We start from the raw sequence: 72089 nt of genomic DNA, 5'->3' as shown, positions 1-72089 counted from the left end.
TTTAACTTGGCTCAAAATTTATCTGCCATCTTCAAATCCCTATGTGAGTTCAACTTCTGTGATAGAAGAAACATCATATAAAAATGAGAATTTTGTTAATCATTGTCCCTAGACCTCCAAAGGAACAGAGACAACTGGTCTACCTTTATCAATCTTTCCTTTTTTCCTGCTGTTCTTTTAGAGGCAGTGTTTATGAGGAAAAATAAAAATAAAGATACACAGGGGATCCAAGAATGGTGAGTGGACCCTGGGCTGGATAGTCATCTTGAGTGACAGAGGATAGAACCTTGTCTAGTGGGAAGATGGCAGAAGAGAAGTACCCTTCACATGACTCTGTAAGTGAGAAGAGTCGGGGCAACAAAGCGGAAATTGTATTCCTAATAGAGAAAGAGGAGAACTCTGAAACCAACAGAGAAGTGACAGGAAACCATATCAGCATGGAGAAGGAGAAAGATAAATCAGAGAAAAGTACAAAGTGTTTGAAACTTCAGTCCCGGCTACCCTATTCATGGTGGGGTGGTGAACCATGGTGGGGAACTGACCCTGCAAGCATAAGGTAAGTGGGAGATGGCAGAAAACCTCAATGACAACAGCAAACTGGCAGACCTAACTGTGAGGCAAACCTGTGGTTCTTACAAGCTTTCTCTCCCCATAAATAAGACTTTTTATTTGTCACTATTAAAATTCTAAATTTTAAATGGATTCTTGGACGGTGGTTCATGTCCATCAATGTGTTCAACTTAGTGCTTGTCGTCTTATCCCTAGTAGCTTTTCCAGAACTACTATCTTCACCAAGAAGCTCCATGAGTTTTCCCATTTCCATCCTGGGCTTCTTCAGTATTTTTACTTTTCTAACAAAGACATCATAAAGAGGATAAATAGACTGGTGAAACTTTTTTATATCTTTCCCAAGCTGTCTGGAATCAATTTATTGATCACTTCTTTCAAGTCAATTTGGCACTTCTGGGGTCATGATTTCTGTTATCTCTTTCTGGATTAGGCAGACCAGTTGGTGCTGAGTATAAGAGGGCTTCTGCATTTGATTGTTGCATTTTTAAAAGTAAAACCAACAAAGAACAGATGCAGAAAATAGCCATCCGTAGTCTTGACATGAACTTGAGCTTCAATCATGGTCTGCCACTCTTTTGACCATGAAACTCATTTTATCACTGGTAAGATCCATGCATTAGAAGTTAGGCAGTTTTGCCCTGCACATTCTCAGTAATTAGCTTGAATTTTCTACATGCAATTTAATTACTCTGCAGATCAGCAAGACTTACTTCAAACACATGACCCTTGAGGCCATCAGATGCAATTTTGATTCCTTGAGTTCTTGTGGCTAATATTTTCCCAGTATTTCTCATATTGAACATAGCTAGTGTTTTAAAACATTATACCAAATGTTCTTAGAAAATTTTCTGCTTGGCTTCCTTCTTGCCACCTTTTATAAGGTGCTTGTTCTTGCCTACTGCCAAGGTGCTGCTTAGAGAGGTGCTCCTCCTGCATAACAAACCAGTTTTAGAGAAGGGATTCATTATATCACTCAGCAGACTCTAAGGGTGCTATAACCAGGAGCCATCTTGAGAAGGGTCTTCTGTTAGGGACTAAACTGCCCTAGGAATCAGAAAATAGAACAATCAATTAAAACTCCCTAGGGACACCCCACTGCAGTGATTGAGGGAAGAGAGCCACATGAAATGGTTGAGATAGTAGTGGATAGAGAAAGTGTCTGTCACAACTCTGCAGAGGGGTTAGAGAAGTGGGGAATGTGGGCTGTGATTGGAAGGGGACTGGAGGGCTCAGGGGTCTGTGACCCGGACTTCTGTGATAAAGAGCAAGACCAATCATATGAGGTTTAGTGGGGATGGGGGGCAAGTCTAACAGCACTTAGACTGAACCTGGCAAATCAAAAATTAAAAAAAAAAAGGAAACTGGCAAATCATTTAGCTTACCCCTACACCCTGACCCTGCCTGTGTCCCTGTTATCCAGTGCAGAACTTAGCAGTGTGATTGCTTACCCCACTGACAAATGCGTTCCAGGATACTCCTGACTTTGATGTTTGCCATTCACCCGGCTCACAGACTGAGGGCTTCTGGGGCAAATGTGTACCAACCTGGCCGGTCCACAGACTCCTGAAGCTCAGTCCACACACTAAGATTCTCAGTGCCTCTGACTTTTAGCAGGCTCCTGAGTGTGCATACAAAAGATGTCAGGAGTGAATACAGTTGTTCTGTTGCCAATATTATCGTAATCTGCCTGGTGAGACACATGGGACAGGGTGTGCCTACGTACCATCTGGATCCAGTTGGTCGAAGTTGAGAGGAATCACAACCAGCTTCTTCTGTGACCCATTATCTTCTACTATGCCTGGAAGACTCCCAAATTAGAAGACTCAAGTATCTCAGGTAGGAGGAATTTTTGACCCATTTTTTCTTTCTTATCTTATTCTTTCTTTCTGTCTTCCTTCCTTTTTCTATAAATTCTTTAACTGGATCCAAGCATTATTAATCCAGTAAACCATCAAAACTTTAAGATGAATAAAGGAGAAACAAGTGAACATAGATTATTCAAAGCAATCAGAAGAAAAACAACAAAATGACAGGTACTAGTTCATGTCTTTTTTTTTTTTTTAGAGAGGGGGAGAGAGAGAGAGAGAGAGAGAGAGAGAGAGAGAGAGAATTTTTAATATTTATTTTTTTAGTTATCGGCGGACACAACATCTTTGTTTGTATGTGGTGCTGAGGATCGAATCCGGGCCGCACGCATGCCAGGCGAGCGCGCCACCGCTTGAGCCACATCCCCAGCCCCAGCAATTGGAATAATAACAGGAAATCCTCACAATTTCAGTGAGCCATAAGCATTTAAACCCCACAAACCTTCAGCTGATCATCTGGAGTCAGTCCAGTCTTTACCAAGAACTGGCTTGTGTTTTTGTGCTGATCACCCAGTAGCTGAATTGCTTCTCAATATTCTGGATGCTTAATTATTCTACCATTGCAGGCAAATTTCTTCTTAAATGCCTTCACTAGTTTCTTTTTTATGGTAATCATCAGCAATCCCTTGGACAGTAGTAGGGGGTCTTCCTGACGTTTCTCTGTTGATTTCTTATATGGATACAATCCTCAGTATCAGCAGGAAGCAGGTTACCACCCTTACTTGAATCAGTAAAGAGGTAGAAAGAGTGGAGGTCCTGGATAGTGGACATACCATACGATTCCTTTGCTTGGGCGGAAATGGCCTATGGAAGGCAGTTGTGGAAGAAGGAGTGAGAAGGGAGTTCATCAGGAGGTTGCTGAGTCCTCATAGGCAGCTCTGTGACTTGGATCAAAATTCTTAATATAAGACTTGAAACTTTGAACCTACTAGAGGAAACGGAGGAACCCCTTCAAGATATTGGCACCAGGCAGTGATTTCCTCGACAGGCCTCCAATACCCCTGGAAATAAATGGAAGAATTGACAAATGGGATTGCATCAAATTGAAAAGCTTCTGCAGAGCGAAGGAAACAATCACAGAGTGAAGAGTCCATCTACAGGATAGGAGAAAATTCTTGCTAGCTATTTGTCTGACAGAGGATTGATATCCAGGATATATAAAAAAGTCAAAAAACAGAAGAACCAGTAACCCAATCAACAAACACACAAAAGATCTGGACAGATATTTCTCAAAAGAAGTACAAATGACCAATACAAAAATGAAGAAATACTCAACATTTTTAGCCATCAGGGAAATGCAAATCAAAAACTTCATTGAGACTCCAACTCAACCTAGACAGAATGGCTGTTATCAAAACCAACAAAAACAAGACAAAATTAGAAAAAATCCCCAAGAATAACAAATGTTGGGGAGAATTTGGAGAGGAAGGGACACTTAGACACTGCTGATGGGAATGCAAATTGGTATAATCATTATGGAAAACACTATGTGGAAGTTTCTTAAGAAACTAAAAATATAGTGTCCTAGGGATGTGGCTCAAGCGGTAGCGCGCTCGCCTGGCATGCGTGCGGCCGGGGTTCGACCCTCAGCACCACATACAAACAAAGATGTTGTGTCCGCCAAAAACTAAAAAATAAATATTAAAAATTCTCTCTCTCTCTCTTTCTCTCTCTCTCTCTCTCTTTAAAAAAAAAGAAACTAAAAATATAGAGCTATCATATGATCTAGCTATACTACTCCTGGGTATATACCCAAAGTAAATGAAGTCAGCATATAAAATAGTTCTCTGCATACCTATGTTCATTGTGGCACTATTCACAATACCCAAATTGCGGAATTAGCCTCAGTGTCAGTCAACAGATGAATGGATAAAGAAAATGGAAAATGTGATATATAGACACAACAGAGTTTTATTCAGCTATAAAGAAAAATAAAGTCATGTCATTTGTAGGAAAATAGATTTGGAGGTCAGCATGTGAAGCAAAATAAGTTAGATAAGTATCATATGTTTTCTCTCATATGTGGAAACTAAAAATCAAAAACAAAACCTCAAAAACCCCAAAATGATGTCCTGAAAGTAGAAGAGGGGTTGTTAGGGAAGGGAAAGGAACTGGGATGGAGGGAGTAAGAGAAAGGAGAGGGAAAAGGAGGGAAATAGAGAGTGTGGATATGATCAAAGCATGATATATGAGTATATGTCACAGTCAAACCCATTAATTCATACAATTAATATACATTAATAATGATAATAAAAATAAGCACCTTGCTTAATAAGATAAAATTATGCTAAAAGAGCATGTTGCCCAAACACTTTGGTTTAGAGGTAATAAAAATCTCTAACATAACTGAAATGATGTTTCCCATATTTTAGAGTAAAAATTGCCAACATTGACCTAGGTACCTGAGGTCAATGTTCAGTGCTAGTATCTTTTGGGGGAAGGAAAGTCTTTAGTTTCTGCAGTTAATAGGTCCTCAAATCAGTTAAAAACACAATTTTTGCTTTATTCTCCAGGCCAGAACCAGACCAATTAGAAATCAGGTCCCTTCTGTCTTATTTGCTTTGCAAGCATCAAAATATGAATGCTCATAAAATTGCTCATCTTTAGGTTGTTTTCCAGTGTGTTAAGTGCTAACCATCTGATATTTGCGCTACATGGGACTAGAAAGAGAAATATCAGTGGGGACAGCTTCCCAACACGACAGATTGTGGGGAGGCCTCTAAGCTACAGCAAATGGTCATTTGGATTCTCCCATGACCATCCAGAAAGGGAGGTGAGGGCTGCAGTCTTTGCATGCCTGGTATTTTACTCTTGGATGCAGCCTCACAGAAACATCTGGTCCAGTCTTTGCAGCAGGCAGGCAACACTGATTAGTGTTGTTTATAACAAATAACGAAGGACTTTAATTTGAAAAGAATCTATTTGGTTTTTTTTTTCCCCAAATACTTGGTTTCAGGAAAACAAGAATGTTCTCTGGAAAAGGATGCCTATCAAATGTCGTATTCATAAAAGACGATGACATGACCAGAGAACAGACTTTGGGAGGGCATGGTTCTCATTGTTTGATGAATGTTCTAGAGCAGTGCTTCTTAAACTTGAATGTGCTCGTCAACTTGAAACCACAAATTAGTTCTGTGGTGGGGCCTCAGAGTCTGACTTTCCAGCAAGCTCCCTGAGGATGGCTGATGTTGCTGGCTGTTGACCACTCTTTGTGGAGCAAGGGTTTGTATTCATACTCATGTGTGGGCAAGGAGGGTATGTATAAGAACTAAATGGAGAAAATTCTTTCAGGTAACAAATTCTCCTTTTCCCCCAACAATACTATCAAATTGAGGTTAATGAGGAGCATATTTATTTTTTAGTTTTATTGAGATATAATTTATATACCATAAAATTTGCCCTTTAAAGTGTATAATTCAGTGATTATTAGTATCAGTTGTGCAACCATCACTGCAATCTTCCTTTAAATAATTTCTATCACCCAACCACCCTTCGTGCTTGTCTGCCATCATTCCTCATTTCCAACCAATGATCTATCTCCATAGATTTGCTTCTCTTGACTGTTCTTATAATTGTAATCATACCACCTATGGTGCTTGGGTTTGATTTCTTTCATTTATTATGATTTTTTCAGATTCATCCACTTTCAGTACTTTCTTCATTCTTATGGGCATAGGGTCTTTGGGAAAGTTTTTCAGGGTGGTTCAAGGGTCTCCTTGTTGAGGACTACCATACATATGCTATATTAGTTTAGAAATTATTGTCTTCTTTTCAGATTGAGGAAACAGAGGCTAAACTACTCCATGCAACTATGATTGAAATCAGTATGGTTTTACTTCAAACCAAAGGCCCTTCTTCATGATGCTCACTCTTCATAAACCCTGTGGATAACAGGTTGAGATCAATTTAGGCATGAAGTGCTCTTTCAGAGCTCACTGGAATGCAACCAAGATGAGACTTTGTATCTGTCTTAGCAAGGGGTAGCAGTCAAAAAAAAAAAAAAAAACATGTTTCCAACTTCAAGAAAACCTTGTAAAGGGATTTTAATCTTGTTACAGTCTTAAAATTCCTACATGAGACACAGAAGGGGGGCATTACACAGCATGATTCATGTATATCAAACTAACAATCCTCTTTGAGTTCCACATCTTCTCCAAATTATACTCAGTCCATCAACTGTCTCTTCCTCTGGGCCTCCCTCCTGTCTCTGCTCTCCCCTGCCTTCTCCCTCAAGCTCTAGCTTGTACTGCTGCCTTGTCTTCTACTACCTCCTTCAGGGAGGTGTGATTTTTCTTTGGTTTGGAAGTTCCTTGCCCTTTTAATATGCATTGACTTAATCTCTCTCTGTCATCTCCCCCCACCCCGTATCTATGTGTTTTTATCCATTTCTGAGTGGCTTCCTAAGAATTTGTGAGGGTGGAGAAGGCTTTGTCTAATTTTTATTTTATTTTTCTATCCTGATCCACAGGTATTGAGGTGGGTTGTGTTCTGAGCAACCACAGCTTGCCATTTGAAGAGATGTCTAAGGGGTCAAGCATCAATGCAGGCTGGCCCATGTCCAAACTAAAGAGGGATAAAACCCATTCCTCTTCTTGCCTGATCTTCCTGAGCTCCTGCCATCCCTGTTTTAGTAAGCTTTTCATCACTAGAATCAAACTTAATTACCTTCAGTTAAAAGGTAATTAACTTAAAAAGAGAAAAGCCTTATTTTTGGCTCGAAGTTTTGGAGATTCCAGCCCAGGGTCAACTGGTCCCATTGCTTTGAGCCTGTGGCGAGGCAGCAAGAGATGGGGAGGAAAAGATCAGGTCTCTTTCTCTTTCAAGGGCACGATCCCAATGACTTAAAGACCTTCCACCTCTTAAAGGTTCTACTATCTCCCAATAGCACCACCCTGAAGACCAAGTCTTTAACACATGAGCAATCATAGGACATTCAACTCCCAAACTATCACAACTCCTGTCCCCAAAGCCAGTCTAGAGTCAACCTTTTTGATTAGTACCCAGTAACAAAATAATTATTTAAGGAAACTTTGAACACTTAATAATTTCCATTCACCTCAATCTAACAGTTTGGCTCTTGTTCTGGACATAGAATCTGTTCATAGTGGGTCTTATAATCCAGGCTGTCTATTACATGCTGGGCATGTGCAGAGCAACTTGGCAATTCAACAGTTTTTTTAAGCTCTGATCTCTACTTTGTCCATGACCTGGGTGCTTCTCCCTTCCTTTCCTTATTTAAAAGTGAAGATCTGGCTACCCAGAACCCCAGGTCCCAGAAGAAGATTCAAAAGTTTTTTTTTTTTTTTGCAGCTTGTCTTCTTCAGTACTTTTGTTTTCCAGGTGTGGAAACTAAGGTCCTCAGAGGTGAGGTGTCTTGCAATTATTGTCAGTAATTTAGCGCTCTCTCTCTCTCTCTCTCTCTCTCTCTCTCTTTCTCTGCGTGTGTGTGTGTGTGTGTGTGTGTGTCCCGCTTATATGAGAAACAAAGAGGAAGAAGAAAAATAAAATAGATTCTATACATAGCCAAGAACAAAAAAATGATAGCAGAAGCTAGGAAAACAATAACATTTGAAATGGAAATAAATCCCCAGACACACCTGTCTCTCTGGCAGCTGTCATTTGAGATAGAGGAGTGACATTAATATTAACATATGGTGTTGGAAGCAGCCAGGTGACACATTAGTGCTTTCAGGGAGAAAAGGATTCTGGATAGCTTCTGGAAGTCACATGCTGAACACAGTCCTGCAGCACATCAGGGGCTTCATAAATATTTGTTGATGGTCTCAAGTAAGATTACAAAAGGTAGGCATGCTTCAAGCTGTGTGCAGAAGGAATAGGCTGCCGTTTCTGCATTTGCAAAGGCCAAATTTGGTTTGCTCTTCTCTCTGGGCTTGCAGGGCTCTTTGTGGTCTTGGGAGCGTGTCCTGCTCTACAGCAGATTTGGCTGTGTTCAAATCTGCGATGAAGACTTAGTGAGTGCTCCCTCCTTTTTAACCCTTCCTAGAAATCAGAATTCAGAAGGCATAGAAAGGAGAGGCAGGGAATATTATGTCTTGTATGTTTGACGTTGAATTTCTGTTTAGCCACAGCAACTGGTGGTAATAGGGCTTTTCTGCTTGTACAACAATCTCACATAGGCTTTTCTCTTTGGTTCCCTCAGCAACCGTCAAGCCTGGACTCCTGAGAACACACGTCAGGCTGCCTGAGTCCAGCTCAGTGCCTAGTATTCTGTATGCTCTGAGTTCTTTCAGGCCTGGCCACCCATTGAGATTTCCATGGCACCCTAAACACTTTATCCCAGCACCTCCGCAGGACCTTTCCTGGGTACTGCTTCTCCGTCAGTGTATCCTCTGGCAGAGCTTCCTTCAGAGTTTGGGGCCCCCACAGCCCTGGCTTCCCTCAGGAGATGTTCTGTGCTCAGGGCCAGGAGATCATGACTCATGAACTACAGGAAGTTCTTGGCATGCTCCCTGCAGGCCGAGAGAAAATTAAAGCCTCAGAAGTTGTGCTTGAGAAGGAGGACAGCACAGACAACGGCAGTGAAATTCACGGTTGGAACACACCTGCAGGTCCATAGGGAGGCTGGCCTGGGCCGCACAGTTTGTGTGGGGATCTCAGGTGTCCCTTCACTTCCTCTCTGAGCCAGATGCACTAGATTTCCATACACACACTGTCCATATTATGCATTTCCTCCTCCTCCCCCTTCTTCTATTAGGTACAGTGTCTCTGGTTTAATTCCTAGGTCCTTGATCATCATCCTCCTCAGTTCCCTTTCCTTCATGAGCCTTACTTCGGCTGGTACTGAGGAAAGTGGCTAAGGTTACAAGGTTACACCATACCTCGTGTGGGCTTATAAGAACTTTTTTTTTTTTTTTTTTTTGTACTGGGGACTGAATCCAGGGATGCTTAACCACTGAGCCACATCTCCAGTCCTTTTTTATATTTTATTTAGAGATAGAGTCTTGCTGAGTTGTTAACACCTCACTCTTCTGCTGAGGCTGGCTTTGAACTCTCCATCCTCCTGCCTCAGTCTCCTGAGTTGCTGGGATTATAGGTGTACTACACTGTGCCCAGCATAAGGGTCATTCTTAAAGGAGATGTTAGTCATCCATCCGTCTAGCCATCCATCCATCCATTCATTCATTTTTTTTAAAACAGTAAATATAGAAGTCCCTCAGTATCCATGGAGGGAATGGTTCCAGGACCCTGGCGAATACCAAAATAGGCAAATACTCAAGTCCCTTATAAAAAAATGGCATAATATTTGCATATGACCTTGCATATCTGCCCATATTTTAAATTATCTCTACATTACTTATACACCTAACACATTGTAAATGCTATTGTTGTTATACTGTATCGTTTAGGGGATAATGACAAGAAAAAGGTCTATATATGTTCAGTATATTTTTTTCCTTCTCTTCCTCTTTTTCTTTTTAGGAAAGGAAGAAGTAAAAGGGTCTTTATTTACAGTTGCCATAATTGTTCACTGAGAAAATCCCAAAGAAGACACAAAGTGAGTGAGTTTAGTAAATTTGAGATTAAGATTAATATACAAAAATCAATTATGTTTCTATATACTAGCAATGAACAAGTAAACATTATAATTAAAATAACAGCATCATTTACAATGAACATGGGATTCTTTTTTCCATTGCATTTTTAAAATTATTTTTTATTTTTATTTATTCTAATTTGTTATATATGACAACAGAATGCATTACAATTCATATTACACTTATAAAGCACAATTTTTCAACTCTGATTGTACACAAAGTAGAGTCACACCATTCATGTCTTCATACATGTACTTAGGATACATGTCTATCTCATTCCACTGTCTTTCCTACCCCCATGCTCTCTCCCCTCCCCTCCCACCCCTTTGCCCTATTTAGAGTTCATCTAATCCTCCAATGCTGCCCCCTCAACCCTGTCATGAATCAACAACTTTATATCAGAGAAAACATTTGGCATTTGGTTTTTTGGGATTGGCTAACTTCACTTAGCATTATATTCTCTAACTCCACATATTTACCTGCAAATGTCATAATTTTATTCTCTTTTATTGCTGAGTAATATTCCATTGTGTATATATACCACATTTTCTTTATCCATTCATCTACTGATGGGCATCTAGGTTGCTTCCACAGTTTAGCTATTGTGAACTGTGCTGTTACAAACATTGATGTGGCTGTGTCCCTGTACTATGCTGTTTTTAAGTCCTTTGGGTATGGACTGAGGAGTGGGATAGCTGGGTCAAATGGTTGTTCCATTCCCGGTTTTTCAAGGAATCTCCATACTGCTTTCCATATTGGCTGCACCAATTTGCAGTCCCACCCAGCAACGAAAGAGTGTGCCTTTCCCCGCACATCCTTGCCAACACTTATTGTTGTTTGTGTTCTTTTTTTTTTTTTAAAGAGAGAGTGAGAGAGGGGAGAGAGATAGAGATAGAGATAGAGATAGAGATAGAGATAGAGAGAGAGAGAGAGAGAGAGAGAGAGGGACAGAGAATTTTTAATATTTATTTTTTAGTTCTTGGCGGACACAACATCTTTGTTGGTATGTGGTGCTGAGGATCGAACCCGGGCCACACGCATGCCAGACGAGCACGCTACCGCCCCTGAGCCACATTCCCAGCCCTGTTTGTGTTCTTAATAGCTGCCATTCTGACTGGAGTGAGGTGAAATCTTAGAGTAGTCTTGATTTGCATTTCTCTGATTGCTAGAGATGTTGAACATTTTTGTCATATATTTGTTGATTGATTGTATATCATCTTTGGAGAAGTGTCTGTTCAGTTCCTTGCCATTTATTGATTGGGTTATTTGTTTTTTTTGTGTTAAGATTTTTTAGTTTTTTATATATTCTAGAGATTAGTGCTCTATCTGATGTGTGGAGTGGTAAAAATTTCCTCCCCAAATGTAGGCTCTCTGTTCACTTCACTGATTCTTTCTTTTGCTGAGAAGAAGCTTTTTAGTTTGAGCCCATCCCATTTATTGATTCCTGATTTTAATTCTTGCACTATAGGAGTCTTACTAAGGAAGTCAGGGAGGGCCTAATCCGACATGATGGAGATTTGGGCCTACTTTTTCTTCTATTAGGTACAGTGTCTCTGGTTTAATTCCTAGGTCCTTGATCCACTTTGAGTTGAGTTTTGTGCATGGTGAGAGACAGGGGCTTAATTTCATTTTGTTACATGTGGATGTCCAGTTTTCCCAGTACCTTTTGTTGAAAAGGCTATCTTTTCTCCAATGTATGTTTTTGACTCCTTTGTCTAATATCAGGAGCCGTTCTGGATAGTAGCTATGTACACATCTTTAAGTCCTGAGTAAAGAGGTACTGAACATTGCAACCCAATTGGACCTTACCTCCACTAGGATAAGAGAGGTGCAGCTGCAGAAGTGGATGTCACCCGATGGGGTTTGATTATACCCACCTGTTTATTGTAACCCTACCCCTTGCCTCATTTGAATGGCTTCTCCCCAATAAAACCTAGGTTTGAGGTGTGCTATTTCTGCTTTTTCTATTTCTATGAGGAATGCCATTGGGATTTTGATTGGAATTGCATTAAATCTATATGGTGATTTTGGCAGTATGGTCATTTTGACAATATTAATTCTGCCTATCCAAGAACAAGGTAGGTCTTTCTATCTTCTAAGAACTTCTTCGATTTTTTCTTTAGCATTCTGTAGTTTTTGTTGTAGAGGTCTTTCATCTCTTTCATTAAATTGATTCCCAAGTAATTTTTTTGAGGCTATTGTAAATGGGGTAATTTTCCTCATTTCCCTTTCAGAGGATTTGTCACTGATGTACAGAAATGCCTTTGATTTATGGGTGTTGATTTTGTATCCTGATACTTTTCTAAATTAATTTACTAGTTCTAGAAGTTTTCTGGTGGAATTTTTTGTCTTCTAGGTATAGAATCATATCATCAGCAAATAGTGCTAATTTGAGTCCTTTTTTTTCTATCCATATCCCTTTAATTTCTTTCATCTGTCTAATTGCTCTGGCCAGCATTTCAAGAACTACAAAAATAGAAGAATATTAAATAGAAGTCGTGAAAGAGGGCATCATGAATATGGGATTCTTAATAATTAAATCTAACAAAATATGTGCAAGAGTTACTGAAAGCTACAAAGCACTAATGAAAGAACTCAAAGACATATATAAATAGGGAGAGAGAGACCCTGTGTTAATGAATTAGAATATTAAATATTGTCAGAAAGTTAATCTCCATAAACTGATCTATGAATTCAACACAATCCTAATCAAAATTCTAGAAAGATTTTCTTGTACAAATTTACAAATTAAAATACATGTTTTTTCTAATCTTTGTTGGGGGGATGTGGCTCAAGTGATAGCGCGCTCGCCTGGCATGCGTGCGGCCCGGGTTCGATCCTCAGCACCACATACCAACAAAGATGTTGTGTCTGCCGAGAACTAAAAAAAAAAAAAAAAAAAAAAAAAAATTAAATGTCTAATCTTTGTTGGTTGGAGCCATGAACATGGACCCAAACCTGTGGATGTGGAGAGCTGACTGTATTTATTATGAGCCCACCAGAGTAGGGCCTGGGAGACGATGGCAAGGTCTATCCTGATGGAGTGTTGAAGACGGTGCACTTGGAGGATAGGACAATAAAATAGGAGAAAACACTACAGCATGAAAGAGGAAGGACAGTGTGCCTTGGAGCATGTGGCAGGAACATCTAACTACTTATCAGTGCAGTCTGGATTCGTTAATTCAGAAGAGGAAATTCATATGGTAGAAAGTCAGGCAGTACAACTGACTGCCTCAGGAGAGGTTAGCGCTCTGAGCCCTGACATCCAGTTCCAGTCTTGTTCCTAACCATCCGTGGCTTTAGCAAGTTAGTTCACTTCTTGACCTTGTTTTCCTTCTCAGTAAAATGAGGGCATAGGTCTTGATGGCCGCTGAGGTCCATCTGTGTGCTAAAAAGTTTGGTGGGAACCAGATGCATCTGATGTATTTCTTCAGGAGGTTGATTCTCTCTCTATTTTTGGATAATAGGTCGCTTGGAAAATTGTTGACTTTCTTCCAAGAAAAACGTCCTGAAGCCATACATTTTGCATGTAATTTCAGGGGACTTTCTCTCTGTGTTGGACAAAAATCTGTTGAATCACCAGTGCCCTTGACACAAGGGTGTGAAACCCAGTGAATTTGACTTTGTTTGTGGAACGTTGACTCCAACCCTTAAAGCAGAGGCTCTAGGGGTATAGGAGCCCTTTGGAAAATGAACCCCTGGGAAATGTTTGAGTGAACTCTTCCTACCCACTTTTGTGTCTGGAAAGCTGCTTTCCCAGAGCTTTTGTTTATCTCCAAGGAGTTGAGAGGCAGTGTACAACTGTTGAAGTATAGGCTCTGGTTTATACAGTGGGGAGGCTACATCTGTTTCTGCCATGAATTGGTGAGTAATCTTGGGCAATTTACTTAACCTCTGTGTGCTTCAGTTTCCTCATCTTATAAACTATGGAGGATATTAACATTAAAAAGAAAGTGAATAATAGCTCAACAAAAAAGAGCAACCATCAGTATTAAAGCAGCTCTGTATATTGATTATCTCCTACACGAAGGAAAGACTTTTTAACCTTGAATGAGACACCACCATGTTGATTCCATGTCACCTTATGTCAGTTGGATTGCTACAAGTAGTATCTTCAGCTGCAAGTATTAGGAGATAAGGACATGCATTCTGTCATAGAATTCCATGTCTGTAGTTGGTGGTGTAGCTTCCATGGCAGTGGCATTTATAGACCCCAATTTGAGAAACCCAGAGCTGGTGCTTAACAAATGTTGTAGCATTTGCTGAAAATCTTTTTGAAAACTAAAGGGACTCCAACAGAAGACTGTGAACCCCCAGATTTCAGGGTGCCATGTTCCTTGGATGGAGGAGGCTTCCCATGGAGTCTTCCATGTTGGAATGGCTACTGTGTGGTCTCTCCTGCTTTGGTTACTCACACACTAGGACAGGCTTTGGCATTATTCTGGTTCCATCAAGCAAGGAAGAGGTCTTGTGCAAGGCCTTTCCTTTGTAGGTAGTGTGGGGAGAGGTACCAGGCTCCCCGCCCCCTCCGACTTTCTGCTATCTCAGTTGCACATGCTATGGTTACACTTGGAGTTTCCCTCTTGCTGAACCTCAGAGGAAGGGAGGGGAGTGAGTGCCCCAACTCTGCAGCCCTTCCTATGCATATCCCAGGCAGCAGAGGCCCCCAATCTAGATGATATATATCTCCTCCAGTTTTCAGTAGTTTGATTTTAAAAGAAAGAGTTGTGGCAGGTGAAGATTTGTTATAATTTTACAGTGAGCCAGCTCTTCTCAGAAATGCTTCCGACCAGGTGTGGGCTTTCTTTGCAACAGAATGAGAGCCCTGTGACACAGAGCCTTAGATCCTGCTGCAGCTTGAGTATGGCAGCTCTAAGACTGGCCCTGGGGTGGGGGTAGGGATGGCATGGCTGGGAAGTCCTGTTTGTTCTTTGCTGACCAGAGAAGGCACAGTGCTCATCTGGATTTAATCAGCTTTCAGCTGGTTACTAAACACTAACATGCCCACAGAAGATGACTTTGGATGGCCTGTTCATAGCTGGGTTAGAGGTGCATGTGTTCTGCCACCCTGGGGCATGACATTTAATTGGAGGGGGTCTGTTTTTCATTATAGAGGTTGGCTAGAAGTTAACTCTCCAGGTGGTAGTATTTTTTTTACTTCAAACATGTTTCTCCCAGTGGCAAGAATTTCTCTCCCTTTGCCAAGGGAATTAGTCCTCCTGGGTTTTCTGACAAGCCCCTTCTGTAAGTGCTGGTGATGAGTCATGTGGATGGAGGGGAGCTGGGCTGGCAGCTCTCAGGCAGCAGTCTTGGCTCTCCCTCTACTTTGCCCAGAAGGACCTCTATCCTGTTGTTTTCATGTATATTTTGTGCAACAGAGAGGGACCTAACTGCCCAAGAATGAACTTTCTCCATTGCCTTGAGCTGGGTAATCTCCCTGTCAATGATTTCTGTATATAGACAGCAAAGACACAGAATCCCTCTAGAAGGGAATAATCCAATGGGAAGACAGGTCATGCACATCTATAGTGGAATGACAAGCTTACATCACAGGGAAGGAGTCATCCCCAGGCAGCAGAGGCCAGGGTAAGGAGGGGTGTGACAGCTGGATGAACCAGGCTGGGTTTGAAGACTTATGGAATTTGGACAGTGGAGTACTAACAGTAATATTGATGGGGACCATGTAGAGAGTACTTAAAGAGTACAATAACTCTGCTAAGAACTATGCAAATACTAATTCAGTCTACAAAACTGTCTGGTGGCTGCTACCACATCTATTTTGTGAACTAGGTCAGAGTAATTAAGAATTAAGTCAAATAGCTGGTAAGAGGGGATCTAGGATTTGAACATAAGTGAGTCCAGCTCTTTTATTTTCTGGTGGTTTTGGGGGGCATGAATTTTCAGGTGTCTCTTGTGTTTCTGTATGTCCCATGAGTGGGCACTGGCTGATTTTGATTTGCTTCTCTTTCCAAAGATGTTTGTGGAGTGAACAGTCTTGAAAGGCAGCACTGAGATCTCACTCTAGAACAAGGAACAGAAGTGATCACTGCTCATTATAAAGGATTCAAGTTTCCTGAGCATTGGATTTTTCTTCTGTCATGCAACCTCACTGCATAAGCACGTGTCAGCTGGCTCTCTTCATTTTGTTCTCTGGGAACTGGAGCTGGGGAAGCCAGTGTCCAAAATGTTGATGCTTAGACTGCTTGCCATGTCAGGAGTCATAAAGTCCTTTGTCTCTGGCTCAGGAGTTTGTGTCTTCTGCCAGCATCCATGGCACTGTTGTAAAGTTTTAGTTTTTAAGTAAGGTTAAAAAAAAATCTCAGACCCTTCATAGTTCTTGACAGTGGTGTTTTGTTGTTGTTGTGTGTTTTTGCACATGGAAGCTGGATCACATGGGAATAGGGAATGAAGTGGGAGAGGTGTAGAACCTTGAAGATCAAAATGGAGAAGTGTGGGCTGGGGATATAGCTCAGTTGGTAGAGTGCTTGCCACGCATGAACAAGGCCTTGGGTTCAATCCCCAGCATCACTCACACACACACACACACACACACACACACACACACACAGAAGCAACCTGTAATGGTGGCCCATTCCTGTAATCCTGGGTACTTGGAAGGCTGAGGCAGGAAGATTGTAACTTTGAGTCTAGCCTGGGCAACTTAATGAGACCTTATCTCAAAATAAAAAATAAAAAGGGCTTGGAATGTAGCTCAGTGTACTGGGTCCCACCCCTAGTACCAAAGGTGGGGGAAAAATATGGAGGCAGGAATAGGAAGAAATCAGTATGTAAGTGAGTTTGTTCTGCATGGAGAGCTTGTGTGAGGGAAAAAGTGAGAGATAAAGTTGAAGAGACTAGAGCCTGTCAATGTCTCTTCAGTATCACACTTAGGGATAGATTATAATGTTCAGCAATGACAGCACACTCACTCTGAGCATTTGGCTGCAAGGACACCAACAGCCCACACTTCAGTCCTGCCATGCCCAGCTGCCTCATGATTTGGGGCCCTGCTCTTCTCACTTTGTGCCTGTCCATTTCTCTGTTTCCAGACATATCTGGACTTCACTGGGAAGGCCTTAAGCAGCTCCAGCTCTCCTGTGCTGGGCACAGAGTCGGCTTTTGAAATGCTTTGCATTGTCTGGCCCCCTTTTTATCCTGAACTGTGGCTAAGGAATACAATGCTGGGTGCCATTTCTCTTGGCAGCCAGGCTGCACTTTGTCTACCTGACTCCTGCTTTTGGCCTTTCTCACCCTGGATTATAGCTCCTGGCTGGTGTGTTTGCCTGCCCTGTTTGGGATGTAAACTGCCCAGCCTCACCAACCAATAGAAAGCTGGACAGTGACAAAGATGAAGACGGTCTCTGGTGGCTAACCATCTGGCAGGAGTGGAAGGAAGCTGGAAATGATTCTTCAGGCTCCCCATGGCCTAGAACACCCCTATGAATGAGTCTTCTCTTTCCTTTTCTTTCTGGTTTGTGCTCTTTCTTTCCTGCTCCAACTCTCTAAGGATAAGACTCTTGACCCTGATATGGAGATACCCTAAAATCTCAGCTGACTGAAAGTTGGTGTGGAAGGCATGGTGGGTCCTGCAATTGGGAAGGGCATCTGGTAGGACTCGGCCAATACTTCCTTGGCCTCACCATGTCCATGCAGGCCTCCCCCACTGGCACCTGCCAGTGCTACTTTTTTTTTTTTTTTTTTTTTTTTGCCAGAGAACCTGCTTTTGCTGCCAAGGCCCTCTTTCCCTGCATCCTGGGTAGACTAGAAATGTCAGAGCATCAATGACTTCTGGAAACACATACAGAAAAGAGATGAAAAGCAAATGGTGTGTTGGTGAATTATGGTACAACTCAAGTGGTCTGCAATGAATATCTAATTGGAGTCCTTGAATGGAGTGGGAGGTGGCAAAAGAAATATTTGCAGGAATGGCTATATCTTTTTTAAAGTTTTTAAATATATAGACATATTTTTAGTTATAGATGTACATAACACCTTTATTTTATTTATTTATTTTATGTAGATTGAACCCAGTGACTCACAAGTGCTAGGCAAGTGCTCTACCACTGAGCTACAGCCCCAACCCCAGAAATGGCTACATCTTATTTTATTGTTTTAATGAATTATGATTTATTTAATCATTTCCTATTGTTGTACATTTATGTTATTTTCCATTTTATGACATTAGCTCTAATGAACATTTTTGTACCTTAAAAATATTTCTATATCTTTCTACTGGCCGAAAGGATGTAAACATCTTTAAAGCATTCAAGATTTATTTTCAAATGATCCTAAGACATATTGATCCAAGTTACACTCTCAAGAGCAATCTATGAGGTACCTTGTACCTACATACACGTTGGTCACTCTTTGCCCTTTTATAGGTGTAGTGATATTTTTGTTGTTGTAAAGCTATATGTTCCTTTGATTATTGCTGTAAAGCTATATTCCTTTGATCATTGAAGTTAACTATAAATTTTACTTCTTACAGAGCTGTGTACTCATATCCATTGTTCTTTTAAACTTTGTATTACCCATCTTTTTCTTGCTGAAATTGATTATGGAGGCTGGAAAGTCCAACCCACAGACCTAAGGGAGAGCTGATGTTCTATTTTGAAGGCCATCAGGCAAGAAGAACTGATAGTGTAGATTTAGTCCAAAAGCAGAATGATGAAGAATTCTTTTTTACTTGGGGGGAGAGGAAGTCTTTTACTCATGTCAGGCCTTCAACTGAGGGGATAAGGCCCACCCACATTATGGATCCTCCTTTGCCCTGTAGATTAAAATGTTAATCTGGTATAAAACCTACCAATGTAAATACTAATTTCATCTAAAAATACCTTCACAGAGCACCAAGAATAATGTTTGACCAAATACCTGGGTACCTGATATCTCAGCCAAACTGATACATAAAATTGATTATCATGAGTACTTACAGGCCAGCATACCCCAGAGAGATAAGAGGATAAATTCAAACCTTGACCTCCAGCTAAATAACTTGTCTTTTAGAGCCTCCAAATGAAATTATTTTGATAGTGTTCTGTTTTTGCTAGAATGGGACACAGATTTGTTTCAAAGGAAGCCTCAATTATTATGAGGAAACTTACCCTAAGTGATGGGAAGAATATAGTACAGATATAAACATGAAATAAGAGTAGCAAATCTTTTTTGCTCTCATCTTTATTTCAAATTAATAAAGTTGTAACTGAGTTTTCTTTAGTATCTCTTATTTTTTTTTAGTTGTATTTGGACACAATATCTTTATTTTGTTTATTTATTTTTATGTGGTCTGAGGATTGAACCCAGGGCCTTGCACGTGCTAGGTGAGCACTCTACCGCTGAGCCACAACCCCAGCCCTCTTTAGTATCTCTTCTGAAAACTCATTAACTTTTTTTAATGTTTATTTTTTAGTTGTACACAATAACTTTACTTTGTTTATTTATTTTTATGTGGTGCTGAGGATCGAACCCAGGGCCTCACACGTGCTGGGCGAACGCTCTACCACTGAGGAGCCACAACCCCAGCCCCCCCCACCCCCGCTTTTTAAAAAAAATGTTTATTAAAAACTCATTAACTTTTATTTTCACATTTAACTTTTACAATTGTATAAGGAAGATGGGAAGATACCACAATTCCTTACACTTGTGTCCCCTAAACTTCAATTATTTGCTTATTATCTTTAATGTTGGGTTGTCTTAAGCTCCATTATACCTGCACTATTATATGATTTAAATCCACTACAGTTTTTTATTTCAATCCACTTAATATATTTATATTATTTTGCAGTACTGGGGATTGAGCCCGGGGCACTCTACCACTGACTTCATCCCAGCCCATTTTAAAATTTTTTATTTGGAGACAGGGTCTCACCAACTTGCCCAGGCTGTCCTTGAACTTGCAATCCTCTTCCTTGACCATCTGAGTAGCTGAAGTGTGCCCGATTTATTTAATATATTTTAAAACCAAACTTTGCATCACTTATTTATTAATTAAGAACAAATATTACTTATCATAAATAGTAGGTACCCATAATAATAAATATAATAAAACATAAAAAAAATTTTAGCTATCGTTGTCTGCATAATACACTAAAACAATGTTGAGTAAAACTTGTAAAACTTGTAGCTATTGTCTGTTTCTGAGCTGGAGGCCGGCTCTTTCTTAGTTAGGAAATGAGCAAATATTAGAGGCTTGTTTGAGGTTAGCACTGAATGGAACCCTTTTTCTTGATGTAATCAGAAGATTTGAAAAGCTCGAAGTTGTTTAATCATTAGTCATAAACCTGAAACACCTGCTATGTTCTGAATGTGTTTTTTTTTTTTGTGCGCTGAATCTTAACTCACAGTGTGATGGTACTAGGATGCGGGACTTTGGAAAGTGATTAGATCATGAAGGCCGAATGCTCATGAATGGGATGAGTGTCCTTATAAAAGAGGCCGGAGAGAGACCTTCAGGCCTTTTCTCATGTGAGGACACAGAAAGAAGGTGCTGTCTATGAACCAGGATGTTTTAGTCAGTTTTCATGCTACTGTAACAAAAGATCTGACAAGAATAATAGAGGAGGAAATTTATTTGGGGACTCATGGTTTCAGAGGTTTCAGTCCATAGATGGCTTGCTCTATTCCTCAGGGCTAGACGTGAGGCACAGCAACATGGTGCAATAATGTGGCAAAGAAAAGCAGGTCAGGACATGGTCACCAAGAAGCAGAGAGAAAACTCTCCTCACCATGACAAAATATATACCTCAAGGACCCACCTCCTCTAGCCACACCCTGCCTGCCTACAGTTACCACTCAGTCAATCCCTACCAGGGGATTAATTCATGGATTGGGTTAAGGCTCTCATAACCCAATCATTTCACCTCTAAACCATCTTGATTGTCTCACATGTGAGCTTTTGGGGGATACCTCATATCTAAATCACAACACAGGATATGGGTCCTCACCAGACATCAAATCTGCCAGTTCCTTGGTCTTGGACTTCTCAGACTTTAGGGCTGCAAGGAGTAAGCCTCTGTGTAGGAGCCACTCGGTCTATGCTATCTGGTTATAGCAGCTTCAACATACTAAGAAAGTATCACTCCTATGTGGAGCATACTGTCATCTCTCCATATAACCACAGATAATTGTTTGTTTTTATTTGCATGGTTTGTGAGTAACAGATATTGAATGCATGAGTGATTTATTTATTGAAAATGTTCAGACACTTTGGGTGTTTGAATTAGGATAAAAATTTATATCCCCTGAATTTGAGTCCTATGTGTTCTCTTCTGGATTGGTCAACATCTGGGCTTACAGAGACAACCTTCTCTTCCAAGAGTTAAAATTTAGTTCTTCTGGAAGGCAAAGGTTGACTGGTCAGACACAGAAATTTTCCTAGTCTTAAGGCTGAATCCTTCTTTAACTGGCTTCCGACAGCAGCCAAACTCTGCTTCCACTGCTTTGGGACTGTTTACAAAGCCAAGAATTATCCCTTAAACAATCTCTTCTTTAAAAACCTCTGAATAATTAACAACAGAGTGGCTACTGCTGGGTTTCCTTTGGGGGAAGAACAGAAATCCTAGAGGGCTGTGCTTCAACTTGCTTGCCCTAAAGCCTCATGGAATTGAGAATGCCAGAAAGAGGTTGCCAAGACCTGGGACTAAAATCAAAGTAATTAAATAAAATCTTCCTAAGGAACAAAAAACTTTTCATAAGGGCCTGATTGTTGGGAAATCTTAGGTACTTTGCAAAGCTTCCAAGCTGCATCATATTAGCTGGGGCTATTTTCCTTAATTGCTTCCCTTGAAACATTTTGACTTTTTTTTTTTTTTAGGTCTCTCCCTAGTTGCTTCTCCTCTTTTTTTCCTCTGCACTAGCTACAGCTAGGCCCTTAGAGGGACATGAAATCTAAGTTGTGGCCTCACCCTTAATGTATTGAGGACAATAACAGGTAACTTACAGTTTTCCTGGGGATGTGCTGAGCATTTTACAAACATTATTTAATTTCTTTCTCACAGTGACCCTGGGAAGCAGTACTCCATTGTTTCCACTTTACCCATGGAAAACTAAGAACAGAGGGCCAGCAAATTGTCTGGGTCCCAAAGCTGGGATTCAAACCCACACTCGTGGGGCCTGTAAGATGGAAGCTTAGCTACTCCACTGTGCCCCCTTCTCACCATCCAGCTAGTGATTCATACAGTGAACCTCTTGGCTACCAAATCTTCAGAGCACAAAAAGGAAAAGATGATAAAGTGTTAAAAATGAATTAATACCCAGGTGCACAGTGAAAGGGTAAACTTTTACAATCATGCATAGATATAAGAGTAGGTTTTCATTTTCATTTCTAATGATCAATATTTTAAGAGGAATTCAGGTACATTGTAATTCCTCCCCCAAGTATTCCTGAACGGTATAAAATGAAAAACGAAGAGTCTTCCACCTGTATTTGTGGATGTGCTCTATAATTTGAGAATATTCAATTCTGCTATCAAAGAAAACAAGACAAATGAAAAGATAAAACTTGGAAGAAAGGTTAGGTAGACATAGTAAGTAAGCAAGTCAGTCTGAGACATAGGCACAAGTCATAAGATGTGTCTGGTAAATGTAAGTAACCTGTACAGTGTTATATAATAAAAACAATGAGACAAACAGGAGTGGAGTCCCTTGAAGGTCCCTACTATGTTCCCTTTCTGGCCCCACATGTGCTTCTCCTAAAAATGCCAATAAAATCCTGGTTAGTACGACAGTTAATTAAAAAAAAAACTCAAAAGACATCAAATTTTAGAAGCTATCCAGGCTCAACAATAATGTCTAGGGGTATACACAGGTGGTGAACTGATAAAGTAGCTGAGGACAAGATTAGAATGAAATCCAGGAGGGCTGAGCCTGGAAGATTGAAAGTGGAGGGATTTTGGGGGTTGCAAAGTTCTATTCCTTGATATGAAGCGTGGGTCAATGGATCTCTGCCTGATAGTAATTAATTATGCCATGTTTTTGGATTTTAGGTTTCCTTACCTTTAAATTTTTATTTTAAATTCAATTATTTTCTGATACATAGAAACAAAAACATTATACACATTAAAAGGGTACCATGTGATATTTTGATACATGTATATGTCATGTTTAAATCAGGTTAAGCACATGGATCTTCTCAAATATTTATTATGTCTTTATGGTGCAAACATTCAATCTCCTCCCTTCTAGATGTTTGAAACATGCATTACATTATTTTTATCTGAAGTCATCCTACTGTGCCATAGCACCAGAACTTCTTACTCTATCTCACTGCATCTTAGTACCTGTTGATTAACCACTTCCTGCCCCACTCTCCCCAACCTCTGGTAACCACCATTCTATTCATAACTTCTATGACATCTACTTTTTATATTTCACATGCATGAGATCATGAAGTACTTGTCTGTGCTTAGCTTATTTAACTTATCATTATCTCCAGTTCAATCCATGTTATTGCAATGACAGGATTTCATTCTTTTTTATGGACAAATAGTATTCCCTGTGTGTTGTACAACATTTCCTTTATCTGTTCATTAGTTGATGGGCATATAGGTTCCCCCCACCCCCATTTCTTGGCTATTGTGAATAGTGCTCCAATGAGAATGGACATATCTCTTCAACATACTGATTTCATCTCCTTTGGGAATATACCAAGGAGGGGGTTGTTGGATTATATGGTTGTTCTAGTATTAACTTTTTGAGGTACCTTCATAATGACTCTACTAATTTATATTGCCCCTGGTAGTATGCATGGGTTCCTTTTTCTCCACATCCTCCCCTGCACTTGTTATCTTTTGTGTTTTTGATAATAGACACTCTTACTGGGGTGAGGCAATAACTTGTTGTAGTTTTGATTTGCATTTCCATATGATCAGTGATGTTGGGTATTTTGTCCTGTGCATGTGGGCCACTCACATGTCTTTTTTTGGAGAAATGTTGCCCATTTTTGAATTAGGTTCTTTACTATTGAGTTTTTAGAGTTCTTTATGTATTCTGGATATTAAATCCGTGTCAGATATATGGTTTGCAAATGTTTTCTCCTATTCTGTAGGTTGTCTCTTCAGTTTGATGAATTTTTTTCCTTCACTGTGTAGAAACTATTTAATTTGATGTAATCTCGTATCCTGTGCTTTTGGGCCTTGTTGAAAAGACCTATCCTTTGTCTTTTAGCATTAATCCCATGTTTTCTTCCAGTGGTTTCATTCAAATCTTTAATCTGATTTGAGTTAATCTTTTAAGAGTTGAGACAGAGGGGTCTAGCTTCATTCTTCTGCTTGTTGATTGACATTTTTTTTCCAGCACCATTTATTGAAAAGACTGTCCTTTCTCCTGTGTGTGTTCTTGGCACCTTTGTCAAAAATCTGTTGACTGTAGATGTGTGGGTCCACTTCTGGGTGCTTTATTCTGTCACTGGTCTGTGTGTTTTTTGTCATGTCACACTGTTTTGATCACTACAGCTTTGTACTATGTATTTTTTAAAAAATATATTTTAGTTGTAGATGGACACAATACCTTTATTACTTTTATTTTATTTTTATGTGGTGCTGAGGATCGAACCCAGTTCCTTCTACATGTGAGGGGAGAACTCTACCACTGAGCTACAACCCCAGCCATTGTACTATATTTTAAAGCCAGGTAGTGTAATGCCTCCCACTTTGTTTTTTCTTTGCTCTAGATTGCTTTGACTACTTTTTTGTGTTCTGTACAAATTTTAGGATTATTTGTTCTGGTTCTGTGAAAAATGTCATTGGTATTTTGACAGGGATTACATTGACTCTGTAATTTTCTTTGGATAGTATGGGCAATGTTGATTCTTCCAATTTATGAATGTGGTATATCTTTCCATTTTTCTGATGTCCTCTTCACTTTCTTTCACCCATGTTTTATAATTTTCATTGTAGAAATCTTTCCCCTCTGGCTAAATTACTCTTAGATATTTTTTGGCAGCTATTGTAAATGGAATTGCTTTCTTGATTTCTATTTCTGATAATTTGTATCAGCATATAGCAACATTACTGACTTTTGTATGTTAATTTTGTATTCTGACATTTTGCTGAATTCATTCATTAGTTCTAATAGTCTTTTTGTAGAGTATTTGAGGTTTTCTATGTAAAAGATCATGTCATTTGCAAACATCGGCAATTTGACTTCCTCTTTTCTATTTTGGATAGCCTTTCTTTCTTTCCCTTGCCTGATTGCTCTGAGTAAGACTTCCAGTACTAAGTTGAATGAAAGTGGAGCAAGTGGGCAGACTTGCCTTATTCCAGTTTTTAAAATTTTTTTTTCTTTTCATATTTTTTAGTTGTCAATGGATCTTTATTTTATTTATTTATATGTGGTGCTGAGAACCGAACCCAGGGCCTCACACATGCTAGGCAAGTGCTCTACCACTGAGCCACAACCCCTTATTAACACTTATTCCAGCTTTTAGAGAAAAATTTTCATATTTCCCTCATTCAACATAATATTGCCTGTTGACAAATTATATATGGTGTTATTATGTTGAGGTATCTCTCTTCTATATTTAATTTGTTCAGCGATTTATCATGAAGGATTGTTGAATTTTATAATGCCTTTTCTGCATCTGTTAAGAAAATCCCATGGCTTTTTGCCTTTATTCTGTTGATATGATGTATCACATTTATTGATTTGTTTGTGTTGAACTGTCCTTGCACCCCTTGGAGTCATCCCACTTGATTATAGTGAAAAAACTTTTTAATGTGCTAATGTGTTTGCTATCATTTTGTTGAGGATTTTTGCGTATATGTTCATCAAGGATGTTGATCTATAATTTTTCTTTTTTTTTTATTATGTCCTTGTCTGGTTTTGATAACACTGGCCTTACAAAATGCAATTGGGAGAATTCCTTCTTCTTCAATTTTTTGAAGAATTGATATTAGTTTTTTAAATGTTTGGTAGAACTTAGCAATGAAGCTGTCTGGCCTTGGGCTTTTGTTTTGATGGGAGACTTTTTATTACTGAATTAATTCCATTATTCTGTATTTGTTCAGGTTTTCTTCATGATTCAATCTTGGTAAGGTGCATGTGTTTAAGAAATTGTTTCTTCTAGGTTATTAAATTTGTTAGCATATAGTTGTTCATAAAATCTCTAATGTTTCTTTGTATTTCTGCAGTGTCTCTCCTTCTTACCTTTAATTTTATTTATTTGAGTCTTTACTTTTTCTTAGTCTGGCTAAGGGTTCATCAATTTGGCTTATCTCTTTGAAGATAAGCATTTATCTTCATTTTGTTCATCTTTTGGATTTTTTAAGGTCTCTATTTCATCTAGTTCTGCTCTGATTTTCATTATTTCTTTCCTTCTACTAATTTGGGTTTGATTTATTCTTATTTTTCTAGTTCCTTGAGACACAGCAATAGGATGTTTGAGATTTTTCTTTTTTTGGATATTTGTGTTGATTGCTATAAATTTCTATCTTTATCCAACTTTCACTGTATCCCACAAGTTTCGGATGTTGTGTGTTCATCTTTAATTGTCTCAAGAAATTTTTATATTTCCTTCTTGATTTATTCCCTGATCCATTGGTTTTTCAAGAATAAGTTATTTGATTTCCATGTATTTAGTTTCTGAAGTTTTTCTTATTGATTTCTACTTTTATTGCATTGTGTTTGGAAAAGATACTTGATATAATTTCAGTTTTTAAATATTTGTTGAGAATTGTTTGTGGCCTATCATTTGATCTATTCTGGAAAATGTTCTATGTGTTGATGAGAAGAAGACTGTATTCTGCAGTGGTTGGCTAGAATCTTCTGTAGATGTTGGTTGGGTCTATTTGGTCTAGGGTATAATTTAACTCTGCTGTTTCTTTGTTGATTTTCTGTCTGGATGATCTGTCAACTGCTGACAGTGAAGTGTTAAAGTCTCTTGTTATTATTGTGTTGGAGTCTGCTGTCCCTTTAAGTTTTTATTAATATTTTCTTTATATATTCGAGTACTCTGATATTGGGTGCATATGTATTTAGAATTATTTCCTCTTGCTGAATTGATCACAGAATCATTATATAATAGCCTACTGTTACCATTTGGATCTGGAACGTTTCCCAGAGGCTCATGTATTAAAGACTTGGTTCCCAAGGTAGCAATGTTCTGAGATAGGAGTTTTAGAAAATGATTGGATCATCGAAGCTCTAATCTCATTAGTGGATTAATCCATTAACTGATTCATAATTTGAATGGACTGTTGAGAGGTGGTAGAAACTGTAGAAGGTAGGAACTAATTAAAGGGAGTAAGTCCTTGGGGGCATGCCCCTGGGGACTATATCTTGTCCCCAGTCCCTTCTTCCCCCTTTATCTCTTTCTGGTTCTGACTCCTGGCCACCCCGAGATGAGCAGTTCTGCTTGGCCACACCCTTCTGCCATAATGTTCTGCCTTAACTCAGGCTCAGAATCAATGGATTCCAGTGACCATAGATGAAACCTCTGAAGTGAGACCCAAAATATATCTTTTTTCTATAAGTTGATTAGAAATTTTTTCACCATGATGAAAAGCTGACTAACACACCTACCTTGTCTCTTTTTACTGCTTTTTATTTAAAGACATTTTATCTGATATAAGTATGGCTACTTCTGCTTTCTTCTGGATTCCATTTGCGTTAACTATCTTATCCCATCCTTTCACTTTGGGTTTATTTGTATCCTTGGAGATGAAGTGAATTTCTTGTCAGCAACATATAGTTAATTCTTATTTTTTAAAAACTTATTCAGTCACTATATGTATTTTAATTGGAGAATTTAATCCATTTATATTTAAGATAATTACCAATAAGTAAGGTTTTACTCTAATCATTTTGTAATTTGTTTCCTAATTTTATTGTAGTTCCTTTCTTTCTCAATATCTTACTATCATTCTTTGTGCTTAACTGATTTTCTCTAGTAGTATTTTTATTCCTTGCATATTGTTTTTGATTTATCTATTGTAGATTTTTGATATGTGGTTGCCATAGGCTTGGAAAAAGCATCTTTTGATTATAGCAAGCTATTTTGAGATGATAGCAACTTAGATGATGGTAAAGATAAGAAACAAAAAAGAAACAGAAAATATTCTATTAAAAGCTCTATACTTGTGGGCTGGGGTTATGGCTCAGCGGTAGAGCACTCGCCTTTCATGTGCAAGGCCTTGGGTTCGATCCTCAACACCACATAAAAATAAATAAATATAACAAAGATGTTGTGTCTATCTACAACTAAAAAAAATATATATATTTTTTAAAAAAGCTCTATACTTGTATTTCCCTTCTTGATTTTTTGGTAGCCCATTTTATATCTTTCTATATTGCCTATTTCTTAACATATTAATATACTTAAGATTATTTTTAATTACTTTATTTTTTAGTCTTAATATTAAAGATAAATGGTTTATGTATCATGTTTATAATATTGGAACATTCCACACTTTTCTGTCTAGTTATTTTTATAGTGAGTTTTACATTGTCTGGTGTTTTCTTCTTACTTGTATCTTTCAGTTTGAAGAACTTTAACTTTGTATGTGTGTCTGTGTGTGTGTGTACGCGTGAGTGTGTGCAAAAGAGGGAGAAAGATGGAGAGATAGGTCTGGTGGAGATACATTTTGGCTTTTGTTTGTCTTCTTTATTTCTAAAGGATAGTTTTCCTGGGTGTAATATTCTTGGTTGTCAGTTTTCCCCTTCAGTGCTGTGAAAATCTCATGCCACATTATTCTGGCTTGTAAGATTTCTGCTACAAAATCTGCTATCAGAATTGGGAAACCATTATGTTTTTTTTTTTCTCTCTCTCTTTTTGCCTTAAGAATATTCCCTTAATCTGGGGCTGGAGATATAGCTCAGTTGGTAGAGTGCTTGCCTCACATGCACAAGGCCCTGGCTTCAATCCTCAGCACCACAAAATAAATAAAGAAAGAAATATTCTGTTAATCTTTCACCTTTGAGAACTTGATTATGTGTCTTGGTAGACTGTGTTGAATTACATCTGGTGACTTTTGACCTTCCTGTACATGGATATTTCATTCTCTAGGTTTGAGAAGTTTTCTGTTATTGTCTCTTTTATTAAACTTCCTGCCCCTTTGGCATTCTTAAGTCCCCCTTGAACTGCAACAATCCAAATATTTGCTTTTTCAAATTTTTATTTTAATGCTGTCCAAGTGTTCTCATAAACTTTCTTTATTCTTTTCCCTTTTTCCATCATGCTTCTCAGAGGTGGGTCTTGCTCTTCCTTCTGCTACCTGAGATTGGTGGAGGCAGTTGGTGCCCTACCTAATGCAGTAGTTTCATCTGCTGGTACTGACCTGGTGTTAGGGCTGTGGCTCTTCCCAGCACTCAGTTTCTCTGTGTCAGGCCTGGTACTGGGTTTCAAACTAAGGCCTGGATTTAATCCTCTCTCCATCCTCTAAGCAAGAGGTGTCTCTACACTGGATTTCTTTGAGTTGGAAGTTGGGGAAGGCAACTGTTTCCTTCCTGTCTTCTTCAAAGTATTTAAAAAATTATATATATTTATAAATAAATAAACATCCTGGCTTTCTTGACCCTAGTGAAGGAAGTTCAGTGTGTAAAGAGCTGTTTAAATTGGTGTGTCTCTGGGGAGATGACCACTGGAGGTTCTTACTCAGCCACCATTTTGTTCTGCCTCTTCTTATTTCCTGTATCTTTATTTTATTTAACAGTAAGAATGGGGCATTAATATGAAGTGTTTGCAATAATATGATTCATATAAATTTTATTTTGTATAGAACATCTATGTTCTATAGAAGGAAGGAAGGCAACGTGGTCATATGTTACAAACTGAATGACAGGAAGTAGAATGTTCTAAGCACCAAGGTCAGATGAATTTCCTTTTCTTTTTATTCTCACAATGGCTCAAAAATCATCCTGAATTTTAGTTTCATATTTGGGTTGTGGTTTTCTTAATTTTATACTCTTTCCCCTGTGCGGGTTTTTATTTATCCTTTTTTTTTCTGTGAACAAAAAAGCATTTTATATTACCACCTAGAACACTCAACTGCTTAAACTAACTATTCATGTAAATTTCCTTTTTGAAGTCTTACTCTCATCATAGCTCTCTTATTTATTGCTTTAATTTGGATTGGTTACTTCCTAATTTCCTGCATAACTGTTTTCCTGCGCTTTTTAAAAAGTTGAGATACTGGGTTGTCTCCTTTTTATTTAATCTCATGTTTTCCTTTTTCTCCCCCTTAGATTCCTTGTTTTCTTTTAATTTGTGGATTATGTGTGTATGTGTGCACATGTATGTGTGTATGTGTTACTAGAGTTCAAACCTAGGGTACTGGGTATGCCAGACAGGTACTATATCACTGAACTACCTTCTCAACCCTTTTAAATTTTTAAAATTTTGAACAGAGTCTCACTAAGTTACCCCTGCTGGCCTCACACTTGCGACCCTCCTATGTCAGCCTCCCAAGGAGCTGAAATGACAGGCATGCACTGGCCACATGTAAAATAATTTATTTTGCAGAAAGGTTATTATGGGAGGTAGTTTTTCTGAGTTCTGGTATGTGAGAAAATGTAAACCTTTTTACTTCTCACTTCCTTGAGAGCTTGGCTATGTACAGAATATTAGATTCAAAATAATTTTCCCCTTAGAGCATGGAGAATTATTTATTAACATCCATTGTTGCTGATGCGTGTGACACCAATCTATTTTGTTTTCTTTTGGCATTAACCTTGATTTTTTTTTTTGGACTCAGGAAAAATAGATCTTCCTTTTGTCCTTGGTGTTTAGAAATTTTACAACGATGTACCCTTGTGTGGGTCTTTTTGATTTAACTGCTCTGAATTTGCTGAGCCCTTATAATCTATGAAGCCATATATCTTGCTCCCTCTTTGGAAAAATTTATTATTTATTTCATTATTTTCCTCCTGTATTTTCACTTTCTGAAATCCATATGGGGGAATGCTTTCAGACTGAGTTAAAATTTTGCTTAATTTTCCATTTCTTTGGCTTTTGCTAGACTTTCCAGAAGATCTTCTTGTAGCCTTTCTAAAATTTAAATATATTTGTAATATCTTTTATTGTTCCTTTTTTCTTTTTGTGGTACTGAGGATTGAACCTAGGGCTGCTTTACCCGTGAGCTACACCCCTAGCCCTTTTTTTAGTTGCACTGAGACAAGGTCTTGCTAAGTTGCTGAGGTGGCCTTGAACTTGTGACCCTCCTGCCTCAGCCTGAGCATTGTGTCTCAAATCTCTCTAGATATTCTAATTAAAATTATTTTTAGATTGCCTTCTTGTCACTTTATTATCTGTTTCCTTTGAGGTCAGATATTTTGTTTGAGCATCTATGTCTTATTTTGTGTGATTTTTCCACTGTTGTATATATCTACAGCCCTTTGAAAAGAGGCTTTCATTATCTGCCTAAAACGAGTGGGTGTGCACTGGAAGCTTTTACTATATGGTATATATTAGTCTATTTTCTGTTTCTATAACAAAATGCCTGAGGCAGAATACTTTATAAAGAGGTTTATTTAGCTCACAATTTGGGAAGCTGAAAGTAGAAGATTAGGTGACCTTGTGAGTCTGATCTTTGGTGGGGGAACCCCCCTGCCTCAACACAACTTGGTGAAGAAACAGAAATTGTCATGTACAGAAGAGACTGAGCATGTGAGGTGTCCTTGCTTTATACCAACCTGCTCTTACTGCAAGAGACCAGCATCCATCCCTTATGAGGATGTCTCTCACTGCAAGAGACCAGCATCCATCCCTTCTGAGGGCAAAGTCCTGATGATCTGGTTACTTTGCACTCACTTCTTAAAGTTTCTTTGCCCACTTCTTAAAGTTTCTACCACTGTCAGCATCAGCACCACGGGGGCCCAGTTTCCAGCACATGAACCTTTGGGGAACAAACATCCAAACCATAGTAGGGTAGATGGTGAGAGGTGAAGTGCTAAATAATGAGGGCTTCACTGGACTTTTATATGTCAGTTATTGGTTTTTACATGCAAGGAAAATTTACTGGAAAGATATGGGGACAGCATATAAATTCTCAGGTAAAGAAGAGGGACCAGGTTGGAACAGGCCAGGGGCTAGGACCCACAGAAACCAGAACACCTCCAGGGATTTACCTCCAGGCAACAACCACAGTTAAGGAAAGCAACGGTTTATTCAGAGCATTGTTTGAGGGTGAGAGAACTTGATCCATTTTCAGTCTTTGTTTCAGCTAGAGAAATGATCTGGTTGGCCTCACTTGGGTCAGGTGTTCACCTCTCGGCTGAGAGAGGAAGGTACTTTGGCTTTCAGGTTTTTCATTAACTAGTCTGTAATCAATGCAAGATGTGTGCCTTCCAAAAGCAAAACTGGAGTTCTAAGAGAAACAGGAATAAATGCAAAGAAGACCAAGAGTTGGGTGCTTGTTGGAGGCTGTAGCACGTGAACTGCAGGCTTGGTTCTCCCTAAGGAAATTTTTCCACTCTCTCTGGGAGGTGGCTCAAGTTTTTCCCCCCAGGAGTAATCCTCCAGCTGAGACTTGTTCTCCAAATGTGAGGGCAAGGACGTGGCCTGACTCGCCATCTCTTCCAGACACAGGCCTTCAATTTGTCATCCTGATTTCAATTCCACTTCCCGCTCCCCCCCCCTTCTTGTGACCTTGAGCTCAGAGCTTCCCCAAAATGGCTCCAGCCTTGGGCACCACTTTCTCTGGTGTACATTCTGAGAAATGTAAGTTCAATATAAGTTCACCTGCTCCCCTTATGCCCAGAAATCTATCAGGTTTCTGACCTTCTGAAGGTTACCATTTATGATATACAATATTTTATTTTTTCTCTTCCTTACCATTATGCCCATTTGATTTAATGAAGTAGGAGAGGTAAGAGCCTGTTTTGTCTGCCTTCTTGAATCAAAAGTCTCAGTAGATTCATCTTTTGATTTCCTTCAATATTTCCAAGGAAGGTTGATTTTAAGAGCTTCCTTGTTCTGGGCAAATAATCCAGATTTGGTGAAAGTGAGATGGGAAGCCCTGGAATGTCTAGCTTTTCCTCACCTAGGATGGATGTCAGACTTTCTGTTTATGTAAAACTATATTCAGGTTCCATCAGTGGACACTCATAGATTCAGGCCCAAGGCACCAGATTATCTCTGACATCCTCTGCCAACTGAACTGAGCTCATTGCTGACAGACTTCTCCTTGTTTACCTTCTCCCTTGAATTTGGTGCTTGTCTGGATGTGAAATTTTGAGGAACATTCCCTTCGCTCATCTTCCAAAAGAAATTAAAGTAAGGATCTGTTTTATTTTCAAAGGCTTAGGGTCTCTCTATTCTGATAGCCAAACCAGCTGAATAAGATTTTATCTTTAGGGAAAGGAAGGGAGTTGGACTAGTTTTTAAAAGTAGAAATCAGGAGACCTAAGGTTTTATCCCTTGCCATGTCACTTGTGGGTGACCTTCAAGAGGTCTCTGAGCCTCAACTTCTGAGAGATGTGGCTAGGAAGACTGCCTCTGCTTCCTTTACCTGGATATCAAAAAGATAACATTTTGAAAAGCACATTGTAAACTATTGTACAAACAAAAGCCATTGTTCAGAAGGGTCAGCATCATTGAAGTAATCTGTATAATTGTCTTCAGCCCATGAGCATTAGAAAAAGTGTGAATCTGGGGCAGAAACTAGATTTTAGCTTGGGTCTGACCTGTGCTATAGCAGTGGGGCTATCAGGGCATGTTTGTTTGTTCAGTGACTATTCACTAAATACCTTCTCAGTATCTGGCAGAGTACAGGGCGCTGGGGATTTAATGGTGAATAAATATATCAGTATGGTGCCTGTCCACTGGGGCCTGTTGACTTGATGGGGATATAGACATTAGCCCAAATGACTGTCTAAGATAAAACAATAGAATGGAAACGTGTGACGGTGAATGACTCCATGACTGCTGTGTCTTTGGTGCTTAGAATGCCCAATAAATCCTCAGAAAATATTTGTTGTCCCTGTGGTCAACCCCTAGGAAGGAAAAGTACAGGAAACCTTAAGGACAAACCTTAGGGGCCCTAACTTAGCTTTGGGGGTTGAAGGCCTCTCTGAGGAAGAGATGCTTGAGCCAAGATTTGAAGGTTAATGAAGAATTAACTTGGTGTCATTGGAATCAATGAACATATGCTCCACTCCCCCACCTCAAATTAACTTGGAGGAGGTGGGAAAGGAGTGTTTCAAGCTCAGAGATTGACGAAGGAAGAATTTGGCATGTTCTAGCAACTGAATGGAGGTCAGAGGATTTGAAATAGCCAGAAAGAGAAGCAATAGGAACAGAAATAGGACTGGGGAGGAGTTATGGGAAATTATGGAACTTTAAAAATGAGGTGGACTTTGTCCTTAGAGCAAAGAAACCAGTGATGGTCACTGAGAAGGGGAAGACCAAGAAGAGATCTGTGGTTTTTTTTTTTTTTTTTTTTTTTTTTTTTTTTTTTTTTGATACTGAGGATTGAATCCAGAGGTGCTTTACCACTAAGCCACAACCCCAGTCCTTTTTTTATTTTGAGACAGGTACTTAGTAAGTTGTTTAGGGTCTAAGTAGCTGAGGCTAACCTTGAACTTGTGATCCTTCTGCCTGAGCCTCTATAATCCCGTGTTGCTGGGATTATAGATGTGTGCCACCAAGCCCGGTGTGGTCTGGGAATTCAGAGAGAAACACATTGGGAAGCAGTTGCTAAAATTAACACGGAGAGGTCAGCGATTTGATCTGGAGTGGTCATGGAGGAAACGGAGAGAAGTATATAAAATCAATTTTTTTTTTTTTGCGGTATTATGTACAGGATTTGTGCTGGATGGGATGTGAGGAAGAAGAGAGATGGGAGAAATAAGTCTGACTCCCAGATTTCTGATTGTAGCTGTATGGGTAAAGATGCATCTGTTGAGGGAACTCAGAAAGGTATTGACCTAAGCCTAAAAGGCACCTTCTGACCATGTGTGAGTCCTTGGATGCTGTTAGGAATCTCTGTGTCTGAGGGTTATCCCTCATGGTCCTCTGGTCCTGTTAATCATTTATCTCCTGATTTTATTCTTTCATGCAAGGGTTGCCTCCAAAACCCCATAACATAAGCTATCCCAGATTCCAGAAAGGCTCATAGAACAAATTAAGACCCAAATAACATGTTTATTAAAAATTTTTTTAAATAAAAGCAAAAATCAAAGGGAAAGAGAGTGGGTATAGTTGCATACTTGGGATCGGGTACATGGTCTACCCTGCTGAATCTTGGGCTATGCGATCTTCAGATGTCCTGCCTCTTTTGGCTACAATAGCATTCTCTGCTGATGGTGTGGTTATAAGGACTAAGTTGAAGTTTGAGTAGCAATAAAATGGAGTGGACCCAGGGACAACACATACCTTTATTTTATCAGCAAGGCATAGAGGAAAGTACATCTTGTCACAGCTGTTACCAGTTAGCTAATCAATCCACTAGCTTTTATCTTTATTTCTTGTAGAATATACATGGAGCCAGGAGAAGAGCATTATGGATGCCACTAACCCAGTGGTCAGCTCAGGAGGTCCATTGCTGTCAGCTCAACAGCTGTGTAACTAGACCTGTGACTTGGTCTTTCCACCCTTCTAGAGTCTATAAGTAACACTCTTGCTTGGTCTAGCATACATTCAATTCTAATTTTAACAGCTCTGACAGATTACTATTTCCTTACTCTTGATGTTTAAAAATATCTAAGAATTCTGTCTTATTCTCACAGGCTACTCACTGACTCATCATGCATATTTAACACTTCCAAGGAGTTTAACTGACATCTCATGCTATTCACTTACATTTGTGGGTTTCTAGCCCACCCATTTCTCTTGCCTTTTATGGGAGAGTTGAATATTCTCAAAAATAAAGCAAACATGCATTACCTGCTCTCTTCAGAAAAATCTTTTGAGTTTTGTAAAACACCTAGCACAATGTCTAGTGCTAGGCATCCAAGGAGTAGCTGTGTGACATATTTATGTTTTATATACAGGCATACTTGATTTTAGTCAAAATTATAAAAATCTTGATTAAAGTGATATATTAGTTTATGCTTCTTCACTTTATGTGGAGGTGTTTCACATCACAAATGATTTTTCAATAGTCAATTCTCCCTGGTAATTTTGCATATGATCTCGGGTCACTCTTTTTTTTAATATTTTCCTTTTTAGATGTTAATGGACCTTTATTTTATTCATTTATTTATATGTGGTGCTTGGAATCGAACCCAGGGCCTCACACATGCTAGGCAAGTGCTCTTACCACTGAGCCACAACTCCAGCCCCTCGGGTCACTCTTATATAAAGTGAGGTACACTCAGATCACATAGGGCATTGTTTATTATCTTTCCTCCTCAGTGGCTGTTACCTTGTCTTGACTTATAGACATACTTTTAAAAGACAGGGTCTAATACCACTCAAGGACATGAAAGTGGACAGGAGGATATTAATTAGAACACCAGTTTGGTTCTAGTGCCTAAAACAAAAAAAAATAGTAGCTTGGACAAGATAGAGACGTCTTTCTGTGGTAGCAGAGTAATGGCCTTCCAAAGACATGCCCTGAACTCCAGAGCCTGTGACTCTTACCTGATACAGCAAAAAGGGGTTATGCAGATGTGACTAAGGTTGTGAGCCTTGAAATGAGGAGCTTGTTCTGAATTATGTGGTTGGGCTCCTTAAAGTGGAGAATATCCCCTGGGCTATGGCCCAGGGGACAGGTGACAATGGAAGAAGAGTCAGAGAGATGGTGCAGACTCCACCTGCTGTCACTGGCTTTAGAAGGTGGGGAAAGGGAACCACAGGCCAAGGAGTAACAGTGGCTTCCAGAAGCTCAAAAAGGCAAGTAAACAGAGTCTTCCCAAAAGCCTCCAGAAAGGAACCTAGTCCTCCATGTTTTAGCCTCGTGGGACCCATGTTAAGACTTCTAACCTGCAGAATCATAAGATAATAAACATGTGTTGTCTTAAGCCACTAAATTTGTGATAATTTATTATAGCAGCAATAGAGAACTAGTATAGATTTTGGTACCTGGAAGTGGGGTGCTGCTGTAACCAATACATTTAACTAAAAATGTTGAAGTGGCTTTGGACTTTAACCACAGGCAGGGCCTGGAGGAATGCTGAGGAGCCTCAGTTGCTATCAACAGACTGAGAGTAAGGATATGAACTCTAAAGGCTTTGCTGGTGAAGGCCCAGGAGAATCATCTTTGAGCATACCCAAATGGTTGTGAAAGACTATGAATGTAAATGTAGAATTTTAAGGACACTTCTGGTGAGGACTCAAAAAGAGCGAGGAGAACATTATTGGAAACTGGAGGAAAGTGGATCCTTGTTATATAGTAGCAGGAGGGTTAGCAGAATTGTGTTTTGCACTTATATGGAAACAGAGCTTGTAAATAACAAACTTAGATATTTATATGAGGAGTTTGCAAACAAAGCGTTCAAGTTGAGACCTGATTTCTACTTTCTGTTTATAATAAAATAGGAGAGGAGCAAAATAAATGTTAAACAAAAAAGAAGCAGGGGTTGATGTTTTGGGAAATGTTCAGCCTATCAACATTGTAAAAGATGCTAAAATGGGGTTGTTGCTCAGTGGTAGAGTGCTTGCTTCACATGTAGAAAGCACTGGGTTTGATCCTCAGCACCACATAAAAATAAAATAAAGGTATTGTGTCCATCTACAACTAAAAAAAAAAAAGATGCCAAAATGGAGAGATTCATGGTAAGGAAAGAAGGCTCTCAGAAAATAGATAAAGCTCAGGGTGTGGTTGTATGGTCTTTTGCTAATACCTCAGAAATATCAAAAGGTCAGAATATTTTGCCACACAAAAGTGTCTCTGAAGGATATGACCCAACAGATAGTTCAATCAAACCAGAGAGCATCTAAGAAGCTTAAGGGCATTATCTCTCAGCCATCTCAGCAAAACACACACACACACACACACACACACACACACACACAGAGTGGAGATTCGTTTATCTAGCAAAGATCTGTATAAAAATTTTGTAGCAGTATAAACACTGCTAGTATGGATTGAAAGGGACAGAGTATGACATGAAGGAAGACTATCACTCTTCTTATCTATTATAGTTGGATATGAGGTGTCCCTCCAAAGCTCCTATGTTAATGTTGTAATGCTCAGGGGTAAAGTGATTAGACTGTTAGAGCTATAACCTGATCAGTCCATCCTAGTTTGAATAGACTAGCTAGTAATCGTAGGCAGGTGGGGCAGGGGTGGAGGAGGTGGGTCACGGAGGCTGTATCCTGGAAGGGTGAATCTTTCTCCAGGCCCCTTCCCCCCCTCTTTCTCAGCTTCCTGACTCTGCCATGAGATGAACAGCTTCCTTTCATCATACCCTTTCCCCATAATCTGTCTCACCTAAGACCCGGAGCAATGCAGTCAGCCATCAATGGACTCAGACCTCTGATACCATGAGCCAAAATAAACATTTACTCCTCTAAGTTGTTCTTATCAGGTATTTTGGTCATAGTGATGCAAAACCTGACTAATACACCACCCCACATAGTCTAGAGTCGGGAAATGGGCTGACAAAACTACTTAGCTGCAGACAATGCTGCCGACCTTTCAAGAAAAGACTGCGTGGAGGAAAAGGAAAAGAGGGAGAACTTAAAAGATGGGCACTTCTAGGTGCCCTTTCTATAACAGATGTTATAGAAAATGTATCATGCTAAGCGAAGTAAGCCAATCCCCCCAAACCAAAGGCTGAATGTTTTCTCTGTTAAGTGGATGCTGACCCATAATGGGGGTGGTCATGGGGAGAATGGGGGAACTTTGGTTGGGCAGAGAGTCGGGAGGGGGCATAGGGGTAGGAAAGATGGTGGAATGAGATGAACATCATTACCCTAGGTGCATGTATGACTGCACATGTGATGCAACTCTACATGGTGTACAACCAGAGAAATGAAAAGTTGTGCTCCATTTGTGTACAATGAATCGAAATGCATTCTGCTATCATGTATAACTAAATAGAACAAATGAAAAAATAAAAAATTGGACCCACAGTTTTATTTGGATGAGCTACAAGTAACCCTCTGTTCCCATCATAATGGACAGTGATTGTATGTGCTATCAGATGTTGTGAGGCAGGGTTATGTTTATAATTCTGATGTTATATTTACATATTTATAACCCCAATTATATCTAGTGTGATCAGTGTTATTTTGAAAGCAATAGAAGCTAATATAGAGAACCAGCACACATTTTCAACAAGATGTCAAAATTTGTCTCATCCAAGCCAAACTCTTTGGAGAAAACAAGTTTTCATGCCAATGTAAGCAGAGAAAAGAGGATAGTGGCATAAGAGTGGAATTGACCAATATGTCAGTACCCGAGGTTTAAAAAAGCACTGGCAGCTTTAATTTTGAAATTCCTCTTTCATCTAGTTGGCAACTAATTGACTATATTTTTAAAGACTTGTGTATTCATTTAAAAACAGACTAGAAATATCTTCAATGTGTGCCAAGCCCTATAATAGGTTCTAGGGAGAATAGTGCTCATTAAGATGTGTTTTGCTGCTTGTGTAGTTTGTAATAAGTGGCCACAAATTCCTCCCTTTCCTGGATCCAATTCCCTTAGTCCTCTGACTTTGCCTCTCCTTCCTTCAGAAGGTGAGGTGTATTTTACACCTTGAATGTGGGCTGACCTGCAACTCACCAATAGAATGTAGCAGGAGACGCTTTATGAGACTCACAGCTGTGGGAATTCCAGGCTTTGTAGCCTATAATCTTGCTCTCTTGGAACACTACTGTTGCCATTGGAAAAACCAACTTAGCCTCATTGCTGATAAGCCATATAGAAAGACAGAAGCCCAGCGCAGCCAGCCACAGGAACAAGGCTATTTTGCAATACCAAGTCCCTACCGAATTGCTAGCCAGGAAGAGATCCACCCGTCTGCATCTAGTCCACGCTGATGCCCAGTGGCATAAAAAGCTAATACATTATGATTGTTTTCAGCCACTAAGTTTTGAGGTGGTTATTATCATATCATAATATACAACTGCTATTGAATGGCCCACAGTCTAATGAGTATGTATCTAGGGCTTCCTCATTTTAGAAGACTTACCAAGGAATTCTTTATTTAGATTTGTGGTAGTCCAAGTCATTGAGTTTCTCATATTGACATGTTCTATTTTGCTTATTTATATTTGCAAATGATATATGTGCGCACAAGTGCCAACTTTATAGGCTCTTTCCATAAGGGAAGAACACTGTCAGAATTTCTCTCATGGTCAGGCCCACACAAGGTATTCTCAAACACCCAGGCTCAGCAGTCAAGGGGACTTCACTACTTTTTAACTTTGATAATAAGGTGTATTCAATTTTAGACCTTGTGTCTAAATTTTCACTGAGTTCACCGGATAATCACTGGAGTCCTACCTGGTAATAGTGGCTTCATACCATAAGATGGGAAGGAAGGACCTGTGGCAGGGAGGGATTATCCAAACTGGATTTGGATTCATCACAAGAAGCAGGGTTCTTCATGGACACAATACGTCTCCCCTTGACTTCAGAGCCTGGGTGTTCAAGAGTACCTTGTTTGGGTCTGACCATGAGAACTAATTTTGATCAGTTTTCTTCTCTTATGGAAACAGTATATGAAGTTGAACTAAATTTATGTGCACTCCTACCATTTAAAATAGATTCTTATATTTCAGGGTTGCAATTGAGGGCCCAAAGTAAATCTTTAGTGAGTAACATGTGGGAAAGATTGTCTCTTATGGTTATCAGTCAGTTAAAACTCACCACACTCCTAATTTTTTTTTTTCCCCTAGCTGAGACGTGCCATCTGGGCCGGCACCAAGGATCAGTTTGTCTCTTGCTCATGGATCAAAGAACTTTCTAATGTTCAGAGGACCTGCATCTTCAGTATAAGGATGTGCTCACTAGTGACTGTATGTTTTAGGCTATAAATTAATTGGAAGCTGGGGTTGTAGCTAGGAGATCAAAATATTTAGTATCTTCTGGGTAACATAATGTGTCTTTTTCTAAAATTCCCATTGGTTCTCAGTGATATTATCTTTTATTCTCAGGAATATATTCTTTCCTCTTACTTTGCATTTATGTGTTACATTTCACCTTAATTAATGTCAAGAATTGAGGCATGGCAACATTTAATATAGTTAGCTCATATTTCTCCATGAGGAGCAAGAGAGAAAGTAGATATTTGTATTCAGTTTGTCTCTAGTTGTTTACAGAGGATTTTATGAAAAGAATCACAATCTTATTGCTAGGATTGTAAGCCCTTAGTTACCAAGAAGTTATGTAGCAGTCTTAATGATTGTGAGTTTTTTATTTTAATCTATCAATTATTGTCCTGTTGTATTTTTGGACTCTCAGAAGTAGGTATTTGAGGAGAATAAGGCTTGCTAAAATACCAGTTGAGGGTATAATAATATACTGAATAGTACAATAGGAATTTTAGGAAATGTGAAATGCTAAGCTAGTTATTGCTTGAGAATTAAAAAAACTCATGGAGATCCCTAAGAAGCTCATTTTATGTCCAGAGAGTATGTGAAGACAGGACAGGTCTTTTATAACCTGAGTGCTAGAAGCTCATGGTCCCTTTTGAAGAAAACTGTCAGACCTGTAGCTCTCTTCTGGGAAAAGCCAAAGCAGACAGCTCTTTACATTTAATTTCTATTCTGCAGCCTGGTAGCTCCACTACCTTGGCCATAGCTGATGGGATCAAGGATTGAAAGATTTATGACTGACCCAAAGGGAGCTATGTGTCAGTTTTGGATGACAGATCTATCCAATCCAATCTGCTTCTGGGGAGAGTAGATTCTGTTGACCCAGATATAAGAAGTAAAGTGGCAGAGAAGCCAAGAGGCATGGAGAAGGCAGTAAAGAGAAGGCATGAAACAAGAGAAGCTACAGTGTAGTAAGTGTAGGAGAGACTATTAGTATCAGCTCACCATAAAGCAGAGTTAGGACAGGGAGCAAGGGAAGCCTGTGTGGAACCTCAGACTAGCCAAGGATGACCACTTGCCTTTTATGGCACTTGCTTTGTTCATTGCAGTCCCTTTATTTTGAACATCCTTCTTTCACACTCTTTTTTTTTTTTAAGTTTTTTTTTTTTTTAAAGAGAGAGTGAGAGAGGGGAGAGAGAGAGAGAGAGAATTTTTAATATTTATTTTTTAGTTCTCGGGGGATGTGGCTCAAGCGGTAGCGCGCTCGCCTGGCATGCGTGCGGCCCGGGTTTGATCCTCAGCACCACATACAAAGATGTTGTGTCTTTCACACTCTTGATGCTCCTCTCTGGCAGCCATGTTTGTACTCCATGGCTCCGCCTTCCAGGCTTCCCTTGATTGGACAGAAGAGTTTCATCCAACTTGAGCCAATCAGATGCTCTTTCCTGGGACTTTGGAAGGGGGACTGAACTGTAGGGTGAAAAGACAAAGCTAGTGTGTGGAGGGAAAAGAAACAAAGCGTTACTGTAGCAAGAATCAGACATGGAGAGGCCTTGTGGCAGGTGGGAGAGGGAAAGTCTTGCATCTTTCATTCTGATAGTGTTCCATTTCCAGGTTCTGATTCCTCAGAGAAGTCTGTTGGGGACTCATGATACCTGCATTTTTATAGTAACTACTACCATTTTTTTAAGTTAAGGTGGCTCAAGACAGTTTCCAATTTTTGCAAAGACAATCTCACATGAGATTGTATGGTAACCTGTATGAACTTTGTGTCCTCTGGAAGCCCAGCAGGGCAGCTGTCAATGGTTTCTTGTCTCTGTTACATTTAAGCTGGTAACTGAGTATGTCTCAGTGTTTTGCAACCTAGACAGAACTGATAAACAAATATCCCTGGAGGATCTGACAAACTAATGTTCCATTATGCCATAACAATGGAATAATGGAGTATAGAACGAATAGAATTAGATTTTCAAACTTCTGGTATTTTCTCTCTGGTTATCATTTTCTGTATATATGTGTTGGTGTCCTTGGAGGACCTAGTCTATCTTGGTTCAGCAGGATTGAGGGAACCTAATGCTGAGAAGAGTTCTTTAGCTCTGAGGTCCCAATCCCCCAATTGAAATCTCTATAATCCTACCTATCCGTACTGACAGGGATTGGCCTTTGAGGTGAACAGACCCTTCATGATTAAATATGGGCTTACTGATTATGACTTTAATAAGGGCAAGGATGATGTTGCTTATCATTTGTGTACTCCAGAGCCTAGCACATGGCCCAATACCTAATAGACCTTCCATCAAAATTTACCAAGTGAAAGACTGAATAGTTTTTCTCAATGGCAATTTAAAAGATACAGAAAACAGAACATAAAACCTGACACCAAACCACATATTAGATTATATAATCTAAGCATACAAATGATGGATGCCTTATAAGATTCTTCAGCGTAATAGCTATGATGATGATATCTTTTCTATGCGATTTCTTAACCCAAGGCATGAATTTTCCAGTGTGGGTAACATAGATAAGGATATTGGATCTCTGTATCACTTGCAAAAGCTTATTTTTCCTTTACCCCAGATTGTGTTTTAATTTCGAAAAAAAAAAAAATTGTAAGGCCTGTTGCCACTGGGTCATGCATCACTCTTGCTGTATTCCCCAGTAGGGGAATGACATCATGATTTCTCAGAGGCTTCTCCTTATCTCATTTGTCAGAGGAATGTTTATAGTTTTCATATAAATTTTAATGGCTGGAAACATCTGTTCCCCATCCGACCATGATATTTCAAATTGGGTCTAGATGGTGATCTCTTGGCTGAGCACAAACCGTATGTGTCTTAGGTGCTCAGAAAAATAATGTGGATTAAACACAAAGGAGTGAAGAGGAGAGTGAGAGTAGAGATAGGGTTGGAGAAGAGAAAGTGGAAGGAGTGAATAGAAAGTGGGTGTTTGTGCAGGAAACTTCCCCCTAACATGTGTGTAGGCACATCTGTGGCTGGTCCTGGTGGATTCTAGCCTCCCTTGCAATCCTGCTTCCCAGCAGTGCAGCCACTGGGTCTCATGAGTCTTTTAGCTTCATTTTATGGAGCTGATTCCTCATAAAATTTGTGGGCACTTTCTGGTCTATAGATGGGAAAGGGTGGATGTGTACCTACACGTAATGGTTCCTGCAGCCATATGAACCTCAAGGCTGATGGAGCTGGCTTCCCCTTTTTTTGCTCCCCACCTCTCATCACCTTAGCTCATGCTAGAACTTTGATTCACTGATGTGAGACTGAACAGGGCATCCATTGGGCTCTTTTATAGCTTAGTATTTATTAAGGACCCTGACTCATCTTTCTGCCTCTCTCTCTCTCTCTCTCTCTCTCTCTCTCTCTCTCTCTCTCTCTCATTTCCCTCACAGTTACCTGTTCCACAGCCATTCCAAATGGTCTTTGTGTGTGCTGTTTTTTTTTTTGTATATGCATATCCTGTCCTCATGGTGGGATGTGCAGATGCCTAGAACATACACATAAATATCTATACAACCCCAATGTGCAAACACACAAATACGCTCCCCTACCATTTTCTCTCCATACATAAAACACATGAATGACTGATTTTTTTTCTCTGACCCATTCAAGCATATTTATCATGACTTTCTCGTTGCCTTCACTATTCTGAACACGTACCTCTGTGATAGTGTCTGTCATGTCACTTTGTAATGTTGGTTAATGGTCATTTTGGATATAATGGCTCCCATTCAGAAGTCAAATTGCTTGAGTATAAACCACAGCTCTATCACTGAGCAGTGTGATCCTGGGTAAGATATTTAATGTCTCTATGCCTTGGTTTCCTTATTTGTAAAATGGGGATAGTATTAATGATGACAACATAGGGCTGTTGAGAAAATTAAATGAGATAATAAAAGCACATAACTTAGTAAACACCAGGATCTATAAAAAACAGCTATTTTTTCTAACTCTTTTATTGGTGCATTATATTTGTACTTATTGATGGGATTTATTGTTATATATTTGAAGGACAGCTATAAATGTTACTAATTGAGCAGGTTTTCTTCCCAACCATCTGTACAGAGACTCTCTCTTGTGTATCCTTGTATTTCTAGAGGCCAGCATGTAAAAGATATTTCATGTGGTGCTGAGGATGGAACCCAAGTCCTCACACTGAGTTAAATTGTTGAATGGGTGGCTTCCAGTGACCTACTGGGTTAAGTCCATGGTGTCTGGAGTCAGAAGTTTTCTAGCTGTCTGACCTTGGGCAAGTTAAACACATTTTCTGTTTTAGTTTATTCATGAGTAAAATGATAATTATGAAAGTACCTTGCTCATAGGGTACTCATGAGGATTAAAAGAGATAATTCATTTTCACAGTGCCTAGAATATGGAAAGAAGATCTCAATCTCAATGCTTTTTTTTCCTCTCTTTTTTTTGGCTCTAGGGATTGAACCCAGGGCATCATACTTGCTAAGCAAGAACTCTGCCACTATCTATATCCTCAGCCACTTTTTTTCAAATTTTATTTTGAGACAGGGTCTTGCTGGCCTTGAAGTTGTGACCCTTCTGCCTTGGCCTTCTAAGCAGCTGAGATTATTCATGTGTGCCACCTCTCATTCTTTATTATTCAAAAATAATTATTAAATATCAGCTATGAGCCAGGCACTATGTTAGACACTGACTGTGCAGTGATAAGTGAGTCAGTATGATCCCCACCTTCATGTAAGTTGGAGTTTGAGTGAGTGACAAACCCCAAGGTTCTCAAGTCATAGATTGGGAGTCAGAAAGAGGTGGGATGGCAAAGGAGGTTTTCTCTTATTAGTTAGGAGGTCCCTTCCCAGGAGCTTTCAAAGAGATACCTTTGCATGTTATTGGCCAAAGCAGGATCATGTGCCCATATTTACAACAATTTTTGGCAAAGGAGATGACGTATCTTGGCTGGTTTAGACCAATCATGACCCATCTTCTGATGCCATAGGCTCTCCATCTAGTGCCTAAACAGACCTCTTAAAGGGAAGAGGGGCAGAAAGTGCTGCTGAAAGGCCACCCACAGAGATTGCCTCACTGTTCACACAGAACACAACTACATACCTCTCCCCTTACAGCTGTGTGCTGCTGGAAGGACAGCAAGAGGAAAATAAATCATCCCTCCAAGAGGCACTCTGCTGATGAGCAAGAAGTAAGAAGGCCTATTTCACATGCTCAGTTTCTTCTCTGATCTCTCCAATCAGGAAGGTCACCTTCTCCATTGGAAGGGACATGTACCAGGAGAGGAGCAGGCCACGAGGTTCTCAATGCTGTTCTCCCAAGAGAGATGACAACAGTGTGCTGCAGGGGCCCAGGTAGGCATGCTCAAGGGAAGAGAAGGCCCTCCTGCAGGAGATACCATGTGGTCATTACTTGTGTCACGTCTAACATAGCATTTCACATTCTGCTTGGGAACACATTCTATATGTGCACATCTCTATGTTCTCTGGTCCTGAGCTCCTTCAGTAATCAGGCCTTGTTATACCCTGGGTTGTGGACCTTGCATAGCATCTCACATGTGTCCTTGCTCACAGCAGGGGCCCAGCACATAGTTGTGGAGCCACTCAGCTCCTCTGTGTGGAAGCCCATTGCATTCAGACCTCTTGAAAGAGATCTGTCCTGCTGAAGGGTCATTGTATGATGCTGGAATGAGGGAGTTTTAAACAGCTGATTGCATAAGGTGGCTGGAGCATGCTGTTCATTTATTTGATTTTCAAAAGACACATATTAAGAACCTACCATGGGCCAGGTTCACTTAAGAGTTGAGATCTAGAGATGGACATGATCTAGTCTTGCCTTCCTGTAACTCCCTGTCTTATGCAGGAGGCTGACCTGTGTGTGCACGTGCCCCCTCTGTACTCATTGATGTAACATTGTTTAATTTTTTTTAGCTGGGAAATTTCAGATGGTTGCTATTGTCAACAGTGCTTTCATCAGTATCCTTGCATTTATTTCTTTGTGTAATTTATATTAGAAATGGAATTGCTGGGTGGCAAAGGATATAAACATCTTGGTTGTTGATATTTGACCTTCTAAGTGGCCATATGAACTTGTACTCCCACCAGCTGGGCATGGGAACTTCCCCTGTTCACATTTTCACTTGTCCAAGTAGCTTTGGACTTCTTACTGGGCATGCTCCCAGTGCTACTTTATACTCCCTCTCCGGTATTTTCACCCCCTCTTTGCAGATTATAAAACTGAGGCTCAGAGTGCCAGGCTCAAAGAATGACTGACTGAATGAATTAAAGTGGTGATACTTTATTAGTTAACTAATGAATCAACTACTTCTCCTATCAGAACAGAAGTTTCGTGAGTGTAAGGACTTTATTCCCAGCCCTTAAAAGAGATCCTTACAGAGAGTAGATGCTCTATGGTTTTTTGGATGTTAAATGAATGAATGCAGGAATTTGGGAAGAGAATGCCTGCTTTCTCCCAAGGCGCTTCTCACCCTCACCCTCTCTGTACTCACCCTGCACTCTGAAGCTGGGCTCTGACTATCTCTGCCTCTTTATCTGTCTAGATCTGCAGCAGGCTGAGCTAATGGAGTAGTGGAGGGGTGCTCTCTAAGATTTTTTTTCAATGGGAAATCAAATCTGCTCAGCAGGAGTCTGATGAGAAGTTGGGCGACTGGTTTGAAGGAGGGTGCAGCTGGAGGGACTGTCCATCTGGAACTTGCAGGTCTCTGAATGTTGAGAGGTTATTCTTAGCCATCTTTTCTTCCATCTTTATTTTCTCTTAATCAGGGCTCTCTTGATTTTGCAACTGGAACCCCCACCCCTTCCTTCTGTAAAGCAATGATTTTCCATATAGTAATTCTTTCCTTCTTTAGAATTCCCCCAGTGGGTGGGTGGTTCCTTTTGTGCTCAGACACTTTGCACACTGCCTCCCACCCAGCTCCTCCCCTGAGTGTTTTTGTGGCTGGTGGAGGCCTAGTTTGTTTACAAAGGACTTAACCATGCCACTCTCCTTGCTAATTATTTTTTCCTAGTAGCATTGACTATGAGTTCATCACTTGACCTTCCCCCCTCCACCTCATGTGTCCTGAATTCTGCTGGATTCATTTAACTTGAGCTTGAAGAGGAAGCAAAACCAAGGGCAGGTGGCAGAGCTCCAATCCTTGGCTCCTGCGTCATGGTTGTAATCACTTGCATTGATGCTGTTTGTGCTCCACGGTTAACAAGCACTTCCACATTCAGGGGGTCTTTAGTCCTCAGAACAACAGAGTCTCTGGGGTTCAGTGACATCCCCAGCATCATGAGGCTAAAAAGAGGCAGGGCCTAGGTTTGAATTTGCTTTTCTGTCAAATCCCCTACATTTTCATTGAGTCCATGCAGGGATTACAAAGTCAAATGCCTTTAAGGGCCAGGTAGATTATATAAACCACAGAGGCTGGTTGGAGTAGAATGTTAGGGATTAGTAAGGACCGTGGGGAACTGGAGAGCACGCTTGCTTAAAGGCATTAAACACAAAATATTTGCTATGCAGATTCCTTGTGGAATGGCTCCCACAAGTTCTTGTGTTAAAGGCTTGGTCCTCTGGATGATGCCTTTGGGAGGTGGTGTAGACCTTTGGGAGGTAGAACTTAGTGGGAGGTTCTTAGATCATTGGGGCTGTGCCTTGAAGAGGATTGTGGACCCTGGTCTCTCAGTATTTCTTTCTGCATCATGGCTTATGATTTTAGCAGTTTTTGCTCTGTCCCATGCTCCCGCCATTATGTGCTTCCTTGATAGAGTGCCAAAGCTAATGGGGCCATCCATTCCTGGACTAAAATCCTTCAGAAACCATGAGCTGTTGATGTTTAAAAGTTAATGGGGGGCTGGGTTGTGGCTCAGCAGTAGAGCACTTGCCTAGCACCTGTGAGGCCCTGGGTTTGATCCTCAGCGCCACATAAAAATAAATAAATAAAATAAAGGTATTGTGTCCAACTATAAAAAAATAAAATATTAAAAAATAAAATGAAATAAAAGTTAATGGCCTCAGGTATTTATTATAGTAATGGAAGGCTAACCAATAAATATTTAAAAAGAGATGGGAAAAAGGAAACCCATTTATTTTATCACCTACTCTGTGCTGTTTCTATAATCTACCTTTGTTAGTAGACAATGGAGAGAACATTTGCTTGGAGTCACCTCTACCATTGAGTAGCCTTTACTTGATGGCACAGGTAAGCACCACTTTGGTTGTCGTAAGTCTTATGGTGTGGGGCAGCATAGCATGTTAAAGATAAGTGAATGCTCCTGTTGTTTTTAGAATAGAATTATAATTTTTAGAACAGTGTCATAGATCTTGGCATGTAGAGATCCTGGGCCTATCCATCATCTCTCCTCCTCTAGAGTTTTCAAGAGATGGTATTCAAAGTAATAATATATTGGTGATTATGCAAGCTCCCGATGCCCTTATTCACAACCCTAGTTGAAGGTTCTCCTACTCCTTGTGCAGTCTTTCCTCCATCTCTCATCCTACTGGAGATCATGGAATCTGGTTGCTAAAGCTACACAATGAGAAAGTAGAGATGGTGACAGTAAGATGGGCAGGTTCCTAAGGGACCACAAATTCACCTTCTCACCCAGGGCCTGGGGGCCCAGAGGAGAGAGAGAGAGAAAAAGTGTGGCTCATACCTTTGAGAAGAGTAACTCCAACCCTCAGGAAAATGTGGCCCAGTAAATGTGATGGACTCTCACCAACATATAAAAATTCTCTTTTGAGGCTATTGGGAAGGGACTAGGCCCCCTCTTACTAATGGGGCTAGGGTGTGTATAGGGGCTGAAGCATGCCCTATTTAAAATAGAACAGTGGTTGAGACTGTGGTCCCAGAGAGCATAGCTCTACCACCCATCAGCTGTTATTCAATGTGATTCCTCAGGATTTCCATCGTAAAATATGAGTAACGGCAGTGGTGATGAGGATTAACTGAGATAAGGCCTGTATATTGCTCAGTAAATGTGAGTTATTTTTGTTGCTGTAAGTTCTGCCTCTTTGCTTTACTCTTGAGGGCTCATTTTAGCTAGAACTTGAGGAAGCCTTCAAATTCTGGCAGAGAAAATACAGAAAGAATAATTCATAGACAAGAATTGACATTGTTTTGCCAATTTCTTCTCCTCACCACCTGCCCAAATTTCACTTTTTTTTTTTTTTTTTTTTTTTTTGTCAGCTAGCTCTATACCCACAGATGGTTCTAGTGAGTTGAAATCCTGGACAAGGTAGCTTGGCTCTCAAATGTGCTTTTGGTAAGGTGCAACTGTGACTTTTCTCTAAATATTCAACAGTTGCAGTTCAGTTGAAATTTTTCCTAAGTAGTTGTTTTCTCATTTGTGCTTCTTGTGAGACAGAAAATTAAAAGTGCAGATCCTTTTATTCAAACACACTATTCCTGTGGCACCTTCCAATCCCAATCTTTGTAGTTGACTTTCTTTAGTGTGTTTTACATATACCATTGAAAAATAGTCCATAGTGAAACCAGAGTTTTGAGATGAAACTTGGTTCCCCACTTCTGCTGGTGGGTGAGACTGGAGTTTCTCTGCTTCTGCTGGCAGGTGGGGTCTGCAGAAGGTTGCAGGGCTCTGTAACTGAGATGTGTTGCAGCTCTTAATGGTGGGCCATGCCCTCTAGTGTTGCAGGAGACCCCAGCAGCTCACTATCAATTTCTTCCTTTTCTGGGTTCTTTTTTCGTGATTTTGAAGAATGAAATCCATAGACCAGGATGAGTGAGTGTAAGAGTAGGATTTACTAAAGACTAGAAATAGGAACAGAACTCTTATGGTGTAAGAAGGGCCCAATAGAATGTTTTCTCCATGGGGGTGCTAGTCTAGGGGTTTATATAGCATGTGGATCACTACTATTGTTCCAAATTTATGCTAATTAGGGTTTGAAAAAAGTATTAATGCTATGGGTCACCTCTTGAGTCCCAACTTCCATTCAGATCTGCCCCACTTCCATTTTCTCACTATAGGTCAGGAAGCAGGAAGTGAGGTCATGGGATGGCCTATGCTTTCAGGTTTTGGGTTGTAGCACTGCATGGAGTGGTCTTCTACAGCAGGTGTTCCTACCGTGGTCTGGCCGCTAAAGGGTGACAAGTCATCATGCCTTGGTTCACAGTGCCTCAGGCCCACCACACCTGCATGGCGGGTTCCACACTGCCCAAGCTCCATAGATCTTTTTGTTTGTGTGTGGGGGTATGGTACCTGGGATTGGACCCAGGGGCACTCAACCACTGAGCTATATCCCCAATCCTATTTTGTATTTTATTTAGAGACAGAGACTCACTGAGTTGCTTAGCCCCTCACTGTTTTTTTAAATTTTAATTTGTTATATATGACAGAAGAATGCATTATAATTTATATTATACATATAGAGCACAATTTTTTGTATCTCTGGTTGTACACAAAGTAGAGTCACACCATTCATGTCTTCATACATGTTCTTAGGGTAATGATGCCCATCTCACTTCACCATCTTTCCTACCCCCATGTCCTCTCCTTTTCCCTCCCTCCTCTTTGCCCTAATCCTCCCATATCCTACTCCCCAACCATATTATAAATCAGCATCTTTAAATCAGAGAAAATGTTCGGCATTAAGTTTTTTGGGATGGGCTAACTTCACTTAGCATTATATTCTCCAATTCCATCCACTTACCTGCAAATACCATGACTTTATTCTCTTTTAATGCTGAATAATATTCCTTTGTGTATATATATCCATTCATCTACTGATAGGCATCTAGGTTGCTTCCACAGTTTAGCTATTGTGAATTGTGCTGCTATAAACATTGATGTGGGTGGTCCCTGTAGTATGCTGTTTTTAAGTCCTTTGGGTATAGACCAAGGAAAGGGATAGCTGGGTCAAATGGTTGTTCCATTCCCAGTTTTCCAAGGAATCTCCATACTGCTTTCCATATTGGCTGTACCAATTTTCAGTCCCACCAGCAATGTATGAGTGTGCCTTTTCCCCCACATCCTCGCCAACACTTATTGTTGTTTGTATTCTTAATAGCTGCCATTTTGACTGGAGTGAGATGAAATCTTAGAATAGTTTTGATTTTAATTTCTCTAGTTGCTAGAGATATACAATCAATCATATATTTATTGATTGATTGTATATCTTCTTTTGAGAAGTGTCTGTTCAGGTCTTTAGCCCATTTATTTATTGGGATATTTGGGGTTTTTTTTTTTTGGTGTTAAGAGTTTTTAGTTCTTTATATATCCTAGAGATTAGGATATATAAAGAACTAATCTACCTATATACATCTATCTGATGTGCGTGTGGTAAAAATTTGCTCCCAAGATGTAGGCTTTCTATTCACCTCACTGATTCTTTCTTTTGCTGAGAAGAAGCTTTTTAGTTCAAGTCCACCCCATTTATTGATTCTTGATTTTAATTCTTGCACTATAGGAGGTTTATTAAGGAAATTGGGACCTAATCCAACATGATGGAGATTTGTAGCCCCTCCCTTTTGCTGAGTCTGGCTTCCAACTTGTGATCCTCCTACCTCAGCCTCCTGAGCTGCTGGAATTACAGGCGTGCTCCACTGTGCCCAGCTCCATAGATTCTTATTAATGTGAGGCTCTTATCAGTGTGCTAAGAATTGAGAGACTATATGATATAAACTCTGATTAATTCTTAGTTTTTAATCCCCCCTAATATTTCAGCTTACAGAACAAGAGGTTTAGCAAGGAAAAAGCATGGATAATTCTGAAATGCAGATAGTGCACAAATTGTATGTATTTTAATGATATACCCTTGGGAATGATCTCTCTGTTTCTGTCTGTCTCTCTTTTGTCTCCTTCCCCCCCTCCCCCACAGCTATAGCTATTCTCTTTTGGCTAAGCCCAGAAGAAAAATTTGACAGAAGTGAAGGGCCTAGTTCAGAAAATTATAATAGCCAGATTCTAGTTCTGACTCTACCATATCCTAACTGAATGATTATCAGTCCTCCAAGCCAGAGCTTCCTTATGTAGAGAATAAGCAGGAGATTGGGGCTAGACCCCCGAGACTATGGGGCTCTAAGTCTTCATTACTGTGCAAATTCCAACTTTGCCAGTTTGGGGACTGGCCCATCTTAGCAGCTGGTCACTTAGATAATCCCCAAAGCCGATAAATGTCCGCAGGATAGAAATTGACTAACACAGCAGAGTCTAGCCTCTCTAATAGGCACTGGTGCCTTTGGCTGCTCCTGGAGCCACCAGCCAACCCAGAGATGAAGCTGGCTGAAAAAGTGATGGATATGTTGGAAAAGATCTGGGAAGTTCCTATGTCCTGGGGAAGAGGTCGCAGAATCCCTTCCTTGGTGGTGCAGTGCAAGTTAGGCATACCAAGTTTTGAATGCTGACCCTGCCATTTATAGGAGCTCTCTGACCTTGGAAAATTTCTCTTGCAGTGCCTCGCTTTCCTCCTTCATATGGTGGATACAGCCATCTAGTCACATTGCAGAATTGTAGTAAGGAGTAAAGGTCCCTGAAGGCCAAACAGTACCAAATATAGGTCCTTGGAAGTACTTAGTAAATGGCAGTAGTAGTTGTTATTATCCTTTGCCCTTTATTCACAGGAGTCCCTCCTGGGCTTGAGCTCCTCCCCATGGCTGGGAAGGATTGGCTCCAAGCCTCAGACCCAGCAATACCAGGGAGCCTGGTTCAGAGGTGGTGCTGATTGGGATGTGATTAAATTCCCCTATTGAGGAACCTCAGCATTCTGGCCCAGGGCAGGAGGGCCGGCAATCTATAGCACTATCTGCTTGGGTCCCTAATTCAGTTATTTTCCAAACGTTCCCTTTATAAGCTCTCCTCCCCTTTTCTCACCTCTCTCTGGGTCCCAGCCAGAAAAGGAAAACAAAGCAGTGTGGAGCTCCCCACAATCCAGGGAGAAGGTTACAGGAGGGAGGAAGAGGCTGTTTGCCGTGGTGCAAAAGACCATTCGAGGTGGCTGGAGCCCCATCCTGGAGGCTGAAGTCCCCTGCGCACACCGGCTCATTCTTGTTTTCTTGGCAAAGCTGGGCTCGCTACTCAAATGTGTCTCTTCCTCTATCCTTTATCCCGACAGCTGGCAAGTGCTCTGCTGGGAAGGGCGATTAAGTAGCGCTAAGTGTATTTTTCCACCTAGTAAAAATAAAATAAAACAAAATAAAGCAAACCCAGGATTGAACTGTCATTATTTTTTTTTTCTAAAGGGGAGGTGGGGGTCACATGACTGCGAGTAACTGATTTAGCCAAGTGGCTGCAACTCCGAGTTTGCTGCAGAGCCGCCCCCTCCCGGCGGGAGTGCTGACGTCACGGAAAAGCCCCGTCGCGGGTCGGCGGGGTTCGTATAAATCGCGGGGCCGCGGCGGCTGCAGGCTGCAGGCTCGAACGGCGGGCACAGCGGAGTCTCCCCGTGCTCAGCGGCTCCGGCATATCCCAACGCGGACCCACTCACGGACGCCCACCCTGCCGGCCCCGCGGAGCCAAGTAAGGGGGCGTCCCGAGGCGCTCTTCCAGTGGCGCGGGGAGCGGGAGGGCAGGGAGTGGGCGTTCCCAGCCCGTAGAACTTTCTAAGTTTAAGGGAACCCCTGGAACTTGCTGTCTGCGCTGTGGTTTTCTGATAGGGGAAAGAACTTCAGATGCAAAGGATGCATTTCTCTTTAGCGGGTTCCTTAGTTCAGTTCAGGAGGAGGGTCACCTCTTCCTGCAGATTGTGTGATCACCGGGTAACCCTCAATGACACTTTCGTTGTTTGAAAGCAAGTCGACCCACTAAGGGGCTGCCCTTAAGGTGTCAAAAACTCCCCCATCGATCGGTGGTCCTGATGCGTGGATAAGGATGGTGGTGTGGAGTGTGGGGTGTGAGGTTTGTGCATCCGTCACTCTCCCGTGGATCTTGCTGATTCAAATGTGAATGCTTCTACTTGATCTCAAGCAGTCTGGGAGAACAGCCCTCCGTGCGTGGTCTTGCAAAGGGAAAGTTGTAGGAAGTTGGTGGATGTGGTTTAGAAAAGTCTTTGGCCTTCTGATTTGTTTCAAGAAGGTGGAAATCTGAAATGGAATTAAATAAATCTTGGAGTGGATGTGGTTTGATGGGGGTGAAGCACTTTGCAAATTTGATACATCTGAATGTGACCTGCTGGAATGACTAGGCTTGGGGCTGGAATGCTTTAAAGGTGGTGTCTGTGGGCAAGAGGGCAGAACTGAGGCATAAACCCTAAACAGAAATTGCCCCCACTCCTCAAATAACGGTCTCTTCAGGCAGCTGGAGAGCATCAGGGCAACTTTACTAAACATGGAAGTTCCCATAAGTGCCTGTCCAGTCCAGCCAGGGGGAGTGATGTCATTGCCACGTGTTTCCCACCGAGGCACACAAGCCTGCAGAACGCTGGTGCAATTAAGAGCCATGTTTAGAAAAGAGCAGCTAACCTGGCCAGCTGGTCCCCAGCAGCCCTGACTTGTTGCTCTTCAAGCCATCTCTGGAGGCTGTGGTTTCCTTCCAACTGCCTCTGGGCCAGCTTAGAGTGGAGACCCCAAGTCTTCTTTGAGGATGGAGGAAGCTTATGGGCAGTGGGCGATGTTAATGGTACTTTTTTTTTTTTTTCCTGTGCAATTGACAGTCTGCCTGAGGACATGGTTACTAATTGTGTGTGTGTGTGTGTGTGTGTGTGTGTGTGTCTCCCTATTTGAAAGCCTGGCTTGTTGGGGTTTGGAGGCTGTTTCTTTGATGTTCCTTAATGATACTTGATTTTGTACCCATTTCATAGAATATCACTAATGACTGACCACGTGTTTAAGTCCCCTGAGTTCACTCATAAGTTCACTCATCTTCACCAATGTTGGCATCTTGGCTGTTTTGCTCCCTAGGACCCCACGATGACTCTGAATAATGTCACCATGCGCCAGGGCACTGTGGGCATGCAGCCACAGCAGCAGCGCTGGAGCATCCCAGCCGATGGCAGGCATCTGATGGTCCAGAAAGAGCCCCACCCATACAACCATCGCAACCACCACTCTGCCAACCCTGAGGACCACTGCCGCCGGAGCTGGTCCTCTGACTCTACAGACTCTGTCATCTCCTCTGAGTCAGGGAACACCTACTACCGCGTGGTGCTCATAGGGGAGCAGGGGGTAGGCAAGTCCACCCTGGCCAACATCTTTGCAGGCGTGCACGACAGCCTGGACAGCGACTGCGAGGTGCTGGGAGGTAGGTGTCTCAGGCTTGGTGGGCTTCTGACTCTTAGTAGTGGTCCAGGCAGAAAGAGAGTCAGAGGGTCATTTATCTGCAGACTTGGGAGCTGAAGTTATGCCTTTTTGGCACTGGATGGGAAGCTGAGTCCCCAGAAGGGCCCTGGCATAGGCCCTCATGACAACAAAATGACAATGCTTATAGATAAGACCAAAGTCTATTGAACCTGAGCCGTAAGGGAGTTTCTGAGATTCCTAATCGGAAGGGTCTGAGGGAGGCTGATTAAAGAGGACAGAGCCAGAGTTCAGGATCCCACTTCTTGCTCTTGCTGACTCTGTCCTGGATCAGATTCCAAGAGCTCAGTACAGGTATAGCCTTTTCCCATGGTTATACCTACAACAAAACTGATTAAAACAATAACAACAACAACAACAAAAAACTGTTTGAGTATATTTACCAGCCTGTTTCCACCAATATTAAAGACTTACTGGTGTAAAATAGTTCAAAATCTGTATTTGAAATAATACAATATTTTTAAAAAAAATTTGAAATAATGACAATGATGATGAATACTTTGTATGGAGTCTTATAGTTTTTCCAAGATAATTTTCCCTGTACAATATAATTTCAAATATTTACTTGTTGAAGCCCTATTTCTAAAATTGTTTTGTGACAATATTATCTCATAAATGCATGTATTCCTTAATAACAGGAAAAGGAGAGCCTTATATTCTGCGATGGAATATGAGGATCCTAACAGCCAGTGGTATCCATACAGTGTCCTCCAACTACAACGCTGATCTTAGCACATGTAACCGGGGTAGCTGTGTGTCCCTATTTACTACTATTAGAAATGAAGGAAGAACTGTCCAGTGTACCCAAGTCACATGGTTTGTCCATATTTCCAGCTGTAACACACAACTGAATCACAGACTTCCGGGGTAGGAAGATGGCTTAGTGGTGACTCACATTTCCTCCCCATCTGATGCATATGAATCCTACTCCTCAATACATCAGCCCATTCTGTCTAAAGATTTTATTCTTCTGGACTGTGTCAGTGTCAGGGAGTTCACTGCTTCAAGAGGCAGCTCAGGAACTGGGCTATAAATGATGACTCACTGATGTAATATCAATTTCTCTCTTACTTTGGGCTTTGCCTATCCCAGAGTCGCAGGACTGGTGCTATATTGCTGATTCTCTTTTCCTTGTGAAGGCTGGTAGGTATCTGTGTCTAGAAGACAGCCCTGGGGTACCCCAAGATGGGCAAAACACACTGTACCTTCTCACTCAGGAGCTCTGTGTCAGTGGCTATAATTTAGAATGGGGTGAAATTAATGTAAAATTATTAGGTTATTTAAGAAGTAGCAATAGTGTGTTTTGAGGATTGAAAGAATTAAGGATTAACAACTCTCTCATTGACTGACAGGGTTTGTTTGTTTTTAAGAGGGAGGGATTGAAGGAGTGAATAATATACTTTCAAAAATGTTTGTTCATTAGAATGGGGGGGGGTATATATCCAGAGGATAGTAAGCATAAAGTATTGAGAAGAATGATTCATACCTGGAATTTGGGAGGCAGCCTTCTGCATTTGGGAAACCTCTTTATTAGATAAGAGGGAGATAAGGAGAGAGAGAATCTTTTTTCTTACATCCTTAAACTGAGAATCTTTGACAAGTGCTTCCTATCTTACATATCCTATTCGAGTAACTTAATTTATACCATCTAGGATTATATTCCTTATATATAAGCCCTGTTGGAATCACTAGTTGGCTTTGTGTTTCCCATGAGGGAGGTTTTTCAAGGCACACTCCGACATTGTTTTTGTCTTTTCCCCCACAGCATTAACCATAAGAAAAAGTATATACAATTTTCTCATCCTTATTTTTCCCAATAAAGATGGATGCTGTTACAGTTATATTGTGATAATGTTATGATTCTCTGTGTACATTTAATGCCATTCATTCATTTATAAACAGTTACTGAACATATTCTATAGAACTTGAGTCACTCTGGGGACATGTAAATGTCCTGGGGGCTCCCTCCATAGAGGGTCTCACCGTGTGCCATGGAGGTCAGACATACATCAACTATAGATGAAACTAGGATGTGATAAGTGTTGTGGAAAAATTGCAAGGAGAACAGGTTGTGAGAAAGTGGAATTCAGAGAAAAGACTGTGAAAATCAGAAGAGGCTTCAGGGAAGAGGTGCTGTCTGAGCTGCACCTTAAAGACCCCTAGGATTTGGAAGCGCTGTGCTAGGTGTGAAGGCACTGAACCTGCAGGGGAGTGCAGGAAAGAGCATGGGTGTGGAGTCTGATGAGTGGGCTTAGACCAGACGTGACACAGACTTAGCTGGGTGCTCTTGGACAAATGCCTTAACCTCCTGAAACCTCCTCATTAATATCATCGGGATAGTACTTCCTAGGGCATTATACGAATTAAAAGAGCAGACATTAAGCAGGTAGTGTAAGCAGGTAGTGTAGTGCTAGCACATAGGAAATATGGAATAAACATATTTACCATAGATTCTGGATCTGCCGTTTCCTTCCATGTGTTTGTCCTCCAGAACTTCGGTTTTATCACTTTTAAGTTCCTGTTCCCTGTCTACCTACCCTCTTGTCATTTTTGCCTGGGGCCCTTTCAGATGTGCAGAGGAGACATGAGCCAATGGAGGAGAGGACCGTGCATTAGAGCAAGTGTTTCTTTCGAGATTCCTTGGTACCTCTTGGTCTCTGAAAGCTGAATGTAGTTGAAAGTTTTTGGGTGGGAGAGATGCTGGAGCCTCAGAGCTTTTGAGAGGCTATAGGAGCCTCTTCTGGAGTGTGAGACAACAGCTCTGCAGGTTCTACCTGCAGGCCTCCAGCCAGTCTTGGGCAGGAGAGACTTCGGGGGCGGGGGGAAAGGATGTTAAAGAAAAATGTACATAATGGGGAGACTATTCAGGACTATAGCAGTAAGGGAGAGAGATTGGACTCAAGTCCAAATAAGAACAAGTGGTGATTTATAACAAAGGAGCAGGTTGGGAGGGTCTGTGGATGGAAAATCACCAAGAAGAACTATTGAAATGAGGGGAATTCTTACTGGTGCCAGGCCAATGACTTAGACATCAAAGGTGGGGGAAATGAGGAATATGATCAGATATTGAGGCTGGGAGAGTGTCACTAATCTGACTCAGCAAGATTCTGATTAAAACTGGACTCCACAAGGACAGATATAGAAACTCCAGCCAAGAAGAGGGTTCATGATGCATGTTTGGTCAGGGAGAGAGTTTTTGTCGGTGGGAGCAGATTGGAAAAGATAAGCTGAGGTGCACTGCTCCAGGGAAAATGGCCACTGAGCACAGTGGCCCCCTCTAGAATCTCCTGGGCTTCACTAGGACGAAGTCTCTTGCTATGCAGTGTGCCAGGACACCCCCAGCATTCACACAGAACATGAAAGAAATGAGGACATCCTGGACAAGCCCTTGCAAATTTCCAAGAGCTCTTCTAGAATTTCCTGTTCTTTTATTCAGTTTGTTCAATCAGCACTTGGAGAGGTTAAAAGATTGCTTGAGGACTAAGGGAGGAAGAGAAACCTAGAGCTTTGGTTATAGGCACTTTGTTAGTGGAAGGCTATTGAGCAGGACTCTGAGTGTCAGGAGAGTCCCCAGTGCACCCGGCCAGAGGGATATAAACCCAAACTGGAAGGACAGGATCTACTGTTTTAGGCTCTCAGGTCTCCAAAACTGTGATTTTCAGGCAGAGGTCAGGCCAGATAGAATGATCCTGTCAGGAAACTTCCAGAACAGCAAAATATCTCGTTTCCACTTTCACAGCTATAATTCTTAGCCCACTGTTTCTCTACACATGTTCTGACATCTCTCAGTCCAAGAGAAATGTGGAGTTTGCTTTGGCCTTCAGCTGTTGGAACATGCTATGTTTCTATAACGACTTGGACAATCAGGCAAATCTCCCTGTACCTGCTTTTGGTGGTGACTGAAGGCAGAGAAAGTGCCTTCCTGGGAGTTTTCTGAGTGCAGGGAGGGTATTTAGAGAAAAGAAAAAATAAACACTCTGCGCTAGTAGGGGACAGTCAGATCTCCCCTCCCACTCATCTGAGCTGGGCAGGTGCTATAGTTTCCTTTGGCTTGTAGGAGTCTGCGCCCTGGGGTCATGAGGCCCTGCCCTCCAGTAAGCCAAACTGCATCCCGCTGTGAGCTCCTCCATGGGGCACAGGATGGATGCAGCAAATAGGAGGGCACAACAGATTTGTAAACCCCCAGTGGGAAACAGTTACTCCTGCTAATGACACTGGTTAACTTCCCCCTGTCTGAGTTTTCTTTCCTTTCCCTTTCCTGGTTCCAGTTCTTAGGTAAAGAAACACTAAACCAACAAACCTCTGTTATAAAACAAGAGGCGCCCTGGATCCCCGACCACAGCACTCTTAGGCTAGGATTTATCTGTAGTAGAAAAATTCTGGTTGTGGCAGAAACCAGCTTCTTGCATGTGAGAAAGTGATGATAAGAGCTAACACTTATTAAGTTTCTACTTTGTGTTCAGGCTTAATATATGTGACTGTCACACAGTCGTAAGGGGTAGATATGGTTATCAATCTCATTTTGTAAATGAAGAAAACCGAGCCTCAGAGGATTTATGTAAGTGGTCCAGAGCCACATACTTAATTAGGGATGAAACCAGATTCTGATTCAGGTTGGCTTGTGTTCATAACCACAATGCTGTGTATATCATTTATTCATTCATTGGACACATTTTTACTGAGCACCTGCAATGTGTCAGGCACTGTCTTGGGTGCTCCAGGCAGAGTAAACATCACAGATACAGATCTCTGCCCTAACATTTTGGGGAGTTGGAGGCAACAAATGCTAAAATTTAATATAATAATGTAATAATGCAAATAAGAAACAAAGCAGGAAATAGAATAGGGAATTTTAGTGAGAGGTAAAGAGAGATTTCAAATGGATGGTTAGGGATACCTCCCCAGAAGGTTAAGGTAAGGGACAAGCCTTGTTGGTATCTGAGGGAAGAGATTCTAGGCAAAAGGATGAATGAGAGTAATGGTAAATCATTAGAAAAGTCATAATTTTCAAATGATGAAATTCAAAACAGGAAATCGCATTGTGAAAACAGAGTAGGATGGGATCAACTGGGGTTGATGGGGAATCCTTCTTGCAAAAGTCCAAGCACACCCCATGGTGCCACCCCAATGGATTTTTCCAGACTGGAGCTACTTTGGCCCGTTGTACTGTGTTCACCTTTCACCTATACTCAATCTGGGCTCAAGTGCAGGGAGGAAAGTTTCCATTACCAAGTAGAACTGGAGGCTGTACTTCTGCTGTACTCAAGATGGAAAATAAGCTCATCTAGTCCTAGAGAACTGAGTTACTCTTGTTGTTGTCATTATTATTTTTAATTAATTTTTTTTAAGTTGTTGACAGACCATTATTTTTATTTATTTATATGTGGTGCTGAGACTCAAACCCAGTGCCTCACATATGTGAGGAAAGTGTGCTATCACTGAGCCCCAGACCCAGCCCTTGTTGTTATTATTTTAAGGAATAAAAAAATTAAAGGGGCTGGGGATATGGCTCAAGCCGTAGCGCGTTTGCCTGGCATGCGTGCAGCCCAGGTTCGATCCTCAGCACCATATACAAACAAAGATGTTGTGTCCGCCGAAAAAGTAAAAAAATAAATATTAAAAAATCCCCAACCAACCAAACAAAAAAAAACTATAGGCCAAACAGGATAATCTCAAGATTTTTTTTTCCCCACTTCTCCAAGGAAGAGAAATATCTCTGAGCTCAAACTCATGAAATTTCCAGTGAATGTTCTGGAACCATCCACTGGTAGGTACAGTGGATTTCCATGTAAGGCTTATGAAAATGGGGCTTACAGTTAATACTTTTTCACAGCCTCATCCATTAAACCTGAGTCAAAGGCTCTTATGTGAGTTTGTTTTCATAAGTGGTTTTCCTATATAGAGTTTGAGGAACAATGAAAATGAAGATGTTTTAATTCAACTGGTTTAGAGGTACACATTTGAAAGATACAGGCGATCTGCTTATCAAATACTAGAGGAATAGCCATCGTATATTGTTGAAGATGACAAAAAGCAATTTTTCTTTGCAAATATCTGCGTATCTACCTAGTTAATGGCATATTTAGTGTGTTTTTTAGCATAACTTTATGCATAGCCCCCTTATGTCAAAGTGTTGCATATTCATCTGACTTTAATATCAATCTTCTTTCTTTTCTAGAAGATACATATGAGCGCACCCTGATTGTTGACGGGGAAAGTGCCACAATTATACTGCTGGACATGTGGGAAAATAAGGTATGCCGAACCTGTTCAAGCTCTCAGAGAGTTCTTGGGCTTGCCCTTGAACAGGCTATTTGGTGTGAGGGTGACCTTGTTCTACACAGATGAGGTGGGCTCATTTCCTTGATTAAAAGCATTTACTTCTGAAGAACAGAACTGATCTAAGGAACAGGTCATTCACAGATGAGCTCTGAATAACAAGCAAGTTGCAGTGTTCCACCCTTAGTTCTATTAAAAAAACACAAAAAGTGTATTTGTTTTAGGGAAAGTTCAAACAAGCATAGAGTTACTTTCCAACCACATAAAACCATCTTGTATGAAGTTGACATTCTCAACACTAGTCTTCAACATTTACTTTTCAAAGGTTTTGTGCTTCTGAGCATATATGCGAGACCTTCTGTTTACTGAGAACCCTCCTCACCAAGGGTTTTTAAATTTTATTCCTTGGAAAAGGAAAAGGAATTTGGGGGGAAGTTAGAAATACTGTATGGCAGAGCAATTATGTAATTTGTCAACTCAAGCTGTAAAAGATATAGGAGAGTAAACACTTTTGGGCACAAATATCATACAGGCTAGCAATCTTCACAGCCCCAACATCTCACAGGCATGGAAGTTCAAAGGATTTTGAGGAATTTGAAGCAGTTTTCTTCCCTTCTGTTATCAGCAAAGTTACTTTAGGATACACATATGATTTCTTTGCAAAATGACACTTTCTTTCCCAGGCCACCCTGAGCTCATAGAAAATCTTTTCATTTCTTTAGGGGGAGAATGAATGGCTCCAAGACCACTGCATGCAAGTCGGGGATGCCTACCTGATTGTCTACTCCATCACAGATCGAGCGAGCTTTGAGAAGGCATCTGAGTTGCGAATACAGCTCCGCAGGGCCCGGCAGACAGAGGACATTCCTATCATTTTAGTTGGCAACAAAAGTGACCTAGTTCGGTGCCGGGAGGTGTCTGTGTCAGGTAAGAGGGGTGGTACCAGTGCCTTGGAAACAGCCCCTTCCCACATGCTCTTTCCTTTCTCTTTCATGAGGCTGGCACCAGGGACTCATTTAAAATGCTCCATAAAAATACTCCTGTACTTTCCAAGACTGCTCCAGTCCCCAACAGTTATCTCCTGCTGGTTGCTCTACCTTGTCCATCTGGTTTTCCTACAGGAGTCCAATCTCCTCACCCCAAGAGGTTTCCTGGAATTCCTTTAGGGAAGAGATCATGCTCAGGGACTTTTTATTTTTTCTTTCTTTTCATTCCTTCTATATTTTTTAGAGCATTTTTCTTCTTACTCAGATTAGTTTGACCTCTGTACAAGACAACTACATATTACTTTTAACAGTAAACTTGAATGTCACCTGGGTTATGTTGGTGGTTTTCCATGAATGCATTATGATAATCCTCCTAAGCCACTCTAGAAACTTCTTTTTATTACTCTGATAAAATACCTGATTGGCCCTATTAGGATGTCTTTTATTTTTAAACTAGCTGAAAATGGGAGCATTATAGAACTTAGAAACATTAACGAGAAAATTCTCTTGTTTTACATGGGAGAGAACCCTCCTTGCAATGGACTGAATACTTCAACTCAACAGAGACATGAACTGAGGCTTTCAAGCTAGGATTTAATGAAACACATGACACACACATGTACAAAATGGAAATGCCCTAGGTTATAAAATTAACCTCCTCTCATCACATCTATAGCTCTAAAATTATAAAAGGAATTGCTAAATAATGTACACCTTCTGGTAATTTGAAATGCCATCCTCAGGGATTTATTGGCAGTCTCCAAACTTTTCTCTTTGTCCTCCCAGCGTTCAAGGAAGGGAAAAAAACATCTTTTTTGGGGGGGTGGTGATGGTACTGTTAGGAGCAGTCAACCACTGAGCCACATCCCCAGCCCAATTTTGTATTTTATTAGAGACAGAGTCTCACTGAGTTGCTTAGCACCTCACCATTGCTGAGGCTGGCTTTGAATTTGGGAACCTCCTGCCTCAGTTTCCCGAGCCACTGGGATTACAGGCATACACCACTGTGCCCAGCGGGGAAAAGAACATCTTTATGCAAGAAGGATGGGGAACTCTGATTTAGGGCAATTGTGGGAAAGAGTTTCATTGAGGAAAAAGAATTTTATTCTGGCTGTTACTGGTCCCTCCAAGCCCTAGAAATAACTTCCTCACCCTATCCCCTGCTTCTAAATTTCAGCTAAGGCATTAATCTGATGGTTTTGCGTACTTTTTCACACTTATGTTTGAGGATACTTCCTCTTTGTTGAGTGGACACCCAAGTGCTTATAGGACTTTTGAGATATTGACCTAATACAGATTGTCCTTTGTACCATGTAAAAGTAAAATGCAGCATTGCTAGACCCTGCTCTGGAGAAGAGAAACCCAACCCAGTCAAGACCGTGTACTCAACTTATTGGGAAAGTCTTAGTTCTATGACATGATTGTCCACAAAAATCATTACTTTCCAAACTGGAATTGGGACATGTGATCATTGAACACAATAAAATATTTGAGTTTGTTCCAGAGAAGCTTGAATAGTTTGATGTAAATGAAAAACCTCATTTAAAAAAAAATATCATAGGGCTGGGGTTGTGGCTCAGTGGTAGAGTGCTTACCTAGCATGTGTGAGGCACTGGGTTTGATTCTCAGCACCGCATATAAATAGATAAAATAAAGGTCCATTGACAACTAAAAAATATATATTTAAAAAACCCCTACAGCTTTTTTTTTTTAAGAGAAGAAAGTCAAGTGGTAAAATCCTAATTCTCAATTTAGGTATATATACACAATAAAATATTATTCAGCATTAAAAGAGAATAAAATCATGGCATTTGCAGGAAAATGGATAGAGTTGGAGAATATAATGCTAAGTGAAGTTAGCCAATCCCAAAAAACCAAATGCTGAATGTTTTCTCTGATTTAAAGATGCTGATTCATAATGTGGTTGGAGGGGTGGGGTATGGGAGGATTAGATGAATTCTAGATAGGGCAAAGGGGAGAGAGAGGAAGGGAGGAGGCATGGGGGTAGGAAAGACAGTGCAGTGAGATGGATATCATTACCCTAAGTACATGTATGAAGACATGAGTGGTGTGACTCTACTTGGTATACAACCAGAGATATGGAAAAATTGTGCTTTATTTGTGTAATATGAATTGCAATGCATTCTGCTGTCATCTATAACAAATTACAATAAATAAAAATTAAAAAAGAGGGGAAAGTCAAATGGTAGCATTCTAATTCTCAGTTCAGGAAACTGAGTCAAGAGAAAGCATGTGGATTAGAGATTTAAGTTGACCTGGATTCACAGCCACTTGCAGGCAGTGTGAACTCTGACAAGTTTTAAAAAGAGCCCTGCCCCCAATTTCTTCACCAACTTGATGGGGGATAATAATGTATTTTCCAAGATTGTTATGATCATTGAAAAAGTGTTTATAAAGAATTTAGCCTACTTCTTGGCATGTAGTGAGTCCATAATAAATTCAGGCTATGGCTTTATGTTCTAATTAGTATGCTATATTTGATACAATTGGACCTCCACACAGTCAATTCCTGGTGAACAGATCTGAAGATAATCTCCCCTGCTTTCGGGGATCCTCTTGTGGGACTCTGTCCTTCTATTTGTGCCCTGGGAGGGCATGCGTTATAGTGGCCCCCTCTATTCATTGCTTATAGCACTGACCTAGAGTTACCCTGAGGACAGTTTTGCGGGAATCGTCCAGCTTCGCTGCATGCTGAGTGCGATCACACTTTACAGACCCCTGACACTGTCCTCTGCCTTTCCTTACCAGAAGGGAGAGCATGTGCTGTGGTGTTCGACTGCAAGTTCATTGAGACCTCAGCGGCTGTCCAGCACAACGTGAAGGAGCTGTTCGAGGGCATCGTGCGGCAGGTCCGCCTACGTCGGGACAGCAAGGAGAAAAATGAGCGGCGGCTGGCTTACCAGAAACGGAGAGAGAGCATCCCCAGGAAAGCTCGGCGCTTCTGGGGCAAGATCGTGGCCAAAAACAACAAGAACATGGCCTTCAAGCTTAAGTCCAAATCTTGCCACGACCTCTCTGTGCTCTAGACACCAAGCATCACCCGGATGTCCTCCTGATGGACATCGTCAAAGGCCGCTGGGACCAATAATCTATATTAGATTGAATACTTAAGTATTGTTAGATGTGGCTTCCCTCAATGCAGCTGGGAATGAATATGTTAGCCTCAAGGGCAACAAAATGCATGGGAAATGAAAGATCTTTGTAAACAATAAGTATTTATTTATGGAAAAAGGCTGACTTTGCTAAGTGGACACTTAATGCTCATTATGGGACATGTTTGGTGTTCACATGAGTTTTTTTTTTGCTCCTTTGGATAGTAGAGAATCAAAGCTTACAAAAGAATGCCTAGAACAAGAGCTTTTCATCGCTAAAATTTTGCCCAGTGTTCTTGTGAATTCAAGGCCATTGGGTGATAAACGAACATGGGAACACTGAAAGGATTTATTCAAAGGGGGAGAACTGTCCATGTACCTTATCTCCATGGAGCTAGAATTGTAAGAACTGGGCTCATCATGGTCATGACTATCAATGCTCCATCAAACTGTGAAAAGAAATGATGGATCTTGCTGGAAACTAAAGCTTAAGCTAACAATTTTTGTGTAATGCTTACAGAGATTTGTGGTATTGGGAACTAATGTGTGTACCATTTATAGGTTCAAAACATGTATCTTATGTGTCTTACAATTTTTTATTTAGGGGAAGGTTATTTTCAACAAATTCTACTTAGTAAAATCACCTTTTGTGTTTCATTGTTTTTGAAATCATGGAGCTAACATAAAAATATTTTTAAAATCTGAATTATTGATAACCTGGAGTATAAAATGCCAAATTTTTAAATAGAATCAAAAGCTAAATTTTTATAAAATATATAAAAACTTCCAGTATTTTGAGTTAGCCCTTGTATGCTACAGCTCTGCTCTATTTATTATTATTTTGCAAAATAACCATTTTAACATTTGATAAAGCATATTTATGAACATATTTCTTAATAAGAAAAATGTCCATTTTATTACCATTTTCTATATTTTTCAAAATATACAAGTTTTTACCTTATATGTCTTATAATAAAAGAAATAAAATCTTTGAAAACAAAGACATTCTGTTTTCTTCCCCAAACAAGATGATCATGATTATTTTTATATGGTTTTTTAAAAAAGCATATTCCAGAGAGGAAAAAAAAAAAACCATTCTGTTGTTTCATTTTCTCTTTAGCAATGGCCCAGTAAATATCTGTTTTAAAAAGACATCTCTCTTTTGGAATTGTGATTCACAATTATTTCAATTTAGTTTTGGATGATTCAGTGGGTAAGTATATGGGGTCCTCTAAATGCTAAGATATCGTCAAAGCCGATTGATTTTTTATTTTGGTCTGGCAAATTCCTGACTGAACACTTGGTCTTTACTCGGTTCCCTGTAGGATCATAGTTTTCAGCTTTACTGAAGCATTAAGAAAAGTTAATAAATATCAGGGGAGAGGTAACTAGTGATTTTCAGCTGTTGATCAGTCAGGCAAAGCTGGAACCAGAGTCTTCCCTCTGACATTAATATGGTTGATGTTAATCGTGTGGCATTTTTCTGAGGGTGTTTGCAACCCTTATGCTGGAAGGGAACTTCCTGGTGTCCCCCTACCACATCTTCTTTGTCCCCTGTACATTCTCTTTTACTCTCCTACCTCCCTATCTTTATGAGTTTGTAGTCAGATGCACAGATGGTGACAATCATGGGAACTTTCACATTGTCTGAAGTGACACAGTTCTAAAAAGGATTGCTCTTTGGTTGACTGCTTCTTTCTCAAGCTAAGGGCAGAGGTTCCATCTCTCTGCACTTTGCTTGTTGAGTTGCTAAAGGAAACACTACAGAGAGGTAATAAAAGAGAAAATTTGGGTTACATGGGCCAAGTGTGAATCTGGACTGTGCCATTTAACATTAGTGTATCTTTGGAGAGTATTTAGTCATCAGTTTTCTCATCTGCAAAATGGGCTTGCTAATGACACCTACTTGTAAGCTTGTTGTGAGATTAGCGTCTTTTAATCTGTTGTGCAGCAAAAAGCTCAAGAAATGCTAAACTCATGGTTCATCGTACACATCTTTCACCCCCCATAAATGAGAGCTGGTTTCATGTGTCTGATTCTTTCAATTCAAGTGGGAACTCCTTCAATTCAGTGACCACAAGTTCTTTTCCTTTTGATCCCCCTGCATGTATTGAGACTTTCATAACTTTCTTTTGAATTTTACAGATCCTTTTAGTGTTTCCTTGAGGGTGACAGAACCTCATTTCTTAGCGAACTAGTTCAGGGGGATAGTGACTGGTCTAAGTTTATGGAGATGTTGAGTCTGGGACAGGATCCGAGTCAAAATGTGACTCCTGGTTATTTGCCTACTCTAGTCTCCAAAACTGTTTCCTATAACTCATTCCTCTTGTCTCCATGTATCACACTACAGCACGTATGCACCACATATATGTAGCAAACACACATAGCACACATGCAGCATACACATACCACAGATGTACACAGCAAATATACAGCATACATGCAGACACATGTACACACCCTGCATACCAACCTTCCTCAGATCTTTTTCAGACCTCCCCAGCCAAATGGCCAACAGATCACAGGCCTCCTAGGCAGGATTGAGCCACTAGGGCTCCCCAGCTTGAGCCAGGGTGGGACAATGCAGGCAGCACAACAATCTGAGGAGCTTTTTAGTTAAGAGCTACAACTCCGCAGCCAGATGGACCTGGGTTTCAATGTTTATTGGAAGTGTGGCCAAGTAAAGTTCCTTACTCTCCTGGCCTCTGTTTCCCATCTGTAATGTGTCAGGATGGCAGCATTGCCTGCCTCATGGGCGTGGGGTGAGGATGACCTCTGACCTGCAAAAGCAAAAGTTCTCTTCCAGGGAGAACCGAGACTTCTATTCTAATGCAGCGTCCACATCTTGGCTCACTCACGCTTTCTTCAGACTTTTTTGGATATTCAGACGCTGATGGGTGCTGGGAATGTCATGATGACTAAGATGTTGTTCTTGTCCTCGGAAACCTTGAGGGCAGTAAATCTGACTGTCCCCAAAAGCCAGCGAAGGTGGCATTGGAAATAGGAAGAAAATGAAAAGACTTGTGGGATTATTATACTTGGAAGGGCCTGGATTTGTTCCTATTAGATAAAATTTGAATGAAGAAAAAAGTTATTAAAATGATTGAATTAGATGTGGAAAAGTAAATTGGCCTTTAAAAAGATTCCATTTGGGCAAGGTAGGAGCACTGGAAATAGCTGGATTTTATACATTCCACATTTTTGCTTACTAATACACAAGGTATTAATGCAGGGAAAGAGGTGATTAAGAATTCACTTGGCCAGATTTAAGAAGCTGCTTATGCAGGGTGCTATGCAGAATACACGGAAGAAAAGGCATCTTTGCCTTTAAGAAACTTATCTATGGTTAACATTGGCAGGAAGCGGGGCTGGTGGCCAGTGAAAACAACTGCACAAAAATCTAGAATGTGAGGTCAAAGACAATAATGGCCATCAGAGATGTGAGGTAAGGCAGTGGGCGTGCAGGTGGGAGGAAAAATTTCCTGGCTGGCCCATGCAGTTCTAGGTGTTTTCTTGGGGGAAATGGCTTTGAGTTTCATTTTGAAGATTTCTAGGAGTACGGTAGGAAAGAAAAAAGGAAAGATTGGTCTCTATAAAGAAAATAGCAGGAGCAAAGACAAAGCGGCAGGGAAGGGAGATATCTGTTTAGAAAAGTGAGAGAAATTCAATTTGGCCAAGAGCCTTCTGGCAGGCATGAAGCACAGAGTTAAACATTGAGGCTGGGAATCAGATAAACCCAGTGTCAATTTCTTACAAGAGTAGAGTGGGTGGAATAGAGTTCCCCCCAAGTCCAAGTTCCACTTGAACCTCAAAATATGACCTAATTGGGAAACAGGGTCTTTGAACAGATGTAATTAGTTAAGGATCTCAAAAGGAAGCCAGCTTGGTTTTAGAATGGGTCCCAAATCCAATGTGTGGAGTGCAGAGAAGATGCATGGCCCATATCAAGATGAGAGTGGTGCAGTTACCTGCAGGGAACATGTGGGACCACCAGAGCTGGAAGAGCCTAGGATCATGGCCCTGCAGACACCAGCCTCCAGAATTTCAAGAGTCAATTTCTGTCCATTCAAGCCACCAGGTTTATGGGAATGTCAGCAGCCCTTGGAACCTGAACACACTGGGTTATGTAGGATAAGTTAATAGCCTGGATTAGTCTCAATTTCTTCATCTGAAAACCAAGAAAAAATAGTAGCTGTCTCACAAGAATATCATGAGGACTAACTGTGAGGCACTTCACTTGTTAACTTGTTAACTTATTAACTTGCTGTCTACTCTAGAGGCGGAGAGTGAGTTAGCTGGAATGATAAGTCAGAGAGCGATCATAGGATGAGGCTGAGTTCCAGGCAGAGAAGTTTGGACTTGGCTCGAAAGGCAATACAGGTGCTTCATATTTCAAAAAAGGGTGTGACCCATTAAGATGGTGCTGCTTAGGACATCACCCAGGAATGGTGAGGCTGGCTGAAGCCAGAAGGCAGGAGCCCCACCGGGGAAGACTGATCAGAATACCCACTTTGCCCCTCCGTTGGAGGGTGGAGTGAGGTGTTTCAGGCAGAGGAAGGGAGGTCTGTCGTGGGAGAGGCCTCACCTCAGAACATGCCTGAGATGTGTTTCTTGGGCCTAGAGAGTGCACCTATCTGGTGGGACTGAAGGTTTTGCAGGAGAAGGGCTCACAAAGCACTGAAGCCTGAGGACTGCAGTGGCCAGAGTAGGTCAGAACGTGGCAGTGTGGAAAAAAGTCCAAGTGGGACCAGAACGCATGTGCGCCAGGTATAGCTTTCCCTGGCGTAAGGAAGAGGATTCCAGGGTTGAAACTGCCTAGAAAACAGCCCCCGAGCTGCAAGACCCCCTAAACCAGCAATTATTGGTCCAGTCTAATCCACAGCAGAAGGAGGAAGTAAAAACCAGATACCTGCTTTTCTTGTCATGTGGCTACAAACAAATATATGCAAATCAAGGACGTAAGTTCTCACTGCACAGGTGATCCCCCCACCGCACCCATGGGTGCTGGAGAACAGAGTAGACGTAGGAAAGAGAGCTCCCAGTTAAATCTGAATATAGCAGTTAGAATAACTTCGCATATCAACAAGACTCTCATCTCCTTCCACATCTCAATTTTTATGTTCCCCAACTGTGGATGCTGTCAACATCTTAATTATTTCAGAATCTGCCAAGGACAGTGAGCATTCAAGAGGTGTGTGCCCTTTCTGAAGCTTAAGACGAGTCATTGTTATTTAGGTTCGCTGGGACTATAGTCAAAAAAAACAAGGACAAGAGTGTCCCTGCATCTTCTATTGCACTGAAGTGTTCAGGCTCTTGATTTAAAGTGGAAAAGATTCCTTTTTAATGTCAGACTTTAAGAAAAATCAAAATGCAGGCGAATTGAGAAATACTCTTGCTAGTATCATCCAGAGGCCTGAAGGCAGTCCTTTGATTTGGAGAAATGTGGCTGCCCTGTGGGTAACTGAAACAGTTTTGGAGGGCACTTTCTTAAAACGTATTTTCAATTTTACACACACACATGTATAGACATATCCCCATATATATGTACGTGAATATACACAAGTATATACTTACACATTTAAACCAGTCTAATTTAAAAGCTGCAGATGTAGCTGGCAGATGTTTTA

The 72089-nt window shown here is 40.7% G+C and overlaps 1 protein-coding gene and 2 pseudogenes across 3 annotated transcripts; 1 reads left to right on the top strand and 2 right to left on the bottom strand.

The window, feature by feature from the left end:
- Positions 1–580: 580 nt before the first annotated feature.
- On the bottom strand, positions 581–1373 carry LOC308633500 (small ribosomal subunit protein eS1-like; annotated as a pseudogene). The gene has a single exon. The product of its transcript is annotated as a small ribosomal subunit protein eS1-like (transcript).
- A 1489-nt stretch (positions 1374–2862) lies between these two features.
- LOC308633499 (eukaryotic translation initiation factor 1-like) lies at positions 2863–3206 on the bottom strand (annotated as a pseudogene). The gene has a single exon. The product of its transcript is annotated as a eukaryotic translation initiation factor 1-like (transcript).
- Positions 3207–54181: 50975 nt separating this feature from the next.
- GEM (GTP binding protein overexpressed in skeletal muscle) lies at positions 54182–67388 on the top strand. Its single transcript, XM_081266560.1, has 5 exons — positions 54182–54309; positions 55689–56028; positions 62263–62339; positions 63086–63290; positions 66119–67388. Exons 2-5 carry the CDS (start codon positions 55698–55700, stop codon positions 66394–66396), a joined length of 891 nt encoding a protein of 296 aa, XP_081122686.1. The 5' UTR covers positions 54182–54309; positions 55689–55697; the 3' UTR covers positions 66397–67388.
- The last annotated feature ends 4701 nt before the right edge of the window (positions 67389–72089 follow it).

Source organism: Spermophilus citellus, assembly GCF_964194105.1.
Source record: "Spermophilus citellus genome assembly, chromosome: 14".
NCBI lineage: Eukaryota > Metazoa > Chordata > Mammalia > Rodentia > Sciuridae > Spermophilus > Spermophilus citellus.
Note: the sequence above shows the minus strand (reverse complement) of the source record. Positions and strands in the feature narration are given on the sequence as shown.

Bases quoted from the DNA above. Each gene is read 5' to 3' on its own strand.
- GEM (XM_081266560.1), top strand. From the start codon at position 55,698: ATGACTCTGAATAATGTCACCATGCGCCAGGGCACTGTGGGCATGCAG. The intron at 56,029-62,262 runs GTAGGTGTCTCA...TTTCTTTTCTAG, and splicing joins CGACTGCGAGGTGCTGGGAG to AAGATACATATGAGCGCACC. The intron at 62,340-63,085 runs GTATGCCGAACC...TCATTTCTTTAG, and splicing joins TGGACATGTGGGAAAATAAG to GGGGAGAATGAATGGCTCCA.